Genomic DNA, 71,530 nt, shown 5'->3' with positions numbered 1-71,530 from the left:
TTTGGACCAGATTTGATTAAAGAGTCTGAAGAGAAGGTTAAGTTGATACGCGATAGACTCAAGGTAGCCCAGTCCAGGCAGAAGAGTTATGCGGATTCTAAACGCAAGGAGACAGTTCACGAAGTTGGAGACAGAGTGTATCTTCGTGTATCACCACTTCGAGGAGTGAAGTGTTTTGGAGTTAAGGGAAAGTTAGCACCACGTTTTGTGGGACCATACCACGTTTTGGAACGTATGGGAGAAGTTGCTTACAAGTTGAAGTTGCCTGAAGGATTGTCAGGAGTTCACGACGTGTTCCACATTTCTCAGTTGAAGAAGTGCCATGCAGAGATGGCTGATATCCCTCTAAGAGATACAGTGCCACTGGAAGCGATACAGTTGGATAGTGATTTGACATATGAGGAGAAACCAGTCAAGATACTCGAGTTTGCCAGCCGAGTTACACGCAGCAAAGTTATCAAGTTCTGCAAGGTTCAGTGGAGCCACCATACCGAAGATGAAGCCACCTGGAAACAAGAGGAAGACCTGCGGAAGGATCACCCTCACCTATTTTCTAGCCAACCCGAATCTCGAGGGCGAGATTCATCTTAAGGGGGGTAGGTTTGTAACATCCCAAATTTTCAATTTGGAATGTTACACATTAGATCATCATTGCATATCATATTTTATTGCATTTTGGCTTGATCCTAGAAATTCTACGCAACTCAAGGACCCACGGAGAGAGTTGGGAATTTCGTTATTTTCATATTTGAGTTTTTCTCAAATTTTGAAAAAGATGATTGTCGGTGTCAAAACCGGCGGATCTCGGGTAGGGGGTCCCGAACTGTGCGTCTAGGCGGATGGTAACAGGAGACAAGGGACACGATGTTTACCCAGGTTCGGGCCCTCTTGATGGAGGTAAAACCCTACGTCCTGCTTGATTGATATTGATATTGTGGATGTTTACAAGAGTGGATCTACCACGAGATCAAGGAGGCTAAACCCTAGAAGCTAGCCTACGGTATGATTGTAAGGGTTGTTGTGATTGTAGTCCTACGAACTAAAGCCATCCGGTTTATATAGACACCGGAGAGGGCTAGGGTTACATAGAGTCGGTTACAATGGTAGGAGATCTACATATCCGTATCGCCAAGCTTGCCTTCCACGCCAAGGAAAGTCCCATCCGGACACGGGGTGAAGTCTTCAATCTTGTATCTTCATAGTCTTGGAGTCCGGTCGATGATGATAGTCCGGCAGATGATAGTTCGGCTGATGATGGTAGTCCGGCTATCCGGACACCCCCTAATCCAGGACTCCCTCAATGATCGTTTGATTTTAATTATTTTCTCTTCAAATTTTTCTTTTATGAAAATAAAAGAGAAAGGATAAAATGACTTCCTCAAAATAAAGGAATATTAGATAATTAATACTATTAAAATCAAATAAGATTTTTGTCCGGAGATTTATCGCTATTTTATTTGAATTAGGAAAAATATGAGTTTTTCAAAATTGCATTAGAGTCCCAAATAAATGTTCACCTTGTCCGGTAGATTTTTAGAGGACGGGAAATTTTATTTCAGGATTTTTGGAGACAGTTTAGTATTTCTTTTATTCGTTTTTCTGCACGGAAAAAATTAAAAAAGAAAAAAATAAACCGACCTTGGGTCGTATCCGCCCGAGGGAGGCTTTATAAGCCGCGAGGCCGAGGCCGCAGCCCACTAGCCTGACCCCGCCAACCCTAGCTGCCACGCCAGCCCTGCCGCCGCCGCCGCCACCCGAGCCGCCGGAGCCGCCACCCGCCGCCGCCCGACCCCACCACCGGAGCCGCCCGCCGCTGCCGCCGCCTCGGTTTTCGCGAGAAAACCGATCGTGTTTTTTTTGAAACCCTAGATCTGTTTTTTAGTTTTGGTTCGGTTTTTTCGGTTTAGTTATTTAGCGGACGTTCTTCCGTACGTTCGTTTTAAGGAACGGTTTTCGCCCGTTAGCCGCAGATAACGAACGTTCATTCATTAGTCTGTTCGTCAGTTTTTCTTTTTCTCAGATTTTTTGCGATTATTTTCGATCACGATTTCTGATCCGATTTTTGTTTTAGTTTAACTTTTCGTTCGTTTATCGGAATCAGGCGATTCAAGCGCCTAGAGTTTCGTCTCGAAGCCCTCTTTCTGTTTAACAAACTTAAACAATTTTTTGCCACTGTAAAAATTGACTTTGGTCCAGATTAGTAAACGAAGCTTGTTTCTTTCGCAGTTTGAGTTTCGTTGCTTCGTTTGATTTGATTCTTTTTGCAAACTGGAGTTCTTAAGTTGAACTTCATGGTTAGATCTTCTTATTTGAGTTTTACCCATGTGTCTTGCTTTATTGCTTATTGTATGCTTGTTTGTTTGCGATAGAGTACCCGGAGTGCGAAGCGTGCTACAACGAGTCTCTAGGTTTCGCGGATCATCAGCAAGGCAAGTAACACTTTGATCATACCTCTTTACTACCCAGTTTTATTGCATTAGATCAATCCTCAAACAATTTCATGGTTAGGATCTAATTTAAATTGTGGGTTTGGGAAGTAGATGAGGTAGTACCTATTCACCTGTTTATTATCAAACCTTTGAGAGTTACTTCTACGTTGCTTTTATTGCTATGCTATGCTCGTAGACATGGACTGGGTTTGAGTGTATTCCATGACAGATGTGAGATTGTTAATTAATGGTTTAACTTAAGGTGGCAACTTAAATACACATCTGGGTGGATTGAGGCACCTGGGGAATCCAGTGTTGCCTGTATTTTTGGAAATCCCGGGGTACCGTGTGATTCTCCTATGGACTGCCACCCAGGCTCAAAGGGATCATAAGATTATTCATGCTAGAAACTTCCATGTGCAGCCACATGCCATTATGGGCTCTGCCATAGTTGAGTAAGTTGTGGGAAACCTTTCCATGATGGGCCAGCAGATGTAGGGGATTGTAGGTGTACAGGCCTATCTATCGGTTAAGGGGACCTCTACGGAAAGTCTGTGTCTCGGTCATCCGTTTCTCAAACATTATGTAGTGAGACAAATCCAATGGAGGAGATCGAGTCTTGTGGGAAAAACGCACAAACCTCTGCCGAGTGTACAAACTAATCATGGTTAGCCGTGTCCCCGGTTATGGACATCTTGAGTATCTAGTTCTTGGATTATCATGTGTATCTCATCACTCTTAATATAAATTTGATTGGGTTATTAATTACTTTTAATTGGGATTGAGATGGGGTTTACCATTCTCAATGTTTGCAACCAACTTTGTAGTTAAATAAAATTTATTCCTTTGTTATAGGGAAAAATTGGCTTTTCGCAAAACATATTAACCATACGGCCTCCACCAACCATATATGCATGTAGTAATAGCATTATTCTGTTCATTACTCTCTTGTGTTATTTTGCCAGCACATTTCATGTGCTGACCCATTTTCGTGCTGCAACGTATCATGTTGCAGACATTTCAGACGACGAGTAAGGTGCCTTAGGTCGTGGTCTTTCACTCAGTGATGCCGTTGGAGTTGATGGACTCACTTTATCTTCCAAGCCTTCCGCTGTTATCATATTAGATGGCCTTAAGCCATATTACTTCTAATAAGTTCTCTTTTGAGATATTCGATGTAATAAGTGTGTGATTGCTACTCTGTTATAAATCCTCAAGTACTGTGCGTGTCAGCATTACCGATCCAGGGATGACACTGATGCACAGAGATCAGACTGTTTGAGGTCTGGTCGCTACAATTATATATGCGAAAAAGGAAACATATGTTGCGTTGAGCTTCTTCTCTTTTCACTCTTCTCTTGAACCCACTTTAGCGTTCGTCTTCTGCAACTAGCTTAACGATGTTGGGTTACAATATTTTCTCTTCGGAAGTAAGCCACGGAGAGGGTCTTCGTAACTGTTTATTTAATCTCCCACAAAAAACTATTATTCAATAAAGAATTTTGAATTTTCAAGTGGGGAGTAACTTCGACTAGTAACATGCATATATGTTACTAGTCTATATTACTACCTTCATAGTGGGGAGTAACATATGTCTGGTGTCATGCAACACTATTTATTAGCTTGTAGACTCATCTTATGTTGGTATATGTGATGTTACTCATAGTATGAGTAATTAGCTATGTTACTCAATTCATCTCTCCTTATTAAATCATTGCCACACAAGCAAACTTGCTTTTTTTAATTCAGGGCTACAAGCAAACTTGCTGAGTTGGACCTTATGTTACTGATGAAGTTACTCTCACTGTGGGTAGTCTTATAGCCCAAGAATATCCGAGGGAGCAGTATTACAAGAGGGGAAGAAGAGAGCGACAGGGGGCGGGAGGGGGGGAGCAAGCTACATCACACGCTTCCGCCGACAAGTCTACGGAGGCAAACATCCACGTGTGGCTTGTTTTCATCGTTAAACCTGCGGCGCTAGAGAGCAGCATCGTCTCTGTAGCACTTCAGCATGGCCTCCAAGGAGGGAGCTTCTCGAAGACCACCCAATTTCGCCTCTTCCAAAGGTGCTGAAGGCGAAGTAGGAGAAGGCGGCGAGGGGACGCACCTCCAACCACGGGTGTAAGAGCATCTCCAGCCGTTCAGGCCCCCAGGACGCCGAAAAAGAGCGGCCTAGGGGCGAACCGGCGCTAGATTGGCCCCTGGGGGCGACCTACCTCCCAGCCACGCCCTCAGGTGCCGCCCCCCAGCCTCGGCAAATTCAAACAAAGTCATTCCCGCTCACAAAATATACGCCACAAATCCTGCGATCAAGCGGCCACAAGTTCGGCGATCGAATGAAAAGTTCGGCGTACAAAAAGCAGAAAGGACGCGCGTGCGCATCAGACGGCGAGGTCGGCCTCCGGCGTCGGCGGAGTCGGCGTGCGCGGGCTTGGTGGGGTCTCCGTGCTGGGCGGCGTCGGCGTAGCTTCTGTGCTTCGGGGAGTCTCGGCGGCATCATCGCTCGGGCTTGGCAGCGGCGTCGGTGTGGGCGTCGTCATCGAGGGAAGCTGGTTCAGGATGAGGCCACGCTCCACCAAGTACCACGCCTTGACCGCCTCGCCGTTGCTCTCGAGCATGTCCACCCTGCCCAGCAGGAAAGCCAGGTCGGTGTTTCTCTTCTTCGCGGCGATGTTGGTTCAGAGTAGGTCGAGCTTGACGGCGCTGCTCGACATCAACGCCGACCACCGCGGCTCGGTCTTCTCTTCACGAAGGACGGCCCAGGCCTGTGCGTCGGCGAGGCAGTGCTCGATGGACTCCTGCACTTGAGTGGTGGCCACGTCGGCGTGTTTCCCCTTCTTGGCACCTTTGTTGTCGTTCGGCCGCCCTTTTACGCGCCCGGTGTTGTTGCCGCGCCCTCCTCCCTCACTCACTGGAGCACTACCTCTCTCTCACTCTCTTTGCACTTGAGGAAGAAGAGGACTGGAGGAAGAAGAAAGACGCAAGGACACAAGTGTTTTTCTCCGGAGCACGAACTCCGCCCGCCGCATAAACAGCGTCCTTATTTTTCCCTGAGCACGTACTCAGCTTCTTCTACAACAACATGAGCAGTACACCGTGACTTATAGCCACTCGGCGATGCAGCGCCCACGAAACAAACTCCAGCTAGCTCTACGCACATGTAAGCGCTCTCCGGCCGAGTCTTCCGCCCTCGCGCATGAAGCCACCAACTCCACCACGCGACTCAGTTTCCACGTCTCGCTCCCGCGCTGCATGCGCCACGCTCAGCATACTCCGCCCACGCACCGGACGTGCACGTATGCGCTCCACGCGGGCGAGCTCCAACCGAATGCCACGGCCACCCCACTACCGCTGCACAACTAACTCACGCACATGCATACACGACGCACCCCCTGAGCCATGGACTCGGCGTGATTCTGTCAGCGCCCGACGCGCCCTACGCTCACGCGGCCACCATGCTCTGGCCGTGGCTCTTATGGCCAACACTCACCCCCTGAGCTACGGCTTAGAGGAGCCCGTCATCCTCGACGTTGGCGTTCACCAGTAGCGCCTGCTCCGCCGTGCCGCCGACGTCATCGTCATAGCCGCCACCGCTCTGACGTCGCTGCCGCGCCTGCCACCGTGCCGCCGTGCCCTTCGCGCGCAGTCCCCACGTCCCCGCGCTCCCGCCGCGCACGTACGCGACCTGCGCAACCAGGTCCAGCGCCTCGACGCGGTCCACTCCCGCAGTCCCAACGCGCCCGACGCGTCCGGTGCGCACCCATAACACGCACCGGTCGCGCCCGGCTCGCCGCCGCGCTTATTGCCCTCCACCGCTGCGCCCGCAACCGCAGCGCAGCGCCTCCACGGTCGTCGCGCCGAGCCGCCGCGGCCACTGCGCCACCACGCAGGTCCTCCGCGACCTCCTCGTTTTTGCGGTCGCCGCTGCTCGTTGCACGCACGGCATCACCGTGCATGGCCGCGCATCGCAGCCGACACGTCCATGTCCGGCGCGCTCGCCGCGGCCGCCGCCGCCGCAGCCTCCATCTCCGCCGTGCTCGTCGTGCGCGCCGCGGACGCGGCCGCACGCCACGGCCGGCCCCCGAACCTGTGGCTCTGAATACAAAATGTTGTTGTCGCGCCCTCGTCCCTCACTCACCGGAGCGCTACCTCTCTCTCACTCTCTTTGCACTTGAGGAAGAAGAGGACTGGAGGAAGAAGAAAGACGCAAGGACAAAAGTGTTTTTCTCCGGAGCATGAACTCTGCCCGCCGCATGAACGGCGTCCTTATTTTTCCCTGAGCACGTACTCAGCTTCTTCTACAACAACATGAGCAGTACACCGTGACTTATAGCCAGTCGGCGACGCAGCGCCCACGAAACAAACTCCAGCTAGCTCTAAGCACATGTACGCGCTCTCCGGCCGAGTCTTCTGCCCTCGCGCATGAAGCCACCAACTCCACCACACGACTCGGTCTCCACGTCTCGCTCCCGCGCTGCATGCGCCACGCTCAGCATACTCCGCCCACGCACCGGACGCGCACGTACGCGCTCCACGTGGGCGAGCTCCAACCGAACGCCACGCCCACCCCGCTACCGCTGCACAACTAACTCACGCACACACACGCATACACGACGCACCCCCTGAGCCATGGACCCGGCGTGATCCGGTCCGCGCCCGACGCGCCCTGTGCTCACGCGGCCACCACGCTCTAGCCGTGGCTCTTATGGCCAACACCCGGCGTCGGCGCGTCCGGCTTGTAGGTCTCCTTGGCCTTGTCGAGGGTGCGCCGGACTTCCGCCCACTTCTCGCACATCAATGCGCTTGTAAACGTGGAGGTACTTGAATTCGGCGTCGTTGTTGCCCTGCCGATACAAGGCGAACATGCGCAGCAACTGCACGGAGGAACAAACAGTTGGCGGGCGCACACGGCGAAGAGAGGCGGTCGAGCCTGTCGCGATGATGTCGTCCATGTCGGCCTCGGTCTCGTTGGTGTCGCCGAGGTCCGAGAAACGCAGCACCCCACGGCGGAGAGGGGGTGTCGGGTAGGACGCGTAGGCGGGCGTCGAGTAGTTGTATGGAGGGTACTGCACGCCGGCGAAGGTGGGCGAGGGCGTGCGCTGGGCCGGGTGTCCATGGGGGAAGGTGACGTTGGCGTTGAACCCACCGTGCATGTCCCCGTCGGTGTAGACCGGCGAGGGCGTGCATCCCCATGGCTGCGGCGAGGGAGAGCCGACACCTTGCTGGCCCCAGGGCGTGTACTGCGCGTGGCTGCCGGGTGGATTCATCATCCCCGCGCGAGTCGCCTCAGCCTCGGCTTGGTCCGCCGAAGCCACAACCGTACGCGCCGCGTTGTCACGGGCCTTGTTGGCGATTGCCCTATTCCGCCGGTCGGCGGTGACAGCCTCCCGTTGCTGAACTTCCACCCTCCACTCGGCGGTTGTCATGCCTGGTGGCTTGGACGGCGGCGCCCTCGGCTTCCTTTGCTTTGGCTGGGCGACGAAAGCGGTCGCGGTTGCTGGGTTCGGCCTGGGTCCGCCGACACCAGTTTTAGCCCGAGCCGACGAAAAACGGGCTTCTGGGGGCGCGACTGGACCGTTTTTTCGGCACCGGCGCGGCAAAAATGCCTGGAAAGGGCCTGTTAGGGACGTGGCTGGAGATGCTCTAACGTCGAACAGATGAAGGGCGTGCACCTTTGCCCGAGCCCGAGTAGAGGCCAAGGCACTGCCAGAAGCAGACGGTGAGCCCGCAGCCAAAAATAGGTGGTATTCCATCTTAAGTGCGATGTCATGGACAGAAGCCAGACGAAGAATTTCACGCGAGAGGGGCGACGGAGCTCCAAAGGAAGACCACAACCCCCCCCCCCCTCGAGTCGGAACAGCCCATACGCCACACGGGTAGAGAAAGCACCATGAAGAGCGCCACATGCCATGCATCGTCTGAGGCGGACGCGGGGCAACCATGCATTAGCTCCTGCACCACCTCCAACTCGCGGGAGGCAACTCGCGTCAAGTGGGGGACAACGAACACCAGCAGACCGCCCCGCCGGACCTGCAGCGCCATAGCGTTCGAGCAGGGGAAAAAGTCCAAAATGAACCCTGAACTCGTAGCCCGTAGCTAAATGGAACCCCCAACTCCTAATCCCGGTAATCAGCACTCTCAACTCTCTGATCCCGGTCCAAAATGAACCCTGAGTCCACTTCCAAACAAGGATTGATGAGGTGGCATACCTGCGCCGGGATCGGTGGCTGTTGGGCGCGTTGCGGAGTAAAGTTGGGCTGGCCCATGAGGCCCAGAGCGCTCCCTGCTCTTAATTAGAGCCGGCCCACACAAGGGGCAGTCAATCCCCACTCGAGGCGTCCCCTGAAATTCCCCTGCTCGAGCGGCGGCAATGGCGACGGGCGGGTGATCGGCTCCGGCGGCGGCGATCGTGACGGCTTGACGACGAGTGACGTCAAAGGTATTGTCTCCGACGTCCTCCTCCTCCTGTGGCTGCAATTTAAGCTGTCACCGCAGTGTTAGTGTTAGGGATCCAAAGAGAAAAATTGGGGCTTTGGTGCGATTACAGAGTTAGGGTTTTTGGCGATTTTTTGTGCGTTTTTGTCAGTCCAGTTGCTCAGATTAGCACAATGTAGTGATATACTCTTGTTTGTTGCAGCTCAATCATGGACCCTACTGAGATTTTGAATGTCAGATTTCATTTTGGGGGCCAGTTCATCCACATTGGTAATGTTTTGGATTATGTGGGGGGAGATGAAGCACTTTCAGTGATTGAGAGGGACAAGTTGTCACTGTTTGAAGTTCAAGGGCATTTGAAAGACCATCTGGAGTACAAGGAATCAATGAAGTTGTATTTTCATCTTCCTGGGAAAGAACTAGCTGATGGCTTGAGGTTTTTGTTTGATGACAGTGGTTGTGTACAAATGTCAGACTACATTTGTGTTGGAGATGTAGCTGATATTTATGTGGAATACCATGGGGAGCAGGACAGTGAGTACAGCAGCAGTGCAAGTGACTGTGAGGATGAGATTGATCTTGATATGGATGATGAAGAACCTGACATGGTCATTACTGCAGAAGCAGATGATGGTGTGCTCACTCAAATGAACAACATCCAATTTGAGCAGCCTAGGGCAAGCAAAACAACAGTGGCCAATGAGGTTGATGAAGTGGCAGGATCTCAGTTGTTATTTTCTCTAATATGCAGCCCAGATGAAGTGAATGTTCATAGCATTGATGTGACAGATCAAGTGCATTCTCATACCAATTTGAGGACAGATGCAGTGAACTTTCAGAGGAATGTGAGGACAGAGGCAGTGAATGATCATAGCAACAATCCAGCAGATCAAGTGAATGTTGAGAGCAACAATGCAGTCTCAGGTACTGATTCTGAAGAAGATACAGAGTACATACCACACAGTGAGGACAGTGGAGAAAATTCAGAGGTTGTTGAACTCAGAAGGCATGCTAGAAAATTTAAGAAGAGGATGAGAGATACAAAGAGTTGGCTTGCAGGTGATTCAACAGCTCCTGTTCCTATTGACTTAATTGCCAATATGGAGGATCAGTTAGAGGGAGAGGAGAAACAGTGGGGCTATATCTAATGAGGATTATTCTTATGATGAAGATTCAGATGGGCACATGGTGAGGAGGAAGAGCCAGTATCAAAGATACAATAATGACTCAGAAATTCCACACTTTGCATTGACAATGGTATTTAGGAGCAAGAATCAACTTGCCAAAGCATTGAAGAAATATGGAATTGTGATCAAAAAAAAGCATTGCGTTCTTGAAGTTAGAGAGTAACAGAGTTAGGGCTAAGTGTGGATGGCCTGGCTGCCCTTGGCTTATTTATGGAGCCAAAACCTCAAGAACAAGCAGGTTTCAAATCATAACATTCAATGATGAGCACCACTGTGCACAAAACAGGGAGAACAGACTTGTGACAACTAAGGTTATTGCAGAAAGATATGAGCACTTCATTTTAGCTAATCCAATGTGGAAAATTGAGAGCATGAAAGCAATAGTTCTTCAGAACATGTTTGCTGATGTGTCCACTTCTAAGTGCAAGCATGCGAAGAAGCTTGTCATGGACAAGTTAAGGACTGGAATGAAGAATGAATACACCAGGGTTTTTGATTATCAGCTGGAGCTACTTAGAAGTAATCCTGGACGCACTGTTGCAGTCTGTTTGGATCCAACAAACATGGAACAAAACATATTTCAGAGTTTCTATGTCTGCTTTAGTGCACTGAAGTTGGGATTCAAGGCTGGCTGTAGGAAAGTGATTGGTTTGGATGGTTGTTTTTTAAAGGTGCTATCAAAGGAGAGTGTGTTGTTGCAAGAGATGCAAACAATCAAATGTATCCACTGGCATGGGCAGTTGTTGAGAGGGAAAAAATGATACGTGGAAGTGGTTTATTGCCCTGCTTATTAAAGATCTTGACATTAATGACAATGGAGCTGGCTGGATGTTCATTTCAGATCAGCAGAAGGGACTGATAAATGCCATGAAGGATTATTTGCCAAATGCAGAGCACAGAATGTGTTCTAGGCATATCTATGCCAACTGGAGGAAGAAGCATAGGGAACATCAGTGGCAGAAGAAGTTCTGGGCAGTTGCCAAAGTAGCAAACAAGCAGGACTTCAACTACTATAAAGCAAAGCTTGCCCAAGAAACTCCAGAAGGTGCAAAAGACATCATGAGAACAGAGTCAGTTCACTGGGCAAGGGCATTTTTTCCAGTGGGATTTAATTGTGAGTCAATTGATAATAACTTGTGTGAATCCTTCAAGCATGCAATTGTTGAAGCAAGGTTTTATCCAATAATTTCAATGCAAGAAAAAATAAGGAAGAAGGTTATGGTTAGAATTCAGGAACAAGAAAAAGGTCAGAACTTCCATGGGAAAATATGTCCAAGTGCATTCAAGAAACTGAAGAGCAGCATAGCAAGGACCCAATTCATGGAAGTCCTTTGGAATGGCAAAGATGGATTTGAAGTGAAACTTGTCACTGGGAGAAAAAGGCAGTACACAGTTAGTCTTGACAATTGGACTTGTTCATGTGGCTACTTCCAGCTAGCAGGTCTACCTTGTTCCCATGCAATAACAGCTATCTACAAGTGTGGAAAAAAAGTGGAAGATTTCATTGCCCCTTGCTACTTTGTTGATGTTTTCAACAAAATTTATGAACATTGTTTGATGCCTGTGGAAGGTGAGGAAATGTGGCCAGTTTCTGAGAAACCTAGGCCTCAAGCTCCAGCATATGCAACCATACCAGATAGCATGCCAGGCAGGCCTAAGAATAATGACAGAAGGAGAGAGGAAAATGAGAAACCTAAGCCTAGCAAAAAATGACCAAGCATGGCACTGTCATTATTTGCTCACTGTGTGGCACTGCTGGACACAACAAGTTAGGTTGCAAGCAAAACCCAGAGAGAGGCAAGAAGAAAAATGCACACCTTAAGAAGACTACCAAAGAAAGAGACACAACAAAGGTGAGTATTTTACTTGGTTCCCTACAGTATAAATGATTTAAGTTGGTTCAATGCATTTCTGCATTTTAAATGATTTACTGCAGTTTAAATGATTTAAGTTGGTTCCCTGCAATTGTGACATGTAGCAAACTGGGTCTAGTGCCCCTACATCATCTGCATCTGCATCAGCTACTGCCCCAGGAAGAGCATCTGCAGCTGCTACTGCCCCAACAACATCATTTGCACAGCAAACTGCCCCAGAAAGAGCATTTGCAGCTGCTACTGGCCAAGCAAGAGCATCTGCAGCTGCTACTGGCCAAGCAAGAGCATCTGCAGCTTCTACTGGCCAAGCAAGAGCATCTGCAGCAGCCATTGCCCCAGGAAGAGCATCTGCATTTAAGCCTCCAAGAGCAAGAATTGGCCAAACAAGTGCACAACCTGGGCCATCTACTGGCCATAAGAGAAAGAGAGCTCCAGCATCATCTATTCCTAGCTACAAATACTTTACTGCTAGTGGCAATGTGTAATCTTGCTCACTTTCATTTGTTGCAAACATTATGGCTGTGTTGCAACAGAAATCTTTTGCAATGGCAGAGATATTAAGGCTATGGTCCTAGCTTTTGTAATCTATTTTGCAAACATGGATTTGATGTTTGCAAATGCTATCTATGTTGCAATGCTGTCAATTAAGATGTTGTGAACTGAAATGCAGTCAAATTCAAGCAATGTTTGCTATATATGCATTCAACTACTGTCTTCTCTGTTTTTATATGCAAATGCAAGCAGAAATGCTGTCAAATGAAATGCATTGCACTCAAATTTGAAGCAAATGCTGTCATTTCTTATATGCAAATGCCAGCAGAAATGCTGTCAAATGAAATGCACATGGTTTCCAAGCAATCTTCACAACAAAGTTATCATACTGTCAACTTGCTCATTTCCATAGGATTGATACAAAATAGGTACTACAAATTCCATTAAAAACTGAGCTTTTCATTGACTGACATATCATAATATCATTCATAACAAGCCACTCCCAGATCACAAATAGCATTACAAACCATTGCATACATGTTCAAACTGACACCAGCTGCACTTGCATTTTTTCTTGGAAATGAAACTGACACCAACTTAAATGAAACTGACACCAAATGCTAAACCGACACTAGCATTTTCCCTAGGACTAAACCTAGCACAAAGACAATGAAAACCATCACCACATTCATATATTTGCCCTTCATTGCTCCCAGTTATGCATTCTTCTCCTTTACTTGAACCTGCAGAGAAACAACCAGATTCTCTAATGCTGCTTCATGACCAGAGATAGGCACATTTGGAATTTGATCTTCAGTTTGAGCCACAGATCCTTGACCCTTTAGCCTCCACACCTCGTCTCTCAGATCTCCAATCAAGTCACTCAGAAACTTTGGCAAAGGATCATCATGCCATTCCACGAAGCCACATCCACCTTGCTATTCCACATAAATGTGACAAGAAATCAATCAGAAACTAAGAGAGCAAGAATGAGCAGCAGAAAAGGAAATGAGCACAGAAAATGGGCCTCACCATTGCATCCACACAGGCATAGTATCTCCTGCCAGGGTTTTGGCGGCTCCATGAGATCCATCTCGGTGCCTTCCGCCGCGGACGGCAGTAGCACAGCTTCGGCGGCTCGTACGCCATTGGGCTCTCCCTGTAAGCTACAGGGGACCTCGAGTCCATGTCCCTCCTTCCAGTAACACGACGGAAGCCGGGAGCGGAAGAAGCCCCTGAAGTCCACGACATCGCGCCGGGGTCATCCCTGCCGCCGCCGTGCTCTGCGCCCCGTCGCCCCAGCCGCCGCCGTGCTCTGTGCCTCGTCGCCCCTGCCGCCGCTAACCCTAGCTCAAAGTGGCCCAAATTCCCCAATCCTCAAAACAAAAAACGACCAGTCAACACTATCAGTGGCTGGCCCACAAGTCAGGTCAACAATCCCGGTTGACTACTACCACGTCACTGTTTTTTAACCCAAAACGCTGTCAGGGTTCATTTTGGACCGGGATCAGAGAGTTGAGAGTGCTGATTACCTGGATTAGGAGTTGGGGGTTCGATTTAGCTACGGGCTACGAGTTCAGGGTTCATTTTGGACTTTTTCCTCGAGCACGTGGTGTGGGAGAACAAGGAGGGAAAGGCGCAGACCAAAGGGCCAGGGGGTAGCCAGGAATCATGCCATAAGAAGGTTTTCGTGCCGAAGCCGACTAACACACGTGTGAGCCCCTGGTAGGCGGGGAGGAGCGCCTGCAGCCCCCGCTAGTGACTGCCGCCGAGAGCCGTGGAGCCTGTAGCAAGGAGCGAGCGCCCAGCAAGATCGTCCCAAAGCCACCCGACCCACCTCGAGGGGGTCGTAGCATGCTGGCGGTGGAGCATCTTGAGCAGGAGACAGTCGTTCTGGGTGGCCAGATCACGCACCCCTAGTCCCTGCCTTGGACTAGCAGACACAATCCCAGGCGACGAGACACTGCGCCCCGGAGGCCCTGTCGGCCACATTCCAGAGAAATGCACGCCGAAGAGCATCAAGGGCGGCGACCACTTTCGGCGGCAGCCTCATGGCGGACATGGCATAGGACGGGATGGCATCAAGGACGGCGTCGACCAACACCAACAACCGCCCCCCGGGGAAGAGAAGGCAGGAACGCCACCCGGCGAGGTACCAGTCCACCTATTTATTTAATAATAAAAACCTAAATTCTCATCTTTGTTGCACAACCTCTGTTCTAACAAGTGAGCTAGGCTTACAAAGTTACAATTCACAATCATCATGCCATGAACGATGGGCAAAAGCTCTTGTCTTGCATAGCGCTCTCTACAGTTTTTATGGTGACTTTTGCCTACCGATATGCTAGTCAAGAACGCACTGCTACATGCCCTCACACAATTATAGACGGCGAGGCTTTGAGGGTGAGCACATACAGAACACATAGTGATGATGGAGTGTGGCGTTTCTGCTCCCGGGCTCAGCTGCACCCACGCTGACGAAAAAATCAAAACAAATACTAGAAAAATTCAAAAACTTTCAAAAAAAATTGGGTGGTAGATAATTTGATGCGTGAGGTTCGCTGCAAATTTCAACTCATTTGGACATTTGAGCAGCTCTCTGCAAAAAAGACAAAATCAAGGTATGTAAAAAAGTTTACTGTTCATGCGCTGTTTTGACCAAATTTGTCATTTTTGCTGAGAGCTGCTCAGATATCCAAATGAGTTGAATTTGGAGTGGACATCATGCATCAAATTATCTACCACACAAAAAAATGGATTTTTTTTGAATTTTTCTAGTATTTGTTTTGAAATTTTTTCTGACCAGGAGCAGATGATCGCCTGGGTGCCGATTTGGATTTTCGGTGATGTAGCCACTTTGAGTTGACAGTAGTACATAGTTACAGAGAATGCCTTCTAGATCCAATGAGCCCGGACTTTAGAAATTTCAATATTAAAATTTTCAAGTTCCAAAAGATCTGAAAATAATATGTACATATGGATGTAATATATGTACATATAATTTTTTTATGCAACACATGTTTTTACATATGATTATACCATTTTTTACTACAAATCCACAAAATTATCCTTTTTTAGTATCTCACATTCTAAATATCTCGTACTAAAAATTTATATACATGTATAATTCATCGATTATATACATTTTTATATTTTTTAATGAACAGTTAAATATGATTTGTACTTCAAAAAATTCAAGCTCAGACCCCAGCTCCAAATCACCTCACTTGTAAAAAAAATAAAAAAAAATAAATGTGAATGTACAGATATGGCTCCCGCATAAACGGCAATTTTTAAATCAAGCATTTAGAAAGATCAACAATGTATGTAAAGTTCCACATGTGCAAGTTATATGTTTTCATATAAATTTTGGCTTCACGTGTTAAACAATTTTAGAAAAAAGAAACTCAGTGATAAAAAATTATCTTCACATAGGCAACAATAATAATAATAATAATTTTTTTCTCGATATTTGCAAGCACATGAATGATGATATAATACGTTTTGGATGCCAATCCCTTGCGAACGGTTGCTAGGAGGGATGGTAAGGTGAACTCCTCAGATGGCATTTTGTGTGGCTGGGGGTGGTATTTTACAAAAATGTCATGGCATTTTGTTTAATTTGCAGGGAGTTTTTGGCAAAAATTGCCACCGTGAGATCAAGATCAGATGGCTCGGGGGCGTTCACTGACATCCCACCCCCAGCAAATGTTTGCCAGATATCTATACCGTATCTTTTTAAAAAAAATCTACATATGTTTATTGATGGGTGTGGCTAGATCTCATTCCAAGTCTCAGTCAAGTGACAGAACATGTAAAAAAGAAGACAAAAAAAAGTTTAAAAGAAAATTTTGCATGGATATCCGCATGAGATCTCATAAATATAGCATCGACTGAAACTTGATTAAATCTTAGCAATCTCGTTGATTGATTATTCGACAAGGTTACAATAACGCTGAAGTTATCCAACAAGAACTCTAAAACAAAATTCTGACATATATATAATAAGCAGTTACGTCTGTTTTTGACACTTGGAAACTACTCTTCTTTTGCAGATTGGCAGCAGGTAACTAGTAAGAGGCAATCTACAGAGACTGGATGGAGGCAATCTAGTGTACAGTATTAGTGAATAATCACAATCTTGCGAGAGCGAGACACGACACGCACACATCTTCTACTGCACGATGCTGTCGCCGTAGAGGGCGGCGAACGCGACGTCGGCGTCCTCCCTGGACCGGCCACGCCGCCGCGGCCGCGTGAACGGCAGCGTCAGCGACGTCGCGAACCGCGCGGACATGGACCGCCGGTGCCGCGGGGCCGTCGCAGCCGCAGTCGCCGTCGATGGCGGCGACAGCAGCGCTGCCGACGACACGCCAGCGAAGGTCCACCGCGCCGACGTCGAAGCGGGGCAGGTCCACCGCGCGCCGCCGCTGGACGCAGCGCGTGCAGAGGCGCCGGGGGGCAGCGCGAGCCTCGGAGGGAGCTGCAGCGGCGCCAACGACGACGGTGGTGCTGTAGCGGCGGCTGCGTGGCATGCCGGTGGCTTCGGGGTGCCCGGCTGGAGCTCCCACTTGAAGGGCACGGCGCCCGGCGTCCTGAACGACGGCAGCTCCTCCGTGGACGCCATTGGTTGCCCCTAACGGACGGCGTGAGCTCTCAGGTGTGGTCAACTGAAGGAAAGCGCAATAATGCAGACAGAGTGCGGTGCCGTGCCTTGCCCGGTGGTTTTATATCGCCATCGTCAGAGAAGATCACTTTTGCAGATTGAACCTTGGGGTTTTATCACTGTTGGAGTTGATTCCAATTTGGACCACCTCTTTGTCACGATCCCATAATTGTGTCACTGCATTTTGGATTTTACAATATATATTCGGATTCCCAACATCATCATATTTCATAATTTTGTCCGCTGCACACTATAATTTGGATTCTATGATGTATTCCAATTCGCAACGTCACCATATTTCATAATATATAGTCAGGTTCGCACTACATTTTGGATTCTACAACATATTCCGATTCGCAACATATTTTGTTTTGGGGGTTTGACCTTACATCACACCATGCTCCTATATGAGTCCAATCTGGCCAGCGCTGCCTCGCCCTCTTCTGCCACTCCCCCCCTAACTTCTAACCCGAGTTCTTGACCAGGTTTGGGCTTGCCGGCCCCTAGCGCCAAGTTGGCCCGTCGTCTATCAGCTCGTAAATGGCCGAAGCGCCTCCGAGTTGGGTCAGGAAAGAAAAGAGTAGTTGTTCTTGTCATGAAAAACAAAATGCGATACAAATCTCCTCGTTCTCATGTGCTAGCGAACTTTGGCTTTTGTAATAAGTCCTCTTTTAGTTTGTTGAACGAGTCTCCTCATTGTGTGGTAGTAAGCTCGTAGACAATGTAAACATTTTTTGTTCTTAATAAAGCTAGACATTATGACCTTCCCTAAAAAAAAATACAATGCAAAGTGTCGCTTCAAGGTAGTCCAAATCGAAATTAACTCTTGTTATTGCTACAAAATAGAGCCGACATGTACCGTCGACAATAGTGATACATAAATGCTCACTACAATAGCAAAAGTCACTTTCGAGGGCGGGCGCATTGGGGCCCTATTTTTGAATAGTGCCAAAATGCTTTGTTGAAGTTTCAAAAAATTCTGAAAATAAATCAACATGTTTATATCGATGTATATTACACATGTGCAAATTTGATGCTGAAATAAGTAACCATGTGAGCTGCACAAAAATGACAAAATCGTGATTTTGGAAAGATGAATAGTGCATGTATTATTCACTATTTGGAAATCACCATTTTGCCATTTTTTGTATAGCTTACATGTTTACTTATTTCATCACCAAACTTTCCACATGTGTAATATGCATCCATATGATCACTAAGAAATTCTTTTCGGATTTTTTTTAAACTTTAAATGTGATTTTTAATGTACTTAAAATAAGATCCTTCAATACACCCGGGTTCTAAAATCCACTCTCCACAGCAATACGGATAATCCACCGGTACCGACGTATACAACACAAAATTATAGTAACTAAGGCCACAACGCCTCACACGTATATCCTTGCCAATTGGTGCCACGCAGCTAGTCGACACTGGCGCTGTGTGTCCAACTCCAACGCTGCCGATTCAGACACCGATGTCGATTTCAGAATTTAAGCCATCGTATTGAAACATCATTTCAGAATTTAAGCGCCAGGGCCAACGTACTGAAACAGTTGTAGACCAAGCTTGGACCCTTGATGATGGCCAAATGATGGGAGCAGTAGCATCGACCTGCGAGGAGCCCGCGACGAAGCGAGGAGAAACGGGAGGACTGGACTGCAAATACGAAGGTGCTGATTAAGCAGAGCAGAGGAGACAAGTCCAAAACTGTATTGAATTGATTATTTAGCATAGTAATACAGCGAGGAACGAGCTGTGCTTGATGTGTACGGCCAAATTAAGAGAGAGACACAGACCACTAATGACTGTTGTTGTTTTGCTCCAAGTGTCGTCTTCCTGGTCACTCAAGCCAAGTCCCACTGGAATCGCCGGCCGGACTTCATATTAGTGTTATTTTAGAGGGAAAAATCCAAGCTCTCTTAGCTAGCCAACTGATTCCATACCCTTTTGTTTTGGCAACACTGTTTCCACACCAACATGGCACCAATGATTCTTTTAGAAGCATCAGTGATTGTTTTTGTTTTTGTTTTTGTTTTTCAGAAGACATCAGTGTTTTTTTTCTCTGAGTGAGGCCAAAATTTTGAGGCCCATGAAAAGTTGGGCCAGGACAGGCCGGATGGCTGATCGGGGCCAGCGATAGATAGGCCCGACTGGACATCTCGGCCCACCAATCTAGAAGCTCATATGCATTTTCTGTTCTGATGATGATCCTTTTGTTAGACAGGAAAATAAAAGCTCTCTTTCACTACCCAACTGGTTCCACACCCTTTTGTTTCTGCAACACTGTATTTTCTTTCTCTGATTTCAGACCAAAATTTCGAGCCGGGTCAGGCCGAGTAGTTTGTCAGGTCCGGTGAAAAATGGGCCCAACCGGACTTCTCGGCCCATCCAGCTAGAAGATCGTCAACACCTGAATGCCGAAATCACTAGTTAAGGAGTACTCCTTACGAAGATCACTTCAACTTTCCTAGGTTGCGACAAATGGCGTGTTGCATGTGCGCCACTTGTCACATCCCGGGAGTTTTCCCTTTTTTCGTAGATCCGCTTATTCAAAACGTTTTATCTCTTAAACCGTGCATCCAAATCTCAGACCGCTTCCGCCATTGGATTCCTCGCGTCGAGATCTTCAAAAATAGATCCTATGTTGATAGGTTTTGACGAACTTTTTTTTCAAAAAAAACCGGACGAAAAAACCGAACCGAGAGCATGGGTTGTTTCCCTTTTCAAAAGAGGCACGCCCGTGCCTCCGACGAAATCACAACTGTGCCTCTCGCGGAAGCAAAACCGTGACTCTCGCGAAAGAAAAAAATGTATTTTTTTTCGTTTCCGAGGAGGCACGGCCGTGACGATTGAAAAGCACAACCGTGCCTCTCGCGGAAGCAAAACCGTGGCTCTCGCGAAAGGGAAAAGAAACATAAACCGCTTTTTTTTTGTTTCCGAGAGGCACGGCCGTGACTCTCGCGAAAGCAAAAGCATGCCTCTCGCGGAAGCAAACCGTGACTTTCGCGAAAGAAAAAAAATAAAATGTGTTCGAAAATTTCGAGTTAATTGCACAGAGGTACCACAATTGAGGCATTGGATGCGGATTGGTGCCACTTTTCGTAATTTTTACATGTCAGTATCATGTTTGGGGTAGTCCGTTGCAACATAGTCTAAACTGCGTATAATAGTGTATTGATCGTGTCTCTGACGGTAGGGGCCCGCCTGTCAGGTGCTGTCGTGGCTTGTTCTTTTGCAAAAAAGACCTTCACTCTTTATATTTAATCACGCATCCATCCCTTGTTAGCCGAAAAAAGGGCCTGCCAGAAAAAATTCCGACGAATCTTTTTAAACGGTCGAGCGCCGCGAGGATTCGAACTCGCGCCGGGGCGGTCTAAGCGTGCGCGCACAGCCTCTACGCTATAGCCCCATTTCCTTCATAACGCACACGTGCTTCATTTTATATAAGTCCTTTAGTTTTTTTTTTGACCATACAGCCCAGCGCTACTGCACCCTTTCGTTCATAATATGGCACACATATAGCCTTTTATACTTCGAATCATTTTGTTATTTTTTCGCATATGTTATTTTTTTGTGTTTCTCATATTTGGGTATTCTTCGGACCGTATAGCCCGGTGCTACTGCACACTTTGCTTCATATATGGCACACATATAGCCTTTTATGCTTCGGATCATTTCGTTATTTTTTTAGTATATGTTTTTTTTCGTGTCTCTTTTAGCTTTTCTTAGATTTTGGGTATTCTTCAGGCTGTATAGCACGGCGCTATTGCACCCTTTGCTCCATATGGCACACGTATAGCCTTTTATACTTTGGATTATTTTTTTATATGTTTTTTTTTCATGTCTCTTTTAGCTTCTCAGATTTTGGGTATTCTTCGGGCCGTAGGCAGTGTGCGTATCATATTTTGGGGCAGGCCCTCCTGCTGCCGGGTGCGAGACGGCTGACGAACCGCAGCTGGGGGAGGGCCAACCCTTCGACGAAGATAGCAGCCGGACGACAAGGTGAGGGATTGAAGGTTGAAACGAGCCGACGCCGGAAAGCAAGTCATCGCCGCAGCCGGCCCGCCGAGCTGCCGTGATGCCGACATGGCGAATGGAAGCCTCCACACCTAGAGAGCCGAGCAACCGAGCCACCGCCGGCGCCCATAGCCGGAGCAGCAGCCACGCCAGGCCGTTGCCCCAACCTGCGCCGCTCGCTGAAAAATCTAAGAAAAGCTAAAAGAGACATGAAAAAAAAACATATACGAAAAAAATAACAAAATGATCCAAAGTATAAAGGCTATATGTGTGCCGTATGAAGCAAAGAGTGCAGTAGCGCCGGGCTATACGGTCCGAAGAATACCCAAAATATGAGAAAAGCTAAAAGAGGCACGAAGAAAAACACATACGAAAAAATAACGAAATAATCCGAAGTATAAAAGGCTATATGTGTGCCATATGAAGCAAAGGCTGCAGTATCGCCGGGCTATACAGTCCGAAGAATACCCAAAATATGAAAAAAGCTAAAAGAGACACGGAAAAAAATATAAAAAAACCTAAATGAGATAAGGTATAAAAGAAGGCATGTGTGCGATAGGACGCAAACGGTGCTGCAGCGTAGTGGCCACGCCAGCACGCCTGGTACGCCGAGGCGCGTGTTCGAATCGTGGAACAGTTTTGTTTGATTGTTTTTTCTTTTTCAGATAATATGAGATGGATGCGTGATTAACTAAAAAGTGAAGGTCTTCTTTGCAAAAGAACAAGACACGTCAGCACCTGACAGGCGGGCCTCAACCGTCAGATACACCATCAATACACTGTTATATGCGGTTTAGACTATTTTGCAACAGACTGCCCGAGACATGATACTGACATGTAAAAATTACGAAAAGTGGTACCAATTCGCGTCCAATGCCTCAATTGTGGTACCTCTGTGCAATTAACTCGAAAATTTCTTTTGGTCAAAAAGCTAGGAAAGACCGGTGGAAAACCAAAACGTCAAAAAAATGCAGAAAAAACCGTTTATAAAGCCGAAAACGCGTGCGGAAAAATAAAAAAAAAAACAAAATCCGAAGGGAGCGCCCAGAGCGCGACACGTGGCGAATGGCTGAGAGTGCGCCAAGTGGCGGTGATCGTTGCGAGGCTCCCGAAGGAGCGCTTGTTAATTAGTTGCTCCCCCTGAATGCATTTTGCAAATAGTAGAACAAATCAGCGTCTGGATGTATTTTCGAGATCAACTAATGAATTTCAGTTATATCCCGGCTTGCAAAATTAACAATTCCCAACACCAGAGACCGCAGGCTATCAAATAAACACATTGGCGACGGGAATCGTCAGCATATGCGTATTGTGTAGGCTCCCAAATTCCTGTTTTTCTAATGAGAATTTAGAACTGGAGTGTTCTCACCTTTTTGACTTCAAAGGAAAACTTGCCCTCCAAACCAGCCAATCTGCGAGGGTTCCTTGCCCTCCAACCAGCCAAGCTAATCACCCTGTTGATTACTTCGTTTCCTGAAACAAGAGACAATATAGATGAGGTTAAACTACATCTTCAAACAAAACCTTCGACAATGACAAAGAGGTACTTTATTTGTCATGTGGATGACTTCCCGTGTTCTTGCTCGAATGCTTTCATCAGACGGTAAGCATCAATAGTGATGTTCAATTAAAACAAAGAGGCGTCACATCACAAAACGAAAACAAAAGAAAGAATGAGGCAACACGCCGAAGAATCAGGGTCAAGGTTTCTCCTGCTGGTACGATTAGTGATATCATTTGTGGTACTTAAACTAACACCTTATCGTTTGAGATGCAGTGAGCAGAGCACCATACCAACTTGTGTTTACTTATTTGCAGGCGCAGACCTACTCCAAATCAGTTTAACATGGCCTGGTATGCTGTATGATAACATGTAACATGAGTAATCAGCGTCCAGCTATGCTGGTTTTCGTAGCTAGCATTTTACTCCCAGCAGCGGCAACGCTGGCCGGAGCCTCTTCCGGGCGCTCCGTCTCGCTGCCAGGCTGCCCCGACAAGTGCGGCGACGTGCCCATCCCATACCCCTTTGGCATCGGCACGCACTGCGCCGCGACCAGCCTGAGCAGCTACTTCAACCTCACCTGCAACGGCACGATCGATCCACCGCGGCCAATGGTCGGCAATGACGAGGCAGTGGTTGAGATCACCGACATCTCGCTGGAGCATGGTGAGATGCGTGTGCTCAGCCCCGTCAACCACATCTGCTTCACTTCGGACACCACGTTCACCAAGTTCCTCGGAGGGTATGAGCTGCAACTCACGCCCTTCCTCCCCTCCCCGTCGCGCAACCGCTTCACGGTAATCGGCTGCAACACGCTTGGGCTCATCAGCGGGTACAAAGGCACCGCGAGCCAGTACGTGGCTGGCTGCTACTCCTACTGCGAGGGCGTCAATAACACAACTGAAGGCGCGCCGTGTGCTGGGATGGGATGCTGCGAGGCTGCCATCCCTGCCAACCTCACCTCCTTTGGGGTCAAGTTTGAGATGAACCAGAGCAAGGTATGGGGCTTCAACCCGTGCTTCTACGCCATGGTGGCAGAGGTTGGGTGGTATAACTTCAGGCAGCAGGACCTCATCGGCAGACTTGGGTTCGTTGACGATCGAGCCCAGAGAGGTGCCCCCGTTGTTGCTGACTGGGCCATTAGGAACGCCTCATGCCCGGAGGAGGGGAAGGACATGCCCAATGACTATGCCTGCATCAGTGTCAACAGCCATTGTGTGGCCGCAAACAATGGTCCAGGGTACTTATGCCAGTGTTCCAAAGGATATGAAGGAAATCCTTATCTTTTGAACGGCTGTCAAGGTAAAGTATCTACTCAAATTTAACTTCTGTGGTTTTCCAGGGATAGTTCTCTGAAAACTGATGCAATTCTGAACCATATCTCAGTGTTAGTTCTACAAGATATAGATTCATGAAAAATTAGTGTTCGACACAAGTCTTCAATTTTTTTGCTGGTAGCAAAAGGCAACACTCATATAGTCATATTTGATTTCTACCACACCTAAAGAAAGAATTGGAAAATAATGGCCTTCTTTTCTGGTGTGAATTGTTTATTTTAACACATGACGTAATGTTACTTTGGAACAAGTAATGTATAGGGAAGTTTACAGCATTACAAAGTGAATTGACTGGTTGACTTCATTACTTGTTGAAACTTTCTTCGGCTGACATATAACAATGAAAATAATGTGTGTTTAGTTTGACTATTGAGTGCATGTTCTTGTTATTGTCTTCAGACACAGATGAGTGCGCATTGCGTAAGCAGCACACCAAGTATGAAGATTTGTATCCATGCAGAAAAGGGGTCTGCCACAACACACCAGGAAGCTACTTATGCAAATGCAAGAAAGGAACAAAATCTGATGGTACAAATTTTGGATGCCAGTCTAAGCATTCTCCAGCAGACAAAATGGTTATTGGTAAGTATCATCTATTTAAAGAGATTACCTCTGTTTCATATTTTCATCTACATTAAGGCGTGTTTCGGAATAACAAACACCCATGTAATAGTAACATATAATATTATTCTAGACGCTACTAAGCAAAAAGGAAGAAAAAAAATACTGAAGTCAAAATTGAAATAGAAATTTACTAAATATATTTTTACAGGCCTCAGTGTTTCTGCAACGGTGGTGATGGCCTTAGCATGCTCGTTGATCATGCAATTACAAAGGAAAAGGCACAAGAAGGAGAAAGATGAGTATTTCAAACAAAATGGAGGTCTCAAGTTATATGATGAGATGAGGTCAAGGCAGGTTGACACAATTCGTATACTTGCTGAAAAAGAGATAAAGAGAGCAACTGATAACTACAATGAAGATCGAATTATTGGATGTGGTGGGCATGGGATGGTCTACAGAGGAACTTTGGATGATCAAAAAGAGGTTGCCATAAAAAAGTCCAAAGTAATCAGCGATGATTGGCGGGAAGAATTTGTCAATGAGATAATAGTCTTGTCACAAATCAATCACCGAAACATTGTGAGGTTACTAGGATGTTGTCTGGATGTAGATGTCCCAATGTTGGTCTACGAGTTCGTCCCCGGTGGTACTTTATCTGAGTTTCTTCATGGCGCTGGTTGTAGATCGCCAATCCCTTTGGATCTTCGCCTTAAGATTGCTACACAGTCAGCAGAAGCTCTAGCTTACTTGCATTCTTCGACATCTCGCACAATCCTACATGGGGATGTCAAGTGTGCCAACATTCTCTTGGATGATCAGCTCAACGCAAAAGTTGGCGATTTCGGAGCATCAGCACTTAAGTCCATGGATGAAAGTGAATTCATCATGTTTGTTCATGGAACACTGGGCTACCTTGATCCAGAGAGCTTTATCAGTCGTCATCTCACCGACAAAAGTGATGTATACAGCTTCGGGGTGGTTCTTCTCGAGCTGATGACCAGAAAGAGGGCTATATATACTGACAACTTCAACGAAAAGGAATCATTGTCATATAGTTTTCCATTGATGTTTCAAAAGAGGAGACACCTTGTTATGCTGGACATTGAAATTATAGATGATGCAGTTACGGTGGTGCTTGAGAACATGGCTGAACTTGCAGTGCAGTGCCTTAGCCCAAAGGGAGATGACAGGCCAACGATGAAGGAAGTTGCTGAGAGCCTACAGATGATGAGGAGACTCCGACTGCACTCAGCTAGTGATCCTGAAAATAATCACTATACACATAGCTATGGAGGATCATCTTCGGTTGTGGTCCCTTTGGAAGAGACAACACGTGGGACCATCGATATGTCAGAACTGGTTGAAGATCTTTCAAGATGATATTTGTAATTTTGTATGGACAGTCAATTCTTTTGTTTGTGATATGTGACAATATATATTTAACCCCCACTGTTGCAATAGTTACACCAATTTATGGGGCAAGGATCATAAACATTCGATTCGACATGCCAGAGAAATCACCACATACATCATTGTTTATTTTTGATAAAACACACACCATTGCAGGTATGGAACATGTAGATGATAGGCGTATAGTTTGATTATGAGTAACCAGACTTTGTTTTGGCCATTTAATTTGGAAATGGTACCATTTGGACTAAGGACATATCCACTTATGCAACACAATACGGATTTGATTAGTTCCATAACAGAAATCGGAATTTACCTGTGCTGGGTGGGGAATGAGTATCTCCCAATTCTGTGGTCGATACGCGCTGCCGATCCAATCATGAGCTGATGACTAGCTGCCACTGAGCAGACTCGGCGGCGTCACTACGAACTGATTCAAATTCATCAGCGCCGGCGTTGACCGCTAGTCTCCACACCACATGGAGCCCTCCCTCTCGGCCAGGGTCACCGCGGTTCGCACGACAGAGACTTAGTGCCAGAAGCCCGCATTTCTAACCCGTGGGAAATAGAAGTTCACTCATCGCATTGTTAGCTCTCTTTTGCTGCCACCGTCACCGAACAACCATTGTTCTCAAGCAGCAGAGATCATAACTTGTCCAGGACATGGCGTTTGATCCGCTTAGCTTCATGTGCCTCATTTTACTTTTCGGAAAACCAACAGGAGCCACATGTTTGTCAGTCAACCTTCGATAGTCGAATGATAAAATAGGAGCAGTAGCATCGATTTTGGAGAAGCTTCCGACGAAGCGAAGAAATAAAAATTCTTAATTGCCAACTGAGTCCATATCCTTCTTTCTCTGCAACTATGTTTCGACAGCAATATATCGCCAGAGCTTCAGGCCAGGTAAGATGCCGGATGGTATGCATTTTCCTGGGCCCGGAGGTAAATAGGCCAAACCAAACCACCTTGACCATCCAGCTAGAAACTCATCACAATGTTTAGAACCTCAAAACTCATCATTCGCTCCTTGTCTCCTCATGCCCCTCAGGCCCTCATAACATAAATGTATTCTTCTAGGTGAACATGTGACTATTGATATGCTCCAACTGAACAAACAAAAAAATCACCACTCTGACATTGCAACAAGTTAACACAGTGGCGAATGAGAGTGTACTGTGTAGGCTCCAGATTTCTTCTCGAATGAGCCGGGACCAGTTTGTGCTCACCTTGTTAATTTTCTATTAAGGGTAGGCCCCAACTGGCCAGTCTGTGATGATTCCTACTCCTGTATGTTACCAAAAACGCCAGATCACCTCGTTTCCTGAAGACAAGAAAAAAATAAAATGAGGGGGCAAAACCATTGACAAAAGCAACCACACAAATAAAGAATTAAGACTATGGCAAACACGCAATCAAGGTCAAAGCATCTGTGCGTGTTAACGTGCACCCCCACAAAACCACACTCATATACTAATACCACTTGTACTAGTTAACTGACACTCTTGGAGATTCCCTCCCATGAATAACCATATACAATCAGTATTGTATGACAAACTTACAAGTACATGTATGAGTGCATACATGTAACATGACTAATTGGCATTCAATCATGCCAGGAGCATCAACAGCCCTGCTAGTTTCCATAGTATGCATCTCCTTTCCAGCAGTGGCAGCAGTGGCCGGAGCCTCTTCCGGGCGCTCCATGTCGTTGCCAGGCTGCCCCGACAAGTGTGGTGATGTGCTCATCCCATACCCTTTCGGCATAGGGGAGCACTGCGCCGCGACCAGCCGGAACAGCTACTTCAACCTGTCCTGCAATGGCACGATGGATCCCCCACGGCCAATGGTTGGCGATCCCGGAGCAGTAGCTGAGGTCGCCGAGATCTCACTGGAGCACGGCGAGATGCGCGTGCTGAGCCCCGTCAGCCACATCTGCTTCAAGTCAAACGCCACATTCACCAAGTTCACCAGAGGGTACGAACTGGACAACACGCCCTTCCTACCCTCCCCGTCGCGCAATCATTTCACAGTCATCGGCTGCAACACCCTGGGGCTCATCGGCGGTTACAAGGGCGCCGCAAGCCAGTACGTGGCTGGCTGCTACTCCTACTGCGATGGTGTCAACAACACGTCGGATGGCGCACCATGTGCTGGGATGGGCTGCTGTGAGGCTGCCATCCCAGCCAACCTCACCACCTTCGAGGTCAAGTTTGAGATGAACCAGAGCAAGGTATGGGACTTCAACCCGTGCTTCTACGCCATGGTGGCCGAGGTTGGATGGTACAATTTCAGGCAGCAGGACCTCACCGGCAGCCTTGGGTTTATCAATGATCGAGCCCAGGGGGGTGCTCCCATCATCGCTGACTGGGCCATTAGGAATGGCTCATGCCCAGAGGAGGGGAAGGGCGCACCTAATGACTACGCCTGCATCAGTGCAAACAGCCACAGCATGGCTGCGAACAATGGCCCAGGGTACTTATGCCAGTGCTCCAAAGGATATGAGGGCAATCCTTATCTTCTGAACGGCTGTCAAGGTAAGATATTTACTCTAATATACCTTGTGTAGATTTCCAAGGATATTACTCTATAAACTGATGGAACTCTAGACCATATTTAGTGTTAGTTAGACTAAATACACTTCCATCGTTCCACGAAACATCTGTAAGAAAACTCACCAGCAGGTGGGTTCCGAATTTCACCTTGTGTAGCAACTCCAATTTTTAGTTCCAACAGAAGTCTTCAAAATTTCTGTGCATACAGGTGACCGCCTGGCACACCTCGCTGTAGTACTGGGAAAAAAACTCATCATTTCTATTCTAAATTACTAAAACGTGCTGTAATATTAAGTTGAGAAAATTTACAGAAAGCCAAGCTGCATTACAAAGTGAATTCCCTACTTGACTTTATTGCTTTTTGATCCATTATTAAAGAAAGTACTACAGTGATTTGTGTTTAATTTGATGCTTCTAAGTGCTTCCGTTAATATCTTCAGACACAGATGAGTGTGCATTGCGTAAGCAGGACACCAAGTATGAAGATTTGTATCCATGCAGAAAAGGGGTCTGCCACAACACACTGGGAGGCTACTTATGCAAATGCAAGACAGGAAGAAGATCTGATGGTACAAATTTTGGATGCCAATCTCTGCATTCTCCAGCTGAAAAATTGGTTATTGGTAAGCTACATTAAGATGTGTATTGCCATAAAGACATCATGTAATAGAAACAAAAATATTAACTCTGACCACTATTCTCAAGCTGGAACCAAAACGAAAATAGAGAAGACCAAATTCTAATAGAAATTCACTAAAGTCAGTTTCTCCAAAATATACTTTTGCAGGCCTCATTGTTTGTGTTTCTGCAACTGTGCTGATCACCTTAACATGCATGTTGCTCATGCAATTTCAAAGAAAAAGGCATAAGAAGGAGAAAGATGAGTATTTCAAACAAAATGGTGGTCTCAAGTTATATGATGAGATGAGGTCAAGGCAGGTCGACACAATCCGCATACTCACAGAGAAAGAGATAAAGAGAGCCACTGATAACTATAATGAAGATCGAGTTATTGGACGTGGTGGTCATGGTATGGTCTACAGAGGAACTTTGGATGATCAAAAGGAGGTTGCCATAAAGAAGTCAAAAGCAATCAACGATGATTGGAGAGAAGAATTTGTCAATGAGATTATAATCTTGTCACAGATCAATCACCGAAACATTGTGAGATTACTCGGCTGTTGTCTAGATGTAGATGTCCCAATGTTGGTCTACGAGTTTGTCTCCCATGGAACTCTATCTGAGTTCCTTCATGGTGCTGCTCCTAGATCTCCAATCCCATTCGATCTTCGCCTAAAGATTGCTACACAGTCAGCAGAAGCTCTGGCTTACTTGCATTTGTCGACATCTCGCACAATCCTACATGGGGATGTCAAATCTGCCAACATTCTCTTGGATGATCAGCTCAATGTAAAGGTTGCCGATTTTGGAGCATCAGCACTTAAGTCCATGGATGAAAGTGAGTTCATCATGTTTGTCAATGGAACACTTGGCTACCTTGATCCTGAGAGCTTTATCAGCCGTCGGCTCACCGATAAAAGTGATGTGTACAGCTTCGGGGTGGTTCTTCTGGAGCTGATGACACGAAATAGGGCTATATATTCTGACAGCTTCAATGGAAAGGAATCATTGTCATATAGTTTTCCCTTGATGTTTCATCAGAAGACGCACCATGTTATGCTGGACTCTGAAATTACAGATGATGCAGGCTTGGTGCTCCTTGAGAACATGGCTGAACTTGCAGTTCATTGCCTTAGCCAGAGGGGAGATGACAGGCCAACAATGAAGGAAGTTGCAGAGAGACTAGAGATGATGAGGAGACTCCATTTGCATGGGAACAATGCTCCCGAAAACAACCGCGGTGCGCATAACTATGGAGGATCATCTTCGGTTCTTGTCCCTTTCAACGAGAAAACACACGGAACCATCGATATGTCTGAACTGGTTGAAGATCTTGCAAGATGATGTTTGTGATTTCATATGCACAGTTAATCTTTTTGTTTGTAGTATGCAATACTAAAACCACACACTTCTGTAAATTGCAATAAGTTAGAGCAAGAATAATACACTCTAAAAACACAGCCTCTATAATGGTTTTAGAGTGCACTCTAAGAGTTTTTTTAGAGGCTAAAGTGCTTTCCCATTTCAGACACACTAAAACTGCAGCTATTATATTTTTGTTGTCATATGGACCCACTTGGCAGTGGTTTACCATTTCTTTCTTTCTTTTTCTTCCTGCTCATCCCGCCTGCACCTCCCCCGTACGGGCCGGCCCCTCCGCCGGCGGCCTCTCCCCGCGCAGCCACATGCTGTCAACCTTCGATACCAAATGATATGAGCAGTAGCATCGATTTGGAGAAGCTTCCGCTGAAGCGAAGAAAACAAATTCTTTTTTTTTTACATCAAAGAGAAAAAATCGCAGCTGCCAACTGAGTCCACACCTTCTTTCTCTTCAACTATGTTCTGATAGCAATATATGGTCATATATTTTCAGCTTATAAGTTGGGCCACATCGGATTCCGGATAGTGTGCATTTTGTTGGGCCCAGAAGTAAATAGGTCCAACCGTACCACCTGGCTCATGCAGCTAGAAACTCGCCACAGCCCTCCTCAATACATGAACGTATTCTTCTAGGTGAACACATGAATGTTGACATGCCCCAGCTGACCAATTTCTTTTTAACTAAAAAGCCTCTGAGAATGCAAGCTATAACGCGTTGGCTAATGAGTGTATGAGTAGGCTACATACTTTTCTAATGAGAAGTTGGAACCGGGGTGTTCTCACCTTGTTGGTTTTAAAAAGAATGTGTAGGCTTCAACAACTCAAATTGTCTCCTTCACGTTACCACCAACACCAAATCATCTCATTTCCTGGAAACGATAGAAAATAAGATGACGGGGGCGAAACCATTGACAAAAGCAACAACTCCAAATAAAGAAGTAAGAGTAAGGCAAACACACAATCAAGGTCAAAGTCTCTGTGCGAGTTAACGTACATATAGCAATACCAGTTGTAGTAGTTTACTGTCACTCTTGGATATTCTCGCAGATGAACTATATACAATCAGGATCGTATGGCAACATGCAATTACTTCTTTTGCAGAGATAAGCATACCACATACTGATTTAGCTGGGCTAGCTGATGTGCTGTTTGCATACAGGTAACATGGGTGATTGGCATCCAATCATGCCAGCAGCATCAGCAGCCCTGCTAGTTTTCATAGTATGCATCTCCCTTCCAGCAATGGCAGCAGCGGCCGGAGTCTCATCCGACCACTCCATGTCTTTGCCAGGCTGCCCGGACAAGTGCGGCGACGTGCTCATCCCGTACCCCTTTGGCATTGGGGAAGACTGCGCCGCAGCCAGCCGGAACAGCTACTTCAACCTCATCTACAACAGCACGATCAATCCACCACGGCCAATGGCTGGTCCTCCAGAAGCAGTAGCTGAGGTCGCTGACATCTCACTGGAGCATGGCGAGATGCGTGTGCTCAGCCCTGTCAGCCACATCTGCTTCAAGTCAAACACCACATTCACCAAGTTCACCGGAGGGTACCGGCTGCAGGACTCGCCCTTCCTACCCTCTCCATCGCGCAACCACTTCACAGTCATTGGCTGTAACACCATGGGGCTCATCGGCGGTCAGAAGGGCACCGCGAACCAGTACGTAGCTGGCTGCTACTACTACTGTGATGGTGTCAACAATACGTCGGATGGCGCACCATGTGCTGGGATGGGCTGCTGTGAGTCTGCCATCCCAGCCAACCTCACCACCTTCGAGATCATCTTTGCAACGAACCAGAGCCAGGTATGGGGCTTCAACCCATGCTTCTACGCCATGATAGCCGAGGTTGGGTGGTACAATTTCAGGCAGCAGGACCTCGTCGGCAACCTTGGGTTTATCAAAGATCGAGCCGGGAGGGGTCGCTGACTGGGCCATTAGGAATGGCTCGTGTCCAGAGGAGGGGAAAAACGCACCTAATGACTATGCCTGCATCAGTGCAAACAGTTACTGCATGGCCACGAACAATGGTCCAGGGTACCTATGCCAGTGCTCCAAAGGATATGAGGGCAATCCTTATCTTCTGAACGGCTGTCAAGGTTAGATATTTATTCTAATATAACTTGTGTAGATTTCCAAGGATATTACTCTAAAAACTGATGGAACTCTAAACCATAAAGTGTTAGTTAGACCAAATACACTTCCACGAAACATCTGTAAGGAAATTCACCAGCAGGTGAGTTCCTAATTTCACCTTGTGTGACCGCCTGGCAATACTCATATAATTGTATCTAGTTTCCAGCACACATCAGCATAGTAACGACAAAAAAAACGTCAGTTTTTCTGTAATATTAAGTTGAAACAAATTTACAGAAAGACAAGCTACATCATTACAAAGTGAATTCCCCTACTTGGCTTTATTACTTTTTATCCATATTTAATGAAAGTAAAAAGAATTTGTGTTTAATTTGATGCTTCTAAGTGCTTTCGTTGATATCTTCAGACACAGATGAGTGTGCGTTGCGTAAGCAGGACCATAAGTATGAAGATTTGTATCCATGCAGAAAAGGGATCTGCCACAACACACCGGGAAGCTACCTATGCAAATGCAAGACAGGAAAAAGATCTGATGGTCTATGTTTTTAAGGCGACGCCTTACCGCCTTAGGGAGGGGGGGGCGCTTTGGCGCCTAGGCGACGCCTAGGCGGGCGCTTTGGACGCCTAGGCGCCCAAAGCGGTCGATTTTCCAAAGCGGAGGGGGAGCGCTTCGACGCCTAGGCGTCGCCTAGGCGTCGCCTTAGGGACGCTTTAAAAACATAGCTGATGGTACAAATTTTGGATGCCAATCTCTGCATTCTCCAGCTCAAATATTGGTTATTGGTAAGCAGCGTTCATGTAAACAGCTTATCTCTATCCATGCCTCCATCAACATTAAGATTTGTACTGCCATAACAAACATCAAGCAATAGAAACAAAAATATTACCTCTGAACACTACTTACAAGTTGCAACCAAGAGGAAAACAGCGAAGTCCAAATTCTGAAAAAAGGAATTAACTAGCATCAGTTTCTCCAAAAAATATATTTTTGCAGGCCTAAGTGTTTGTGTTTCTGCAACTGTGGCGATGGCGTTAACATGCATGTTGCTCATGCAATTTCAACGAAAAAAGCACAAGAGGGAGAAAGATGAGTACTTCAAACAAAATGGAGGTCTCAAGTTATATGACGAGATGAGATCAAGGCAAGTTGACACAATCCGCATACTTACAGAGAAAGAGATAAAGAGAGCCACTGACAACTACAATGAAGATCGAGTTATTGGATGCGGTGGTCATGGTATGGTCTACAGAGGAACTTTGGATGATGAAAAAGAGGTTGCCATAAAGAAGTCCAAAGCAGTCAACGATGATTGCAGAGAAGAATTTGTCAATGAGATTATAATTTTGTCACAAATCAATCACCGAAACATTGTGAGGCTACTCGGCTGTTGTCTAGATGTAAATGTCCCAATGTTGGTCTACGAGTTTGTCTCCCATGGTACTCTATCTGAGTTCCTTCACGGTGCTGATCCTAGATCGCCAATCCCATTTGATCTTCGCCTGAAGATTGCTACACAGTCAGCAGAAGCTCTAGCTTACTTACATTCGTCGACATCTCGCACAATCTTACATGGGGATGTCAAGTCTGCCAACATTCTCTTGGATGATCAGCTCAACGCAAAGGTTGCTGATTTCGGAGCATCAGCACTTAAGTCCATGGATGAAAGTGAGTTCATCATGTTTGTTCATGGAACACTTGGCTACCTTGATCCTGAGAGCTTTACCAGTCGCCGCCTCACCGACAAAAGCGACGTATACAGTTTTGGGGTGGTTCTTCTGGAGCTGATGACACGAAAGAGGGCTATATATACTGACAGCTTCAATGAAAAGGAATCATTGTCATATACTTTTCCTTTGATGTTTCATCAGAAGACGCATCACGTTATGCTGGACTCTGAAATTACAGATGATGCAGGCATGGTGGTCCTTGAGAACATGACTGAGCTTGCAGTTCACTGCCTTAGCCAAAGGGGAAATGACAGGCCAACAATGAAGGAAGTTGCAGAGAGACTAGAGATGATGAGGAGACTCCATTTGCATGCAACCAATGGTCATGATGACAACGGCTTTGCACGAAACTACAGAGGATCCTCTTCAGTTGTTGTCCCTTTCGACGAGACAACACATGGGACCATCGATATGTCCGAACTAGTTGAAGATCTTGAAAGATGATGTTTGTATTTGATGCAGAGGCAATTCTTTTGTTTGGGATATGCAACTCTAAATATTTAACCCACCCACTGTTGTAATAAGTTTGCCAGTTTCAAATCTTAACATTTGGTTTGACATGCTGGATAAACCGCCATATACGCCATTATTATGTTGTAACACTTACCCCATTGTAGTTATCCAGCGACGAACAAGCTTTTGGATGTGTATGGTTCAATTAAGAAGCCCGGACTTTCGTTGTTTTGCACCAAGTGTCATCTTCTAATGGCAACTAACTTCAGCTGCCATTTCGATCAAAAAACATTCAGCTGACATTGTCTGCCGGAATTTGTGCTTATCTTTGCCGATGGGAAAAAATGCACTCTTTTAGCTAGCTGACTGATTCCCTACGCTTGTTCTATTTCACAAATCTATTTCCATAACAATTCAAATTGATATTTTTAGAGTAAGCAACCTTGTTTTATTATTGGCCCATAAATATAAGGGCTTATTTGTCTCTCATGGTATGCATTTTGTCGAGCCCAGTGGCAAATAGGTCCAACTAGACCTCCCAAACCATCCAACAAGATTCATCGCACACTCCATGTAAATGACTGTATTTTTATCAAGACATGAATGTTAATATGCTCCAGCTGACTGAACTAGTAATTCTCACCTCTGAGATTGCAAGCTGATACATTGGCAATGGAGAGTGTATGTGTATGTCCAGGCTCCAGATTTCTAATGAGAAGTTGGAACCAGGGCATTCTCACCTTGTGGAACTTTAAGAATTTTATAAGTCGATTGGTTGTTGCCATGTGAATTGTCCCCATTCTGAACTCTGAAGATATATTCAGCTATGTGACGCGATACTGAATCGAAGTTTACCTGTGGTGGGCGTGGAATGGATCCCCTTGTGTTGGCGCGGCTCGATCCGCTCCCCCGATCCAAACGTGGGCCGGCGACCAGCCGCCGCCGAGCAGACTCCCGGCCGTCGCAACGAACCGGTTCGAATTCACCAGCACCGGCGTTCGCCACGGTCGCCGCGCCGCACGGACCTCTCCCGCCGAGTCCGCGGGACGGAGCCTCGGCGCCGGAAGCCCGCAGCTACGGGAGCGCGAGTCCGGCAGGAACCGCGTGGACACTGCCGCTGCTGACGAGGACGCTCGCTGAAGCCTCCCTCCCTCCATCCCTGCCGCAGAGCCCTCCCGTCGAATCCGCGTCTCGGTTCGGAGCCGGAAGCCCGCGCTACTCCTGCCGCACCAATGCGGACGCTCGCCGAAGCCACCCGCCGGTCACCGCCGCCCGTCCGGCACCTCGGCGGCAGGGTGGGGGGCCGTCCGGCGGCTTGGGCAAGGGACTCTCACTCGCTCGCTCTAGTGTGCGGTGAAACGGCGAGAGTTATTCGAGTGGGCGTATTCCTGCCTTCAAAGCGTATTCTATTTTTACCGCTTTCCTTTCTGCTTTGTTGAATTTTGTAGCAGAAGATGAGTTGCGTAGCTATGACAGTGACAGCATATCATTTTTTTCTAATAGAAAAAACACCAAAGGTCATCTTATATACAGTATTTTATCAAGATCATTTGGTTTTAGATGTAAATAGAGAATAGAGAAGGTTTTTGGTCCTCTGAGCGAGAGATGGTACACTGTTCATTGCTGCTCAATGCTGCACCGCAACGGCACTAATTCCTTTACAATCTAAGAACTCATCTCTCGCTCCTGGTTTCCTCATGCTCCTCAAATAGTCAATACAATGAGGTCCATATGACATATAGGCATATAGGCATATAGGCCTATATGCAGCTATCTTTTTTATGTTGGGCTGTTTGGTCACATGCAAGTACTTTTTGGCCTGCAGCGCACGCTTCGGTGAACTCGCCCCCGCGCGCGCCATATCCGGCCGCCGGTCCCGCCTCGCCGCGTGCGAGCCCGTCGCCGCTGCGCTCGAGGTCGCCTTCTCTTCGCAGCCTCCACCACAGCAACAGCCGCCGGAGTACGCGGGCGCACGCAGCTCGAGCGGGGGAGGACTACATCGACGGCAACAGCGGCGCAGAAGTCGCGCGGCGGGGCGCGAGCTGCGGCTGCGGCGCGGAGGAAGTGTGGGCCGAACGCGAGCTGGGCTGCGGCAGGCGGAGGAAGCGCGGGCCGACGCGGCCGGGCGCGACCTGGGGCTACGGCGGGCAGACTTCACCAGCTCGACGGAGTCGGCAAAGTTGAGGCTGCCAGCGCCCCCGGCGCCGAGCGCGAGCATGGCGGCGTTGTTCGCGCGGGCGGCAGCCTCGGCGGTGTCAAGCCAGAGCCTGCTCCCGCGTGTGCCGGGCGGTGCGCACACCCACCGTGTGCAGGAGTTCTTCCCGCTGCACGGCAATCCCGACTCCCCGCTGGTCTCCTTGATCTGACGCATCTTCTTCCTTCGATTCATAATCCAACAAGACGGAGTAGTTTTGCTCTTGACGCTCTGTTCCTTGGCCGGCTTTGAGGTCCTGGAAGCTTTTGATTTGCTTAGTGTGGAGTGGTTTTGCTCTGCGATGAGAAATTTGAGCAGGGTGGTTTCATGGTGCTTCACGGCTTCACGCTGGCGGAGGTGCTCTGATTTAAGTACAGTCGTTAACTTTTAATCACCATGCGAGCCAGGCAACCAAACACCGGGGTAACAACATGTAAACGACATTTTTCACCCTGTATTTCCAAAGCCTGGCCCTTTTTTTCCCTCTCAACCAGGCCCTGTGGAAAAAGCAACCAAACGCGCCCTGAGTGTTCACATGCTCCAGCTGAGCAGACTAGTTGTCCCCAGCCTATGAGAATGCAAGCCAGCACATTGGCGAATCCAACACAATACATGAATGCTGATATGATCCAGCTGACCACGCACTGAATGATCTTCTGGTTAGCATCTCACCAACCCCTAATAGGCCAGACAATAGGAAGCCAGTGGCCTGGATAACAAGCTATCAACAGCCTATTTCTATAGGCTGCTCACCTTCAGAGGCATAGATTGCCCCTTGGCCCCTTATATCTAGGATCGAATTATACCCAAAAGGAACCGTGTCTTCCTATGGCTGGCCATCAGGGATAGGCACAATACTAGGGATAACATGGTGAGGAAGCAATGGACAAGGATTGTAAAACACAACGGATGCGATCTGTGCCCAGCAGCCGAGACCATGCACCACATCCTGCTCAGATGCAAACTCGCCCAAGTTGTTTGGGCCAAGGCTGGCCTCCTGGATTCAGCAACCTCTGCTGAAACTGCTGCAGTTTTTATGGCCTCTGGGGTAGCAAGGGAAACATATGGCGCGCTTTGGCATGTTTTCTTTGCAGCTGGTGCAGTGGCGCTTTGGCATGCCAGGAATGCACGAGTCTTTCATAGCGTTTGTTGGACGACCGGAAAGGTTCTTACTGAGATTGCTCAACTACTTATGCTCTGGAAGCTGAGAGCATCAGGAGGAAATGCAAGGGAGGTGTTAACTTCTTGGGCTAATGTAATGCTGCAACAGTAGATATACTTTAGACTCCTAGCCTCTGTCTCTCCTTCCTCCTTTTGCTTTCCTTTTCAGGCTTGGCGCTGGCCTGCTGCACACTCTGTGCAGCGCTTACACCGCCTTCATGTAAAATGACTTCGGTCTATCGGGCTACGGCCTGTTTTGAATGCATAAGGTAGAACAAGATCTACCTTTTCTTTCAAAAAAAAAAAACAAGAGCGTATGTGCATGCTACAGAATTGTTCTTCTTTTCTAATGCGAAGTTGGAACCGTGGTGTTCTCACCTTGTTGATTTTCTTTTTCAATGAGTAGGCTTCAACCAGCCAATCTACAATGATTCATCTCATCCTCCTTCACGTTACCACCGACACCACCAAACCATCTCATTTCCTGGAAACGAAACGATAGAAGATCAGATGAGGGGTGTGAAACCATTGACAAAAGCAGCAACTCGAAATAAAGGCACTCTCGCCGCTTCGGGACCCTTCTCGAGAGCTACAGTAGAGAGGAGGAATCGGCGGCAACTCCGTTTTTCAGGTTCTTCTGCCGCTGCCTCTGGGCGTTCCCCTCGCCTCCGGCTGCCCTCTGGGTGGCTGGAGGTTGGGGGAACATCGGATCCCGGTGGCGCGTGTATATAGGTGTGGGGCTTCGTCCCCTGCTTGGGTCTTCGGCGCCGGAGTCTTGACGGAGCGAACGACGGCGAGTTCTCGAATAAAGGTACCCTGGCTCTGGCTCCGGCTCGTCGGTGTCGTGGCTGGTGCTGACGAGGGGCCGGTGGAGTATAGCCTTTTGGCGCGATGGTGGCCTGGTTCACCGGCTTTCCACGGTGATGCCGACTCGTCGTGCAGGGAGAAGGGTGGCTTGGTCTGTGGTCGATTGTGGCTTGTTGGTGAGGGATCCGGTCATCTCTTACGAGGTGAGTTGGCGTCGTCCTCGGATCTGAAGCAGGAGCGGCTCGGGGAGCATCCTCAACAGGGGGGTCGCCTCCGACCGATATACTTCTGGGATTTAGATCCAGTTTCTTTTGAACTGGTAGCTGCTGCGGTTCGTCAACGCCAATTTGGCAAGGGGCTACTCCTGCTCCAGGCTTGTGGCAGGTCCGAAGTCTTTTCCGGTGCCGGCTGTCCGTCGACGGCGGAGAAGTGGGCGCCGTGCGTCCACAACGTAGATGGAAGTCTCCCGAGTCTCCTTTGCAATACTCTTTGTGCGTGGGGTTTCCATGTCTTTCGGCTACGGATGGTGCTGCCTGTATCCTTTGTATCGTTGTGTATTAATACGTGTATTGGTCTGTTCTGTAATGTTTTCCTACTCGTATGAATACAAGTGACGTATGCCTTCGGGTGTACGGTTTCAAAAAAAAAAAACTCGAAATAAAGGCAAACACACAATCACGGTCAAAGTCTCCCTGCGTGTTAACGTACACTGGTATAGTGATACCACTTGTGCTACTTGACTGACACTGCTGGAGACTCTCTCAGATGAATCACATGGCAACTTGCAATTTTTCTTTTGTACACACAAGCATACCACATACTGATTTAACATGTGACATACATGTAACATGGGTTGTCGGCATCCAGTCATGCCAGGAGCATCAGCAGCCCTGCTAGTTTTCCTAGTATGCATCTCCTTTCCAGCAATGGCAGCAGCCGCCGGAGCCTCATCCGACCGCTCCATGTCGTTGCCAGGCTGCCCTGGCAAGTGCGGAGAAGTGCCCATCCCATACCCCTTCGGCATTGGGGAAGACTGCGCTGTGAGCAGCCAGAACACCTACTTCTTCAACCTCATCTGCAACGGCACGATCGATTCGCCGCGGCCAATGGCTGGTGAGAAATTGGTTATTGGTAAGCCTCGTTTATATAAGCAGTGTATCTATGTTCATGCTTTCATCTACAAAATGTGTGCTTCCATGGCAAAAATGATGTAACAGAAACAAAAATATTAGCTCTGAACACTGCTTACAAGTTGCAGCCAAAAGGAAAATAGCAAAGTCCAAATTCTAATAGAAATTTACAAGCATCCGTTCCTCACAAATATATTATCGCAGGCCTCAGTGCTTGTGTTTCTGCAACTGCGGTGATGGCCTTCACACGCATGCTGCTCATGCAATTTCAACGAAAAAGGCACAAGAGGGAGAAAGATGAGTATTTCAAACAAAATGGAGGTCTCAAGTTATATGATGAGATGAGGTCAAGGCATGTCGACACAATCCGCATACTTACAGAGAAAGAGATAAAGAGAGACACTGACAACTACAAGGAAAATCGAGTTATTGGATGTGGCGGTCATGGTATGGCTAGAGGAACTTCCATTTAGTTATTTCTGGTGACAAACCTACTCCATATTGATTTAACCCTGTCCAGCTAATGTGGTGTTTGCATACATGTAACATGGCTAACTGGCATCCAACTATGGCAGGAGCATCGACAGTCATGGTAATCTTCATAGCAAGTATCTTCTGCCCAGCAGTGGGAACACTTGCCCGAGCCTCTTCTGGACACTCCATGTCGTCACCAGCTTGCCCTGACAAGTGCGGCGACGTATCCATCCCATACCCCTTTGGGATTGGCGCGCACTGTGCTGCAATCAGCCTCAACAGCTACTTCAACCTCGACTGCGACAGCACGGTCGATCCACCAAGGCCAACTGTTGGTGATCCGAATGTAGCAGCTGAGATTGCCGACATCTCACTGAAGAATGGCGAGATGCACCTATACAGCCCCGTCAACCACATCTGCTTCACGTCGAACACCACATTCACCAAGTTCACCACAGGGTACGATCTGAAGCACACGCCCTTCCTCCCGTCACCGTCACACAACCGTTTCACAGTCATTGGCTGCAACACCCTTGGGCTCATCACCGGCTACAAAGAAACCGCGGGCCAGTATGTGACTGGTTGCTACTCGAATTGCGAGGGCATCAACAACACGTCTGAGGGCGCGCCATGCAATGGGATGGGCTGTTGTGAGGTTGCCATCCCCACCAACCTCACCTCCTTGGAGATCAAATTTGAGATGACACAGAGCAGGGTATGGAGCTTCAACCCATGCTTCTACGCCATGGTGGCTGAGGTTGGGTGGTACACCTTCAGGCAGCAGGACCTTGCCGACACTCTTGGGTTCATCGATGGTCGAGCTAAGAGAGGTGCTGCCGTTGTTGTCGACTGGGCCATTAGGAATGGCTCATGCCCGGAGAAGGGGAAAGACACACCTACTGACTATGCTTGCATTAGTACAAACAGCTATTGCATGGCCGCGAACAATGGTCCAGGATACTTATGCCAATGCTCCGGAGGATATGAGGGAAATCCTTATCTTCTGAATGGCTGTCAAGGTTAAGTATTTACTTTAGTTTAAGTTCTCTAGATTTCCATGGATATTACACTGAAAACAGATGGAACTATAAACAATATGCAGTGTTAGTTAAACCCAGATACACTTTCACAAAACATATATATGAAGACTTTCCAATATGTGGGTTGCGATTTTACCTCATGTAGCTTTGATTTCCACCACACCATCACAGAGAACTGGCAAGCAAAAAAAAATCTGATATAAGTTGTTAATGCACAGTGTAATATTAATTTCGAAGATGTTATGTGAAGCATAGTTGCAGCATTGCATATTGAATTGAAAACATGGATTCATTACTTCCTGAATCTTTCTTTAGCCAACATGCAACAGTGAAAGCATAGTGAATTCATGTTTCAGATTTACACTTCTGAGTAGATGTTTCCAATGTTATCTTCAGACATAGACGAGTGCACATTGCGTAAGCAGGATCCCAAGTATGAAGATTTGTATCCATGCAGACAAGGGGTCTGTAACAACACACCCGGGAACTACTCTTGCATATGCAAGAGAGGAACACGACCTGATGGTACAAAATTTGGATGCCGATCTCTGTTGTCTTCAGATCAAAAATTGGTCATTGGTACGCATCATTTATTCAAACAGTGAATCCCTTTTCATACTTTTATTTACATTAACATATGCATTGTAATAACTAACATTCATGTAACAATAAAAAGTATTACTTATACAACCAAAAGATGAATAGTGAGCTCAAAATTTGTTATAGAAATATATTAGTGTTAGTTTCTGAAAAATATACATTTGCAGGGCTCAGTATTTCTGCAACTTCGGTGATGACCTTAGCATGCTTGCTACTCATGCAATCTCAAATAAAAAGGCACAAGAGGGAGAAAGATGAGTATTTCAGACAAAATGGGGGTCTCAAGTTATACGATGAGATGAGGTCAAAGCAGGTTGACACAATCCGCATACTTACGGAGAAAGAGATAAAGAGAGCCACTGACAACTACAATGAAGATCGAGTTATTGGATGTGGTGGTCTACAGAGGAACTTTGGATGATCAAAAAGAGGTCGCCATAAAGAAGTCCAAAGCAATCAATGCTGATTGGAGAGAAGAATTTGTCAATGAGATTATAATCACCGAAACATTGTGAGGTTACCAGGCTGTTGTCTGGATGTGGATGTCCCAATGTTGGTCTACGAGTTTGTCTCCCATGGTACTCTATCCCAGTTCCTTCACGGTGCTGATCGTAGATTGCCAATTCCCCTTGCTATTCGCCTGAAGATTGCTACACAGTCAGCAGAAGCTCTAGCTTACTTACATTCATCCACATCTCGCACAACCCTACATGGTGATGTCAAGTCTGCCAACATTCTCTTGGATGACAAGCTCAATGCAAAGGTTGCTGATTTCGGAGCATCAGCACTTAAGTCAATGGATGAAAGTGAGTTCATCATGTTTGTCCATGGAACACTGGGATACCTTGACACTGAGAGCTTTATCAGCCATCTTCTCACTGAGAAAAGCGATGTATACAGTTTCGGAGTTGTTCTTCTCGAGCTAATGACACGAAAGAGGGCTATATATACCGACAACTTTAATGGAAAGCACTCACTGTCATATAGTTTTCCCTTGATGTTTCATCGGAAGACGCACCACGTTATGCTGGACTCTGAAATTACAGATGACGCGGGTATGGTGGTCCTTGGGAACATGGGTGAACTCGCAGTTCACTGCCTTAGCCAGAGGGGAGATGACAGGCCAACAATGAAGGAAGTTGCAGAGAGACTAGATATGATGAGGAGACTCTATTCGCACGCCACCAGTGCTTGTGAACATAATTGCTTTGCACGTAGTTATGGAGCATCACCTTCAGTGATTGTCCCTTTGAACGAGACAACGCGTGGGACTATCGATATGCCTGAGCTGGTTGAAGATCTTGCAAGATGATGTTTGTATTTGATGCACATTCAATTCTTTTGTTTGGGATATGCAACACTAAATATTTAACCCGCACATTGTCGTAATAAGTTAGCCAGTTACAGAGCAATAATCCTATCATTTGATTTGACATGCTGGAGAAATCGCCACACACGGCATTGTTTCTTTGGTAGAAGTAGAACACTTATACCATTGTAGTAATTCTGTGAGGAACGAGCTTTGGATGTGTATGGTCCAATTAAGCAGCCTTTGACTGTCAGTATTTTGCTCCAAGTGACATGTTCTGATGGCTCAAACTAACTTCAATTGGCATTTTGGAAAGAAAAAAAAAACTTTAGCGGGCATCGTCCGCCAGAATTCATGCTTACTTTTGTAGATAGAAATAAAATGCATACTTGGTAAATGAAGACTTCAGCTGGCACACAACCAATGGTCCTGAAGACAACAGCTATGCACATAGTAATTAACAATGGAGGATCATCTTCGGTTGTTGTATTGTTCGACAAGGGAACACACCGGACCACCGACATGTCCGAACTGATCGGTGATCTTCCAAGGTGATGTTTGTAATCTTGTATGCACAGTTAGTTCTTTGGTTTGTGGCATACAAAACTAAACCCAGCCATTGTTATGATTGTGACTAACCCTGCGCCTGTTTTGGCCATTTAGCTTTAACTCTGAACTCTGAACTCTGAAGATAAGTGTTCACAGTCTGAACTCTGAAGATATATTCAGCTATGCAACACAATACTGAATGTCTGAATTAGTGGTTCCACTACTGAATCGAAATTTACCTGTGCTGGGTTTGGAGTTGATCCCCTTCTCTTCGCGCGCCTCCAAGGTCCAACCTTGGGACGCCGAGCAGGCTCGCAAGACGTGCCGACCCAAACTCGCCAGCACCGGCGGCCGCGCGGCACGAACCCCTCCTTCTTGGTCAAGGTCGCCTTGATTCGCGCTACGGAGCCTTCGCGCCGGAATCGCGCAGCGGCGTCCCGGAGTCGCCGCGTGGCCCCGGCCGCTGCTGCTGACGCCGGAATCCCGCATGCAGAGCCCTCCCGTCGAGTCCGCGTCTTGGTTCGCGCGACGGAGCCTCGTCGCCGGAAGCCCGCGCTGCTCCTCCTGCCGCAGCAATGCGGCCGCTCGCTGAAACCTCCCGCAGTCGCTGCGCCGCCGTCCTCCTCCGTCCGGCCGGCACCTCGGCGGTCGGCGGAGCGGCGGGATGGAAGGCCGCGCTCATTGGAACCGTATTCTTGCCTCCAAAGCGTATTCCAGTTTACCGCTTTCGTTACTCCTTTGGAGAAATCAGCTGGCTGATAGCGGGGGATCCTGCAACCGTATTATTGCCTCCAAAGCGTATTCTAGTTTCCCTCACACACAAAAAAGCGTATTCTAGGTTACCGCTTTCGTTACACCTTTGGAGAAATCAGCCGGGCCGTCGGATTGGTCATAATCTAGATGCAAACATAGCCATCTGATTGATTCAGTCAACGTACAAACGCTGCTTCGTTCTCCCCACGTACGTCGCCGCAACGCACAACATGAAGCCGCACCGTCGGACCTCCCTTTGAAGCGTAACGACATTCCTTGCAGCAACGACCGGAGCGCCGTCGGCCAGTTGCAGCACCGCTCGGCACCCTTCGTAGCAGCCACCAAAAGAACGTGTGTTGCATTGCCACGTTGCGCACCTCGCCGGGAGAGCGCTAGCGGTGATCACAATTGCAGCATCGTGTCAAGCCCGGTGACGCAACACGCGACGGCCCCCGGGCCCCAGCAGATGCTGCGATGCAGCGCGCGATGACGATGGCGGTTGCTGCGATGCAGCACGCAACAAATGACACCACGTGGCAACGCCGACGGATACAGTTGCGACAGCACGAGGCGGCGCCGATGGATGCTTCGATGCAGCGCGCAGCAACGACAACACGCGACAGCGCTGACGGATGCTACGACGTGTTGCTTGCCCGGTGCTGCAAAGCGGATATGGGGTCCTATCGTGGATTCGTGGTTGTCAACAACGCTGGCAGCAATCGGGGAACGGTTGTTGTGAGCCTCCCGAGCCTCTCGCCGAACTTGGAGGAGAAAGGGTTGGCATGGTACCAGGGAGGGAACGTATTCATAGCCTCGGGGCACGTCTCGATTATGACAATAAATTAGATTGAGGATGGTACCCGGGAGGGAACGTATTCGAAGGCTACTTGATGGTAGGGACATGCAAGCAATTATTATAGGGGCATACTTGCAATAAACAAAGGTGAAGACCCTACCGCCAAGGACGAAGGCTACTTGACGGTAGGGTCTTTTCTACACCAAACGGGCATGACGGCGCACGTACTACCGCCATAGACCTAGGCGATAGGTTGTGCTACCTTACCGCTGAGGCCAAGAAAAAGAGTCAGATCCTAAAATTTTACAGACCGGGGTTAGATTTATATGAACTTTTCAAAAAGGGTCAAAACAGCAAAATCGGCCCCCAACGTCCCCCACATCCTCCTCCTCCTCCTCCTACACCTCCAAGTCTTCCTCCGGATCCACCGCGTCCGGAGGTAGCCCCACGGCAATCCAGGCTTCGCGCCTTGCCCGGACCTGCTCAAGGAGCTGCAGCGGCGGCGGAGGGAGGGGGGAATGTGGACCAGTAGGTTTTCGGTGCCGACGGTCAGCTTGAATAGCCGGGTAGGCCACTACGCGACCCATCAGAGCGGTGCCACGCGTCGACATCATTCCAACGGAGGAGACGAGCTTCAGACCGCAGGGTTTCCGGACGATTCCATGTGGGACCAATCGTCACTCCGACATGACAAACGCGTCTGGGTTCCCCACATCCACTCTAGATTTGGGCTGGATGTGAGGGGCGTCGGTTAGCCCGGGCGTTTGAGGCGTCCGTTTGGGTCACTTTTTGTGGCCAATACTGACCAGGACGTTTACCCGTACGTTTGAGGCACCTGTCTGGGTCACTTTTTTGTGACCGGTCACTGACCGAGCTATCCGCCCGGACGTTTGAGGCACCCGTCTGGGTCACCTTTTTGTGACCGGTCACTGACCGGGCCGTCTGCCCGGATGTTTGAGGTTGGTTGGGGTGCCGGCTCTAACCAACCCTCACCATGATTAATTACGTAACATAACGGGATTTACATAGACTTGGACTGCGTAGTGTTGGTAACGGCCTGTCTGACGTGCATTTCACTTCCTTTATTTTTCTTTTACCGGGAGACGACCAGTCGGACAGCGCGGTACATGCTACATCGCCCCTGCAGCGGTGCATTTTCCATCCGTCGCGCCCGTACAGTCTCGAGTCCCGCCCGCCGTCTCCATCGTCGAATACACGCGCACGGTACGTACTACGGGCTTTACCCAGTCACCACCACCAACGTCGTACGTACCTCGTAGTTGGTCGGGAGAACAACTACGTACGGCGCCGTTGATCATGGATAGATGGACGCCATCACCACCGTTGTCGGCCGGCAGTCGTTGCCACCCTACCATAGCGCGCCGGCGCCACCGTCCCTTCCGCAAGGCGCAGTCCTGTTCACCTCCCCCATAACCAGGCGGCCACGGCGGCCGGCGCGGGATTGACTGCGGCTTGCTCCTCCTTCGGCCAACGTTGCCCAGGTCCGTGGCCGTAGGTCACCATATTCCGACGTAACGTTATGGGATTATTACATACTCGCTACATTGTGGGACATAGTCCGACGTGGTGCCGTGAAGCACTGCTTCCGCTAAATAGGAAAACCACTTCATCAGCGTAATAAATGATCCAGATGCCTCTCGTCCCAGATCCAACGGTTGTTGTTAATGGTTGCACCCGCCTCTCAATGCCTCCCACGCTTATATTTTGCTCTCGCTCGCAGCCTCTTGGCGACCATCACCCTGACAACGGTCGTGATCTCAAGTTGTTGCTTCAAACCATTTTTTTATGTACTGTAGTAACTAGTAAGTACGTGGCCACTGGCCAGTGGCCTTAACCGGGTTTAGATTGACATTGTATGCGCATCAAACTTGCATAAGCGGAGTGCATACAATGCCCACGTGGAATGAAACAAGTACTCTTTTCTAAAGATACCACAAATTACATATACTTCAGTGAAACTTTCTAGAATTAGATAGGAGTAGCACAGATGACATATTGCACAGTTATTTTTTTATTTAGAAAAGACCATGGTACAGAATTGTTTTCCTAGAATCAATTTTAGAGGTAAAATTGTACGACAGAGTATATTTTTAGGTAATACTACAGAGCATGCTATTTTCTTTTTCATGGCAATACACGTCTCACTCATTCATTCGTATAATAAATATCAAGTTAAATGCCACGTAGGCATCGACCTAACAATACTAAAAAGATAATGAAACTCTAGCCTTTGAACAAAAGATCAATAAGCAAGATAGAAAATTATAATGAAGATCGAAGAACCCCTGAGCTTGACACCAACACTCAGCACAAAGCGTAACAACCATCAAAAGAAAATGTGTCAGATCACCTCTTCACCTAATCTTAACGCGGCTCCATCGCTGATATATAACTTTTCGGACTTCCAAAGTGGTTTACCAAAGGCGAAACCAATGGCGCTGAAAAAAATTGACCGAGGCAGCACCCCAGGCACACCATCGAACTCAAGATCTGCCACCCCCACTTGACGATGATGTCGGAGGAGGAAATCATAATTGCCAACCGCCAACCAGAACCCAACACATGATCCACCATCTTCCAGTTGCCATTGACTCATGCAAACACCGTCACAACAACGGAGCTCGAGGATACAAATTCACCACAACGATGTATGTAGTCACTTACTGAAATCTCTAGGATACAAATGGACTACCACATACGGATGTATGTAGACATATTTCAGAGTGTAGATTCACTCATTTTGCTTCATATGTAGTCACTTACTGAAATCTCTAGAAAGACAAATATTTAGGAACGGAGGGAGTAGGTGTTATCAGTGTCATTTTGTTTTTGAATGATCAGGCGCCGTTTAACACGATTTATCCACCTTGTTCAGAGTGAACCATAGCTATTTTTTTTTTAATTTACTGAAATATGCGTCCCCCTTCCCATTTAGTCCTTTGCTCACTCTCACAATAACTTGCAAAGACTTGGGGAGTTATGTTAGTGTTTCTGTTCACTGCATTGCATTGCATTTATATATTGGAAATCTATGTTCGCATTACCAAAGTAGCAGGACCACATACCATGGTTGTCAGGTTGTTTGTGACCGCTTATGTCTCGTATGTAATTTTGCGCCAATAGATCATAAACTCTCAAGAGACATAATTTAGGCGCTTTGCAATGTTATGGCAGTTGATCATAAACTTATGGGAGATTTGTTCCCTTCAACTGTAAGGTCAATTGAAGAGCAATTACACCAAGTTTCAAGCCACTCATGAAAAGTTCTGCAAAGTTAAGGCTGCACACATACATAATTAAAGTTATGCCGAATGGGCATCCGCTTCCACATTTTCTGAAGTCTATGGCATATATACACTCTACGTATTATGATAAAAACATATATGTAGAACATAGTCTGCTCTTGTCCTAGCTTTTGACCCTAGAAGAACAGTAGCTGCGTCCTGTCGAATTATAAGCATATTTGCGTATGATTTGAGTTTGTTATCTATGCCCTGACACTTGTAGGAGAACCATATCGCCAAATAGTATCCAAAGAAAACTATGTCTTTGTTAACCTTTAAAACTTGTTGAACTGTGTGCGCAGTTTATGAATAATTGTGCTACTGGCTATTAAATACACTTAACTATTTATTATTTGTTTGAAGGGATGAGCCAATATCTTCAGTTCATAGTTGTGTGCATAATGATACCTGAATTTGTAGTTTCCTGCCACATAATGAATCATCTCTGTTTCCGACTACTTACTTATCCACATGTTGTGTTCTGCAGATCTTATCCACATACCTGAAAGGACAAGGATCACAAGGACGACCAGAAGAAGACCGAGCAGGCCATCTCCAGGTGATTCCCGCTCCCATCCACCTCCCCATGTTTCTCCCCGGTCAATTTTGCAATGCTACTCTGCACATTCTTTCTAACAGCCCCACTCTTATGGGAGATTTGTTGCCTGCAACACTAGGATTCAGTGGCTATGAGTACCTGGAGTCCTAAACCTTCTGAGTGCCCTGAATCCGAACCTTCTGCATGCCCTGAATCCGAACCTTCTGCATGCCCTGTATCTGAACCTGCTGTATGCCCTTTATCCGAGCCTGCTGTATGCACCGTATCTGAACCTGATGTATGCACTGTATCTGAATGTAGGCTTCAGGAGTCTGTACCTGGATGTGAACTACGTATTACCAGTGTCATGTTGTTTGTGAATGATTAGGTGATGATTGAAGTAGTAGGTACCAATGCGATGACAGGATTTATGAGTGTTATGTTGTTTCTGTATGTTCGGGTGTCCATCTGATGATTGGAGTAAGTGGGTACATACTGATGCAACGATAAGACCTGGAAGCGTTGCGTGCACCGATTGGTTTGAACACGATTTATCTGCCTGCTTTGTGGAACGATAACTAGTTTTGTTGATTGAATATATGCATCCACCTTCATATTTTTCTCCTGACTCACTCTCAGAATAGCCTGCAAAGACTTCGGAGTCATGTTACTGTTTCTACCTGCTGTGTTGCATTTAGACACGGGAAATCTGTGTTCGCATCATCAAATTAGTAGGGGCAGCAGACCATGGTTTTCCTGATTGGTCATGACTGCTTAGGTCTTGCATGTAGTGTTGCGCAGTACTCCCTCTGTAAAGAAAAGAGTTTCAGAGAAGCTAGTAGATGCAGAAGAATCTATGAAGAAGTTGAAGCAGGCCTGTTCAACACTCTGCGCCGATTACTACAACTGGTGCTTTGGTCTTGTGTAACCACACAGCTTTAATGGAGTTCAATCAATGTTTATCGGTGCGACGGTACCATGTAGTAATTCTCTCTCTTGGACAAGTAAGTAACCTTGTGTTTGTGTCTTGCAGGGTAGGGTGACAAATCCATCATCAAGCTTCGCAAGTCCTTTGCCTCGTTCCTGGGCCCCGATCGATGACGAGGATAGTGGTATATGGTTCTGAAGAAGAGAGATGATGCACAGGCACAGTACAGGGGCAAGAAAGAGTAGGTTCCGTAGGGTTTGTATAGAGGTTTTGGTGTTCCGGTCATGATCAAACCTATCTCTTTTCCTGCTCTTACATTCAGCAGCCATTGCTAAACTTGTGGCCGACCTTTGCTCATGTTTTGCCGCATGCATATTTTCTAGCACCCTTCCCTATGCCTGGACCAACAACATTCAGTAAGAAACATATAGTGCTACATATACATATATCAAGTAATTATATAATCTTGTCATGTATGTTTCCAAGGAAAAATAGAAAAAGTTTACATCTATTGCAAGGTTTATCATATGAGCTAGTTGTTTTTATTATTATTTTTAAAAGGTTTATGAGCATGGCATCCTTTCCTGGAGATTGTAATCGGAAGGGGCAATCTGAACTCTGAAGACGTTGTCGAATGTCGTTCCGCTTCACATACACGTCGTCTCCGCCGGGGCCCTTCACCTTGACAATGACGCGCTTCAGGCTGGTCCGGCACCGCCGGACTCCATGCATCGACGTGAAGTGCGTCTCGCACTGCGGGCACCGGGAGGGGCAATGGAACGCCGTCTTCTCGCTGGGCACCTGGTGGTACTACCCGACGACGTCCTCCTCTGCTCCGGACGCCCGGCAGCCAGGTCGCTGCCGGGGGCCTCCCTGGCCACCCTCAGCGCTCGCAGCGGATGCGGACGAACCTCGCGGATGGCGGCGGCGCGGCGTGGCCGGCTTGGACAGCTTCGGCGGCGTGGACTGCTTCGCCGCGTGGCGCGATCGGCACCACTCCTGTCCTGCCCTGCGCGGGGGCTTCGGACCTGCGGTGGCGGCGGCGCTGCTGAAGTAGGGGCGTAGCCGGAGCATTTGAGGATTCCGTAGGATTTCTGTAGCATTTGTGGTCCTAAAAGATCTCACAACGATTTCCAACGAGGGATATGTTTCAAGATGATGATGATATGATTCTATATAATCAAAGTGGAGATTAGGGAGAGTGTTAAATTTTACAACAAATTTTGCTTTGCTTTATTATGAGTCAAACTTTTATAAAATTTGACCAAGTTTGTAGGAAATATTATAAACATTTATAATAACAAGTATACGTATGATGTGACAAATATATTCATGATGAGTCTAATGGTAAGGATTTGATATTATAAGTATTAATAATTCATTTTCTAAACTTAGACAAAGTTTACAAAGTTCGGTTTAAGAGAAAACAAGCACTTGAATGTCTCCTTCAGCTTTAATTTGACAAGGACAATGTTGGTGCACCATTTTTTTTTGCGCGGGAGGTGTGCCATGGCTTTGACGCGGACTGCGGCTCGCAGTTGCAACGATGGAGCCCGAGGACCCAAATTCACCATAAGGATGTTGCCGCTGCCACGTCATCCTAATTTGAATAGATCGGTTTCCAAGTCCATCACTGGTCGTATGGCTGACCGCCTTGATGGGAAGTATTTAGAGCTTGTTTATTCATCGTCGCTATCATTATCGTCGAAGCCAAGAGGTTGAACGCCCAAAAAATCTAAGCTACTAGGGCGTAAAACCAAAATCTACACGATCTACTCATGGCGGTTCTGGCAACCCCCTCACCACCATGATCAAGAGGTCGCCGGCGGCCGGGAGCTGCCGGAGGACGGCGGGGAAGGCAACTCGCCTGGCCGAGGCCGCTCTTCTTTCTTTCCTCTCGAAGAAAGAAAACCCCTCAACTAGTTTGTTGACTTGCAGTTCATGCATGCTTCATGAGTGTACGTGCCTCTTACTCGGGCCATGCACCACGTACGACATGCGTATATGCCGCTCATACATGCATGCATGCATGTTGCATTATTCGAGGATGGCATTTCACCTGTACGTCTATCTACATCTCATTTGTTTCGCCTTCCTATATAATGCATTTCGGATCCTGCATGCAACCTACAGCACGCGTCCGCATCCAAACATGTACGTACAAACTACTTCAAACAAGTACGCAAAAAAAAAAAACACTACTTCAAACAACAAACAAATTACATGTACAAACAAGTTCACGCATCCGCATCCAAACATGTACAAGCTACTTCAAACAGTAAATTACATGCATTTTTACCACACACAAGAAAAAAACAAATTCTGTTGGGGTGGTACACCTTACTTCTCTTTGCGGTCGGGGATGGGACGGAAGTTCACTATATATACTTCCGAAAATAGTTACCATGTGCTTTTTCCGGGCGTCTCCAATCATGTACTCCCTTCGTTCAGAAATAAGCGTCGTGGTTTTAGTTCAACCACGACAATTATTTCTGGATGAAGGGAGTATGTACTTGGTATTCTTCTTCTTGTTATGAGTAGGTAACACTCAGGCCAGATTGACCCTAACAAAGTTGATAATACTTCATATCGTCCACGGTATGATAATTACTAATATCGTCCATGGTCGTGCTCTCATCAAAATCAAGGAACAAAGGAAAAACATGGAAAATAAATAAGATCAAAAAAATCAAGGGGTAAAGAGATCATCCATGAAGTTATTCCAGATTATTAGGATGTTTTAAAATGCTTGGCATTTTAAATACTCGGTTGGAACCATGGGAATGGTTCAAACAAAAAATGTTTCACTTTTTATGCTTCATGTTTTAGTTCTTTGATAGTTCAATAACTTTCTGTGGCACAATCGATTTTTCTAAATTTCATGTTCCTTCTAAATTTGTTGTTTTTAATGTATGTTTTGATTAAAATGTGTTTTGGAATAAATTTCTATGGCTAGTAAATTCAATTTGTCATGTAGTTTACAGATTTCCCCCTAATTTTCCTTCTTACTTTAGTATTCAGATAAACTTCCTCCACCTTCCCATTTCCTTGATTACGTAGCCACCACGCACGTGAAACCGCACGCCATTGATCCATCGACCAAACTGTTGAGGACAATTACGTCGGATGCCTCTCAGCAATATGTTAGTCGCACTAGATAATTGGGAGTGAGACGTCATCACATGTCACCACTCACCACATAGACACAAGACACGAGTTTAACCTAGCTTCAACTCTTTCGCATATAATAGCCCTAGTCCTGCTTATATTAGGTTGATCTCGAAATAGGGCACCATAGATCTTCGCCCTCCTCCATGGTGCCGGGCTCAAACGACTTTATTTCATGCAAAGTATGGAGGCAGCCCAACCTCATCGTAAGGTACTCTTGGTCATCCACAAACAAGACTCCTTCTTTGGTAGGGATACAACTCCTTTTTTTAGGAAAACTTGGGTAGTACGCCTTATGAAGCAGTTGCCTATGTATATATGAGTCCCATGAGCCATTGAGTTTGTGAGCTCGTACGGCCTGTGATACGGTACACATGGCACACAGATAATAAGACTACTTGACAAAATGACTAACTAAGCAATTTTGACACCATAAGAGACCAATAGTTTTCGGTATTGGAGTTGTGGGACCAAATAAATTTTTTGACAATGGGAAGGATCAACATGCATATTCTTCTTCCTATTATCTACCATTTGACAAGTTCCCCTCTTGTGAGTTTACAAATCTTAAAATTATCATAGCAACAAAAACACAACTACTCCCTCTGTTCCTTTATATAAGGTGTATTTGTTTTTTGATAAAATCCCACAATGTAAGGTGCATTTCTTCTAAATCCTCTTAATTCCCTTTTATCCCTCCAAAAACAGGAAAGTATCACCCTTCTGATTTCCTATATCTCTCCCTATATCAAAAGAAGGAAACTATGTCCCTCACGATTGCATGTATATCTTACTCTCTTGGAATCATTGATTTACTTACCACTAACCAAGAAATTTGCCAAGGGTACCTTTGTCCTAACACCTTTATAATTGTGCGCCTTGGTCACCGTGCCCAATATAATACACTTTACATAAAGGAACGGAGGGAGTACATGATTACCGTAGTCACGCAACTCCCTAAGCGAGCGGAGTGCCTTATCTCTAGCCCTACTTAGCCACTCCCTTCTTTCATAAACATACCCGTTTTTAGTTCTACTTCAACCATACGTACGTAGTACGTGCTGTGTCATGCATGCATGTATTAATTGGAGCATGGAGAAGATAAATGATAGTTCCAATATGCCTCTTATGTTTGTATTTTTTTTCAGATTGTGCTATATAAGATGGCTAGTTTTTGGAAGAGGGAGAAGGTGAGAGCTCAAGCGAGGAGGAAGATCGTGGCATTTGGATGGTGAATGTACGGTTTGGGAGGCTCATGCCGTGTCTCGACTACGACAAAATAGACAAAGGGATGGTACCACACAGAGGGGGCAGATTCGGAGGCCCATTTGAGAGTTTGATATAATCGGCTAAAAGATAGCTTGAAATAGGAGTATTCAAATAAATTAAGAAAGTTAAAAGATAAAGTTTGGTGTATTCGGCATAGAAGCAACAAAATTCATACATTGTGGATGCTCGAGCTCTCTTATTTTATTGATCTTGGGCAGTGCCGGAGACAGGGGTGCCAGCCAGGGCCCTGGCCCCCCTAACATCTGTGATTTAGGTCTAATATATGAATAGTAGCAGTGATTTTTTTTTTTGCTAAAATGGGTGTTTTTGATGGATTGACCCACCCCAACAAGGTTTAGCAATACTCGGCCCTCCTCATCCTATTTTTCTGGCTCTGCCACTGATCTTGGGATCTACTCGAGCTTGACCTCGTGACGTCGGTCGCCCTGGGTTCCTTCCATTGCATCGGCATCGACATCGGATCGGCGGCGCGAGTTTGTGCTTCAAGATTAACTTGGGAATTACATGATGGCAAGGTCAGCCCCTCGATCCTTCATTATCTAATTATTAATCTAAGCTGAAGCTCAAGTTGAAGCATTTCAAGAATTTTGAAATGGTGAAGATTAAATTGTGTGAACTATCTAAGTTAAATATGAAAGCAAAAGAAAACAAGATGGTTTGGGCCAAGCTCCTCGGCCATCGCCGGCCGACGATCCGTGGCAAGTAGGCAGGCGAGGCGTATCAAAGTTCCCGCCAAAACCAACCGCCCAACCAACAGACTCCGCTCCCCACCGGCGTATCAAAGCCCCCAACCCCAAAGCTCTCTCTCGCTGCGCACCTCACCTCACCTCACCTCGCTCGCTCCGCCCCTGCCCTCCCTTCCTCTCCTCCCCGCCGCCATGTCCGCCTTCACCCGCCTCCTCGCCGGCGCCGGGCGCGTCCGTGTCCTTGCCGCGGCGCGCGTCCGCACGGCCACCGCGGGCTCCACCGCGGCTCTCCGCGCCGCCGCCACCCGGGCATCCGCCCTGCTCCGCGCCCCCGTCTCGTCTCGGCCCCGGTTCCGCGACGGGTCGCCGCGCTGGCGGGCGACGGTGCGACCCGCCGTGGAGGACTTCCTGCAGGGGCTTCCGGGCCCGGCCGAGCTCTTCCGCCGGACCCGCGACTCCCTCGCCGAGCTCCGCTGGAGCCTGCCCTCAACCGACTCCATCCGCCCCGCCCTCAGGGACCTCGTCCAGGCGGTTCCTCGGCCGGGCGCGGGATCGCTCCTCGGAGGCCGTGGGCGCGGCGCCGAGGAGGCCCTCCGCCGCCGCCCCGTCGGGCTGCTCGAGCGGCTCCGCCTCCGCCCTCGCGCGCGCGACGCCGAGGAGGCCCTCCGCCTCCGCCGCGGCACCGAGCGCCGCCCTCGCGCGGGCGACGCCGAGGAGGCCCTCCGCCTCCGCCGCGGCACCGAGCGCCGCAACTTCGAGTTCGAGCCCCACGGCGACGACGTCCTCGTCGTCGATGACGACGACGACCGCACGGCCGCGAAGCTCGAGGCCGCCCTTCGCCGCCTGTGCAAGTCTTTCTGGGACGCCTTCCTCGACCCACACCGACTCAAGACATGGTTCGGGCAGCTCAGGCACAAGGCCCCAGGCCAGCCGCAGCGGAGGCTTGGGCTCCGCCCTGTCCGCCCCCGCACCACGCCGCGCCCGATCTCCTCGTCTCGGTCGGCTCTCAGGTGATTCTCCCCCCCTCTCAATCTCCTCCTCTCCTCTCTGACATAGAAATTGAAGGGGCGCTCCGGTGTTGGATTGGATTTGGTCTCAGTTCTCAAACGCATTCTCGCGCTCGATCGGCGTTGTTTTCTGTGTCGCAGGATCCAGATGATCCCCACCGGCGACCGGTTGCAGTGGATCCTTCTGGGTTCCGTTGCTCTGGTGGACGCCCACATCGCGCCGGGTGTGCAGATTCAGCTGGATGCGGACACCCCTCCGCAGCCGAGCACGCTCGCGGTGTCTCCGCAGATCAGCGGCTCGTTGACTTCGCTCGACGACCACCCCTACGTGGCCGCGGTGCTGAACCCAGGTCACCTCCTCCTCCTCCGCGCGCGCCCCGACTTGTACCTCTGCGACATCGCTTCTGGTACGGCGACTCGGCTGCCCCTGCCCGTTCCAGGAGCTTTGCTGGCACCTGACACCATCGCCATCGTCTCCCGGGTCGACGGCGACGGCTTCCTGCTGCTGGCGCTCCAGCACGCACCAGCAGCAGGTATGAGGACTGTTCTATCCTTCGATAGCCGCACTTGGACTTGGAGCGACTTTGCTGTTGCCGTGGAGGGAGAGGGAGTGCCCGTCGGCGGCGGCGATAGGCCGTGGTCCTTCAGCCACGGCGTGGTGTCCCACGGCAGGCGGATCGCCTGGGTCGACCTGCGCCGAGGTTTTCTCCTCTTGGACGCGCACGCCCAGGACCGCACCCTCAGGTTCGTGTCCCTGCCCACGGGGAGGGCGCTTCCAGCTCACACCACCGGGGTGGACAGGCTCCGCTGCGCCGCGCTGAGTCAGGGAGTTGTACGCTACGCGGAGCTGATCGAGCTGGACGCCCCCCACGTCGAGCTCTGGAGGTTGGACGAGGAGGACCGTACCTGGCTGCGCCGCGGCAGAGTGCGCATGGACGCCGGCCTCCACACGGACCTCCCCTGGGTGGCGGCGATCCACCCCCACGAGGACGTCGTCTTCGTCATGGTGGGGTCTACCATCCACGCGGTAGATGTCCGCCGCGGCCGGGTCATAGCCGAGGACTTCTTCCAGCTGCCACTCCCGCCGGAGCCACGTTCGTCCTACTTCGTCGTCCGAGCGTGGGAGTTCGCCTGATCACCGATCGAGTGATAGTCTGATAGATGTTCTCGTTGTGTTGTTTTCTCGGTCAGTAGACTTGATGGAAGTGATCGTTCGCATTCTTGTCTCTAGACGATTATTGTTGATGATATGCTTTGGGCGGTGAATGCATCCAAGTAGAACACCTTCCTTGATGGTGTTATTCATCTTTTCATCATTTGCCTCTGCATGCATGAACTTTGCATATATACTACTATATGTTGTTGTCTACTTGTCTGTCATAACCGCGCACCCTACAACACCTTCAAGGGAGTCGTCGGCTAGCTTCATATGTATGTCGCGCTTTAATTACCTAGTCTCTCCTCGATCGGTTTGCATTGCTCCATATATATATAGCTAATTACACCGGCCGGATCTCACCTCGACTTTCAGAGCGCAAGCAATTGACAAGTTAATTAGCAGCTAATGAACCAACAACTAGAAGAATTTGCCTCCTGGATTGATGAGTATCTTCTCCATGGCAAAAACTTGCCGTACGTGTTCCCACCGTACATGTACGTGTTCTCCTTAAAACTCACCTGACCAAGCACCAAAACCTCCTCTTCCTCCGCTATGCTCAACAGCTTCTCCAGCCAAATCAACTAATCCAACCCTTGTGCGATTAACATCATTAATACCCAACAGGGGCCGGCCATACATCTCCTTAGCTCAAGGGCATTCAAATATCATATATATGCCTTATATTATCCGGACTAGTATTACAAACTGCACATTAGGATTCAATCGCGAGAGCAGCTTTACACACAAGCAATATGCATGAATCTCCTCTGTATTGATCAGTTGCGGCCGTGCATCTAGAACTTTGATGTATCTAGAACTAATATACATCTAGATACATCCCCTTCTATTCATTTTGATGACAAGTATTTTCGGACGGAGGGAGTACAAGCTAAGCCCCTACATGCAGAGGTGCACAATCAGGTGATAACAATCTCCCTGAAGACTAGGACCTACAGGAACATCATCAGGAGAATGGTACAACATGTCACATCTCCCTGAAGACATCAGAGTACTGGGAGGAGGTGGGAACATGAAGAATCTTCGCCTTGCCGAGATCTAGTGGAGATCGATCTCCACGTGCTTCGTCCGTTAATGCTGCACGGGGTTAGATGACAAGTAAGCGGTGGTGATGTTGTCGCAATAGAGAATGGTGACATGACGAGGATGATGATGCAGTTCGGCAAGAAGTCGGCAAAGCCATCATGACTCCGCTAGACAGTTAACCACGGCATGGTCGGCATTGGAGCGAGAAACGGTGTGCTGACGCTTGGACGTCCACAAGACTAAGGTTGGCGCCAAGAAAGATGCAAAAGACGGAGGTAGAGCATCGAGTATCGGGCCACCCGACCCAATCGGCGTCGCTGTACGCGAGTAGATCGTGGGAGGAGCGGAGGAGCTGCAAACCGTAATGAGCAGTGTCACGGATGTAGAGGAGGACACACTTAAGAAGCAGGCAATGTCTGTCATGGGGGTCGTGCTTGACAAGGCAGAGGTGCTGAATGGCGTAAGTGTGATTCGGCCTTGTCAAGGCCAGATACTGTAGGGTGGCGGCGAGATTGCAATAATTGGTAGGATCGCGAAACGGAGTCCCGTCGGTGTTGGAGAGCTTGCTATGAGTGTCACCGGGTGTGGAGATGGGCTTGCAGTTGAGCATGTTGGCACGATCAAGATTCTCAAGCTTGTACTGCTCTTGCAAGAGAAAGAGCTCAACGACGGAGTGTCAGACGTTGGCCCCGAGGAAGTGGTGGATGTCATTGAAGTCACTCATGGAAAACACACTAGCGAGAGAGGGGACAAGAGTGTTGAGCAAGGTGGACGTGCTAGCAGTGAGGAGGATGTTGTCAACATACAATAAGAGATATGTAAGAGTAGTGTCGTGGCGAAAAAATGAAGAGGGAGGTGTCACACTTGGAGGAAAGAAAACCAAGTGTGTGGAGGAAGTGCGTAAAGTAGAGGAACCATGTGTGAGGCGTTTGTTTAAGGCCGTAGAGGGATTTGTTAAGGCATCAGACATGTGTGGGGTGAGTAGAATCTGCGAAACTGACGGGCTGCTGACAATAGACCTTCTCGGTGAGATCACCATGAAGGAAGATGGTCTTGATGTCCATCTGACGAATAGGCCACGCGTTGGCCATGGCGATGTTGAGGACGACACATATAGCTGTAGGGGAACGTAGCATGCAATTTCAAAAAATTTCCTACGATCATGCAAGATCTATCTAGGAGATGCATAGCAACGAGAGGGGGAGAGTGTGTCCATGTACCCTCGTAGACCAAAAGCGGAAGCGTTTAGGTTAATGCGGTTGATGTAGTCGAACGTCTTCACGATCCAACCGATCTAGTACCGAACGTACGACACCTACGAGTTCAGCACATGTTCAGCTCGATGACGTCCCTCGATCTCTTGATCCAGCAGAGTGTCGATGGACTCGATGAGTACCATCAGCACAACGGCGTGATGACGGTGTTGGTGATGTGATCTGCGCAAGGCTTCGCCTAAGCACTACGATGATACTATCGGAGGAGTAAGCGGTGGAGGGGGGCACCGCACACGGCTAAGACAATGTTGTACCTTTGGGGTGCCCCCTGCCCCCGTATATAAAGGAGGGGAGGAGGAGGCCGGCCACCAAGGGGCGTGCCATGGGGGGGGGGAGTCCTACTAGGACTCCACTCCTAGTAGGATTCGCCCCCCTTTTTCCGTCTTTCCTAAGTAGCAAAAGGGGAAAGGGAGAGGGAGTAGGAGAGTGAAAGGGGGGCGCCGCCCCCACCCCTTGTCCAATTCGGATTGGCAAGGGGGGTGCGCGCCACGTCCTATGGCCGGCCCTCTCTTCTCCACTAAGGAGAGTGAAAGGAATGCAGTTTTGACATCCATTTGCCAAATTTCATAATCATAAAATGCGGCAATTGCTAACATGATTCAGACAGACTTAAGCATCGCTACGGGTAAGAAGGTCTCATTGTAGTCAACTCCTTGAACTTGTCAAAAACCTTTCGCAACAAGTCGAGCTTTGTAGACAGTAACATTACCGTCAGCGTCAGTCTTCTTCTTGAAGATCCATTTATTTTCTATGGCTTGCCGATCATCGGGCAAGTCCACCAAAGTCCATACTTTGTTCTCATACATGGATCCCATCTCAGATTTCATGGCCTCAAGCCATTTCGCGGAATCTGGGCTCATCATCGCTTCCTTATAGTTTGTAGGTTCATCATGGTCTAGTAACATGACTTTCAGAATAGGATTACTGTACCACTCTGGTGTGGACCGTACTCTGGTTGACCTACGAGGTTTGGTAGTAACCTGATCTGAAGTTTCATGATCATCATCATTAGCTTCTTCACTAATTGGTGTAGGAGTCACTGGAACTGATTTCTTTGATGAACTACATTCCAATTCGGGAGAAGGTACAATTACTTCATCAAGTTCTACTTTCCTCCCACTCACTTCTTTCGAGAGAAACTCCTTCTGTAGAAAGGATCCATTGTTAGCAACGAATATCTTGCCTTCGGATCTGTGATAGAAGGTGTACCCAACAGTTTCGTTTGGGTATCCTATGAAGATGCATTTCTCCGATTTGGGTTCGAGCTTATCAGGTTGAAGCTTTTTCACATAAGCATCGCAGCCCCAAACTTTAAGAAACGACAGCTTAGGTTTCTTGCCAAACCACAGTTCATATGGTGTCGTCTCAATGGATTTAGATGGTGCCCTATTTAACGTGAATCCAGTTGTATCTAAAGCATAACCCCAAAAAGATAGCGGTAAATCAGTAAGAGACATCATAGATCGCACCATATCTAATAAAGTACGGTTACGACGTTCAGACACACCATTACGCTGTGGTGTTCCAGGTGGCGTGAGTTCCGAAACTATTCCACATTGTTTCAAATGAATGCCAAACTCGTAAATCAAATATTCGCCTCCGCGATCAGATCGTATAAACTTTATTTTCTTGTTACAATGATTTTCCACTTCACTCTGAAATTCTTTGAACTTTTCAAATGTTTCAGACTTATGTTTCATTAAGTAGATATACCCATATCTGCTCAAATCATCTGTGAAGGTCAGAAAATAACGGTACCAGCCGCGAGCCTCAACACTCATCGGACCGCATACATCGGTATGTATTATTTCCAGTAAGTCGGTAGCTCGCTCCATTGTTCCGGAGAATGGAATCTTAGTCATCTTGCCCATGAGGCATCGTTCGCAAGCATCAAGTGATTCCAAAAGCCCATCAGCATGGAGTTTCTTCATGCGCTTTACACCAATATGACCTAAACGTCAGTGCCACAAATAAGTTGCACTATCATTACTAACTTTGCATCTCTTGGCTTCAATATTATGAATATGTGTATCACTATGGTCGAGATCCAACACAAATAGACCACTCATCAAGGGTGCATGATGATAAAAGATATTACTCAAACAAATGGAATAACCATTATTCTCTGATTTAAATGAATAACCGTCTCGCATCAAACAAGATCCAGATATAATGTTCATGCTTAACGCTGGCACCAAATAACAATTATTAAGGTCTAAAACTAATCCCGAAGGTAGATGTAGATGTAGCGTGCCGATGGCGATAACATCGTCCTTGGAACCATTTCTGATGTGCATCGTCACCTCGTCCTTAGCCAATCTTCGTTTAATCCATAGCCCATGTTTCGAGTTGCAAATATGAGCAACAGAACCAATATCAAATACCCAGGCGCTACTACGAGCATTAGTAAGGTACACATCAATAACATGTATATCAAATATACCTTCCACTTTGCCATCCTTCTTATCTGCCAAATACTTGGGGCAGTTCCGCTTCCAGTGACCAGTCCATTTGCAGTAGAAGCACTCATTTCAGGCTTAGGTCCAGACTCGGGCTTCTTCCCAGGAGCAGCAACTTGCCTGCTATTCTTCTGAAGTTCCCTTTCTTCCCTTGCCCTTTTTCTTGAAACTAGTGGTCTTGTTAACCATCAACACTTGATGCTCCTTCTTGATTTCTACCTCCGCAGCCTTTAGCATCGTAAAGAGCTCAGGAATTGTCTGTTCCATCCCTTGCATATTATAGTTCATCACGAAGCCTTTATAGCTTGGTGGCAGTGATTGAAGAACTCTATCAATGACACTATCATCAGGAAGATCAACTCCTAACTGAGTCAATGGTTATGGTACCCAGACATTCTGAGTATGTGTTCACTGACAGGACTATTCTCCTCCATCTTGCAGCTATAGAACTTGTTGGAGACTTCATATCTCTCAACTCGGGCATTTGCTTGAAATATTAACTTCAACTCCTGGAACATCTCATATGCGCCATGACGTTCAAAACGTCCTCGAAGTCTCGATTCTAAGCCGTAAAGCATGGCACACTGAACTATCGAGTAGTCATCAGCTTTAGTCTGCAAGACGTTCATAACGTCTGGGGTTGCTCCTGCAGCGGGCCTTGCACCTAGCGGTGCTTCCAGGACGTAATTCTTCTATGCAGCAATGAGGATAATCCTCAAGTTAGGGACCCAGTCTATGTAATTTCTACCATCATCTTTCAACTTAGCTTTCTCTAGGAACACATTAAAATTCAAAGGAACGGTAGCACGGGCCATTGATCTACAACATAGATATGCAAAAAACTATCAGGACTAAGTTCATGATAAATTAAGTTCAATTAATCATATTACTAGAGAACTCCCACTTAGATAGACATCCCTCTAGCATCTAAATGATCACGTGATCCATACAACTAAACCATGTCCGATCATCACGTGAGATGGATTAGTTTTCAATGGTGAACATCTCTATGTTGATCATATCTACTATATGATTCATGTTCGACCTTTCGGTCTCAGTGTTCCGAGGCCATATCTGCATATGCTAGGCTCATCAAGTTTAACGCGAGTATTCTACATGTGCAAAAACTGGCTTGCACCCATTGTATGTGAACGTAGAGCTTATCACACCCGATCATCACATGGTGTCTCGGCATGACTGTCGTGTCAAAACCGGCGGATCTCGGGTAGGGGTTCCCGAACTGTGCGTCTAAGGCTAATGGTAACAGGAGGCAGGGGACACGATGTTTTACCCAGGTTTGGGCCCTCTCGATGGAGGTAATACCCTACTTCCTGCTTGATTGATCTTGATGATATGAGTATTACAAGAGTTGATCTACCACGATATCATAGAGACTAAACCCTAGAAGCTAGCCTATGATTATGATTGTTGTTCTTGTCCTACGGACTAAACCCTCCGGTTTATATAGACACCGGAGGGGGCTAGGGTTACACAGAGTCGGTTACAGAGAAGGAAATCTACATATCCGAATTGCCAAGCTTGCCTTCCATGCAAAGGAGAGTCCCATCCGGACACGGGACGAAGTCTTCAATCTTGTATCTTCATAGTCCAACAGTCCGGGCGAAGTATATAGTCCGGCTGTCCGAGGACCCCTTAATCTAGGACTCCCTCAGTAGCCCCTGAACCAGGCTTCAATGACGATGAGTCCGGTGCGCAAATTGTCTTCGGCATTGCAAGGCGGGTTCCTTCTCCGAATACTCCATAGAAGATTTAGAACACAAGGATCATGTCCGGCTGTACAAAACAAATTCCACATACCACCGTAGAGAGCACAATATTCCACAAATCTAATCTGCTGACAGCTTCTTATAGCATGACACACGCCATGGTCCGGTCATTATTCGAACCGTTTTTCTCAACCAGCTATTGCACGTAATGCGAGGCGGTTTCCTTGACATATCTTGTCAAAGCAGAGATCGTGTCCCCTTATCACGGGATTCTCATCAATACGGGTATGGGTAACCCAACCGCGCCATCAATCGTGGCGCTTGGGAAATAAGCGATTTTAATGGGCAAGTGGGGAGGCGCACAGTTTCTACCACCCTTATAAAGTGATAGGGGTTCTCCTCTTTCAGCCATGCCCTCTTCCTTCTCCGCTCATCCATTCTTGCATGCTCGAGCTCCAGCGCCCCAGCTCTCACCTTCTCCGTACAGCCAAACATGTCTGGAGCGGGAGTCAAGTGGATGGCCTCCTCCGTCATGGAGGAGGACATTACAATGCTACGGGCGGCAGGATAACTTGGCCGCAGACATCGCACACCGGCTCCCGGACGCAGGGCAGATCATTCCGACTCCGGGACCCCACGAGAGGGTTGTGTTCCTCGCCCACTTCGTCCGCGGACTGGGATTCCCCCTCCACCCATTTGTCCGCGGGATCATGTTCTATTACGGTCTGGATTTTCATGATCTGGCCCCCAACTTCATTCTCAATATCTCGGTGTTCATCGTCGTGTGTGAGGCTTTCCTCCGCATCAGGCCCCACTTCGGCCTGTGGCTGAAGATCTTCAACGTGAAGCCGAAGATTGTGGTCGGTCAGCAGGCGGAGTGCGGAGGCGCCATGGTGGGCAAGATGCCCATTGTCACCTGTCTCGAAGGCTCCTTCGTGGAGACCGTGAAGGGGTGGCAATCGGGGTGGTTCTACATCACTGAGCCACGCGACGCTAACTGGGTGACGGCCCCGAATTCCAATCCGGCATCCCCATGCGGCTTACCTCTTGGAATAAGAAGGGCCTAGCCTGGGGCGCGTCCGCAGAGCTGACCGGACTCCAGAATTGCGTCAAAAATATGATAACCAAGAAGATCAAGTTTGTCAACATGGTCCAGGTCATGCTATTTTGCCGGATTCTCCCGTGTCAAAGACGGGCATTCAACCTGTGGGAGTTCGATGCTGCCCAATGCCAGACACTGCAAGAGGTCTTCAACACGACGCACAAAGACGTCTGGAAGGTGTTGTTCAAGGCCAGCGAAGTTCCTCCTCCCACCACCGAGGACCGCGGACTCAGCGCCAAGCGCCACGCCAACTCGGTAAGCACTCTGCATCAAGTTGTGCCTTTCCTCAGTATATTCGTGGGAGGAGCTTAAGCCACCGTACTGATTTAACAGGAGTATGTGGCGACGACGGAGCGGATCGACTGTCCGGATCCGTTTCCTGGAGATCCAGCAACCCCTCTCCTGACGGAGATGCTGGTTTCGGCACCCTATGAGGTGCCGGAGAAGAAGTCCAAGAAGAAGGCCACGAGGACCAGGAAAAGTCTCTGTTGCAAGGTGGTGTCGGACTCATCGTTCGAAGACACCGAGGCGCACTCCTCCAACGACAGTGAGGAGGAGGAAGAGGAAAACCCTCTCCCCCAAACCGAGGGGGAGAAGAAAAGGAAGGCCGCCCCTTCCGGGGAGGTCGAAGTGTCCAAGAAGGGAAGGACCCTCCCTCCGGACCACTCCACAACCGCCGCCTACAGCGAGAAGGAGTGGCTACCCAGGGCCAAGCCCCTGGTGAAGTCGTAAGTATTCGGATGCCATAATACTTTTTGCATGTTTGAGCTTTATGGCTTCTTATTATGGCAAGATGTGTTTGTGCAGTCCGTCCAAGGCCCATATCGACTTATCCTCCTCGGATGGGTCTTTGAGCTTGTCGAAGATGAACATATATTCGCTCCCGACGGCTTCCACTCCCTGGCCCGCGGATGACACCGAGGTGTTATCTCAGAGGATACCGGGCCAGGAGGAGGTAGTCTTGGAGACGCCTCAAGGCAAGACTCCCGATGCCGGGCTCATGGGGGGGAAGATCCCATGGATTCGGATGAGGGGGGCTGCAGCAGGCTTGGCCCCCAGCCGGATACTGCGCCGGAACCTCTAGTGGTTCCGGATTCAGGCATGCAGCCCCCGCCAAGGGGGCGAGCCATGTGTGCCAATGACCTCTATCGATCCAGAGCCATCATATTACTTGGTGGAAGCGCTTCATAGCACTTCCCTTGATGAAGGACACCATACTCTTATGAGTACGGTGATTGCGAAGGTTCAATCCGCCAAAAGCGGATTAACCGAGGTCTGCGCCAGCCTCCTGGCAGGCTTTGAGGTAAGTAATTTTAAATTATGAGAAAGTATCACAGGATAGACAATAGCCCCTGATGCCCTGTTTAGTGTTCGGGAAGAAAAACCGAACAGAGGATCCAGTATTATTCTCAGGAGTCTAATCATATTATGTCTATGTGAATAAGGAGGCGTCGCTACTGGCCACCGCTGCTGCCACCGCGGAGGTCTCCGGACTGAGGCAGAATCTGGGGCGGGCCGAAGAAGAGCTCGGCCTCGTGAAGAGGCAGCTCGAGGAGAACAAAGGTAAGTACTACCTCGTCTGAATGTTATATAAAGGAAAAAAATCATTGATGCTAATAGAAGCACGATGAATTTTACTAGGGGCCACGACCAAAGTGGCGACCCTTAAGAAGGCGCTGTCCGAGGCCGAAAACAAAGCGGCCAAGGAGCACACCAAGCGTGAAAAACAAGAGGCGCGAGTTGATGAGGTCCAGCAAGAGCTTTAGGACTTCGTCAAAAAATTCGAGTCCTTGGAGCGTGACCCCAAGACGCGCAAGTCGAAGCTTGCGAAGGCCCGTCAGAGCGCACTAGACGCCAAGGCCGAAGCCCAGAAGGCCCTCTAGGAAATTGAGGCGGCCAGGAAGATAGCTGCGGGTAAGGCTTTCATTATGCAAAGCAAGCATGTGAAGGAAACTTTCCTTTTACTTACCCGAGTTCAGAGCTCTCCAGGAGCATTCGCAGATCTACCGCGCAGCATCTCTGATGCCGCAGAGTTCTACCGGGCTGAGGAGGGGAGCTCGACAGATAAGCTATTTTGGTCCCAGTATATTGGGGCCGAGCATCCGATGCCCTTGAGCGACCAGCTGAAGCAACTGGTCGAACTGCACAAAGCGGCCAAACTAGCCATGAAGGACTTCATAGTCCGGTTGTGGCCTGGCGAGCCCCTGCCCAGTAGCTACTTCGGCTTTGTCAAGCAGATGGTGAATGCCTATCCGCGGCTTGAAGTCGTTAGGCGGTCCGTCTGCATTGAGGGTGCACGCAGGGCCTTGGCCCGTGTGAAGGTGCACTGGGGGAAGATGGACGCCGAGAAGCTGGTGACAGAGGGGCCGCCGAAGGGCAAGGAGCATCGCCACCCCGAACAGTATTATGAAAATGTCATTAAGAGTGACCACCTTGTGGCGGATGAATGTACCAAGGATGTAATGTTCGAATGAATGTATTCATGTCATCCTATTAAATGAAAACCAGTTCATGTGCTCTATATGGCGCTTGTTAATTTAAAATATTACCTTCTGTGCGGCCATTATAAAATCTTGAGAGTTGGCCAGTCGTTGGCTTCTGCCCCCATGCAACTAGTACTGGGGTGTTCGGGATAAGTATAAACACTCTTTATCCAAATTTTTGGTCCTTTTAAGGAGGTGTTTAGCGCCGCGAATGAGGCAATCGGACTATACAGCTTTATCGCTCTCACTTAGCCATAGAAGTCTACAATTTTAAATTTTTGCGAAGCCCCTAGTATCCGGAAAGCCGGACCCAGGGCGCTATACACGCCTAAATCGGACGAGGCCGATTCCTCGCCTAAAGCGGAAAAAATCTTTAAGGATTTGAGACCTCTCGAACAGCGACCAGCTCTCGCCTTATCATGACAGTCAGTTTTCGGCTTTCTCTACTGAGGTGTTCGTCTGGAAGAACCGGGACACAGTCGCAGTAGTTCTCCCTGCGCTACCTTAGCCGATATAGCGGAACGTAAGGTCCGAAAACATAGGAGCCGGGCAAACCCAACTATTGACCCAAGACATGATTTGGAGCTGATGCATATAGTGCTATAAGTTCGGGGTGCCTCACTGTCGAAAGTGTTCGGACTTGTCTTGCCAGGTTATGGGGTACTGAAGCCCCTGGCAAACTGGTCGTGCCGAAATGCATGGGTATAATAAATAAGCAGTAAAGAAAAAGGGGTAAATAAATGTAATAGCAAGCTGACGCTGTATACTATTTTCCCTTGTTATTCAAATGATACGTCGAAGCGTACATATACAAGTAGTGCGATAAGTAGAATAGGACTGTTTGACACATCCTGACCAGGAGCGGGCGGTATGCAGGCATGTAAAACAGGTATAACGATCGTTATCAGAGACCACCTTAGGATTCCATCGTATGCCAAAGCTTCTTGTCCTCCTGGTGTGTCCGTCCCGCTATATGTCCGATAGCCGGTCTTTCAGAAGAGCCTCCTGAAGATAAGGATCTGAAAGAAAAAGGGGTGCAAAGATGCATGTGTCCTGGGACGGTCGAACCGTATTGTGGACCGTGTCATGGCCGTGCCCCACCTATGACCAGGGTATTTTAAGTGCGTAGTTGTGTACGCGCGACACAAATTTCGCCGTCTGATTGGGACTAGGGTGGGGGCCGGATTGCTAGTCGAGCTCTGGACGTGCCGGATGATCCTGTTGTGGAGTACTCCGGACTCGCTTGACGGTATCCGGGTTATTTATCGCCGAGTTGGCTGTTTGCCTAAGAAGGCTGTTTGGTACTTCTGCCGCGAGGGCTGCAGTGTGCTCCTTCATGCGGAGCGAGCGCTCTGTGTTTCCATTAACTGTGATAACCCCACGAGGTCCTGGCATTTTGAGCTTGAGGTATGCATAATGTGGTACCGCATTGAATTTGGCGAATGCGGTTCGTCCAAGCAGTGCATGATAGCCACTGAAAAAGGGTACGATGTCGAAGATTAACTCCTCACTTTGGAAATTGTCCGGAGATCCGAAGACCATTTCCAATGTGATTGAGCCCGTACAAAAGGCCTCCACACCGGGTATGACACCCTTGAAGGTGGTTTTTTGTGGGCTTGATCCTTGAGGGGTCGATGCCCATTTTGCGCACTGTATCCTGATAGAGCAGGTTCAGGCTGCTGCCACTGTCCATGAGGACTCGTGTGAGATGGAATCCGTCAATGATGGGGTCCAGGACCAATGCATCCGAACCTCCATGACGGATACTGGTAGGATCGTCCCTGCGATTGAAGGTGATCGGACAAGAGGACCATGGGTTGAATTTTGGGGCGACTGGCTCCATCGCATAGACGTCCTTTAGTGCACGCTTTCATTCCCTCTTGGGAATATGGGTTGTGTATATCATATTTACTGTTTTCACCTGGGGAGGGAATTTCTTCTGTCCTCCCGTGTTCGGCGGTCGGGGCTCCTCGTCGTCGTCGCTATGCAGCCCCTTTTCCTTGTTTTCGGCATTCAACTTGTGGGCCTATTTAAACACCCAGCATTCCCTGTTGGTGTGGTTGGCTGGTTTATCGGGGGTGCCATGAATTTGACATGAGCGATCAAGTATGCGGTCCAAACAGGACGAGCCGGGACTATTTCTTTTGACTGGATTTTTTCGTTGTCCGGATTTAAAGCCTTTGAATCCGGCATTGACTGCCGTGTCTTCGGCGTTGTCGCCATTGTTGTGACGCTTGTGTCTATTTCATTGTGGCTTGCCGTTGCTGTCCCTGGCGTCTGAATTGGGTGTGATGTTTCTACGAGCCAGCCAGCTGTCCTCGCCCGTGCAAAGGTGGGTCATGAGTGTCGTGAGGGCTGCCATGGACTTTGGCTTCTCTTGGCCGAGGTGTCGGGCGAGCCATTCATCACGGATGTTGTGCTTGAAGGCTGCTAAGGCTTCGGCATCCGGACAGTAGACAATTTGGTTCATTTTAGTTAGGAACCGAGTCCAGAATTTCCTGGCTGACTCTCCGGGCTGTTGGGTTATGTGACTTAAGTCATCAGCATCCGGTGGTCGCACGTAAGTGCCCTGGAAGTTATCGAGGAACGCGTCTTCCAGATCCTCCCAACTGCCAATGGAGCTTGCTGGCAGGCTATTCAGCCAATGCCGAGCCGGTCCTTTGAGCTTAAGTGGTAGGTGCTTTATGGCATGTAAGTCATCGCTGCGAGCCATGTGAATGTGGAGAAGAAAATCTTCGATCCATACCGCGGGGTCTGTTGTGCCATCATATGATTCAATGTTTACGGGTTTAAACCCTTCTGGGAATTCATGATCCATAACTTCATTAGTGAAGCATAGGGGGTGTGTAGCGCCTCTATGCCGGGCTACATCCCGACGTAGTTCAAATGAATCCGGTCTATTGTATTCGGCCCGGCCGGACTTTGGTTTATTGTATCCGGCGTGACGGTCATCATCACATCTTGTGGAGCGCCCCCATGATCCGTAGATCGATCTTGACTATCCTGCTTTGTTTTCCAATACATCTCGCAGGCCCTTCGTGTAGCCCCGGGCCTTAGTATTATCATTTGATTGGCGACGGGGTGCAGTCTGGACTTCAGGCTGGTATGCCACTTTGTCGCGGCCACGGGGTGGCCGGTCGACCGCATTATGCGCTTGTAGCATGGGCTTTAAAGCCTCCTCCTCAAGTTGAGGTAGCAGCCTGCGCTTTGGGTAGCTTTTGCTAGGGCGATCGAGTCCGTATTCCTCGGCAGCCAGGACCTCGGTCCATCTGTCAGTTAGCAGATCTTGATCAGCTTGAAGCTGTTGCTGCTTTTTCTTCAGGATTTTTGCAATGGCTATAAGCCGGCATTTGAAGCGCTCCTCCTCGACGGGATCCTCAGGAACGATGAATTCTTCATCGCCAAGGCTCACTTCGTCTTCAGAGAGAGGCATGTAATTATCATCCTCTGATTCTCCATAAGTTGCCTATTCTTTAGGGCTAGCTTGCCCATCCTCTTGCTCAGCCTGCTCGAAGCCTGGCTGGGCAGGATTGTCTTCGTCTTTGGCACCATCTGGATTGTTATCTCTTGTGCCGGTATCACTATTTTTGCTATGGCGGGGCTTGGAGCGGCGCCGATCACGCCGGTGTCTAGATTGCTTCTCCAAGGGGTTATCTTCCGTTGCCTCATTGCCATTGTTTTCTTTAGGGGTGTCCACCATATAAATATCATATGACGAGGTGGCTGTCCAGCGCCCTATAGGCGGTGGTTCCCGTTCTTCTCCTGCATCGTCGTCCATACCGTCGATGTCTTCGGAGTTG

General features: G+C 48.1%; 3 protein-coding genes, 1 long non-coding RNA gene and 2 pseudogenes across 4 annotated transcripts; 4 read left to right on the top strand and 2 right to left on the bottom strand.

The window, feature by feature from the left end:
- Positions 1-16,321: 16,321 nt before the first annotated feature.
- Positions 16,322-17,082, bottom strand: LOC119306708. The gene has a single exon (XM_037582860.1). The coding sequence runs from the start codon at positions 17,042-17,044 to the stop codon at positions 16,592-16,594; it is 453 nt and encodes a 150-aa protein (XP_037438757.1). The 5' UTR covers positions 17,045-17,082; the 3' UTR covers positions 16,322-16,591.
- Positions 17,083-22,467: 5,385 nt separating this feature from the next.
- LOC119312740 lies at positions 22,468-36,065 on the bottom strand. Its single transcript, XR_005151435.1, has 5 exons — positions 35,603-36,065; positions 31,253-31,338; positions 28,592-28,705; positions 26,232-27,237; positions 22,468-22,576 (listed from the first exon to the last, which is right to left on the bottom strand). It is a non-coding gene; the product is annotated as an uncharacterized LOC119312740 (long non-coding RNA).
- LOC119312736 (wall-associated receptor kinase 5-like) lies at positions 22,904-26,009 on the top strand. Its single transcript, XM_037588496.1, has 3 exons — positions 22,904-23,906; positions 24,341-24,523; positions 24,714-26,009. Exons 1-3 carry the CDS (start codon positions 22,967-22,969, stop codon positions 25,883-25,885), a joined length of 2,295 nt encoding a protein of 764 aa, XP_037444393.1. The 5' UTR covers positions 22,904-22,966; the 3' UTR covers positions 25,886-26,009.
- Positions 27,541-30,626, top strand: LOC119312738 (wall-associated receptor kinase 5-like). Its single transcript, XM_037588497.1, has 3 exons — positions 27,541-28,450; positions 28,909-29,091; positions 29,256-30,626. Exons 1-3 carry the CDS (start codon positions 27,619-27,621, stop codon positions 30,431-30,433), a joined length of 2,193 nt encoding a protein of 730 aa, XP_037444394.1. The 5' UTR covers positions 27,541-27,618; the 3' UTR covers positions 30,434-30,626.
- LOC119312739 lies at positions 31,510-34,852 on the top strand (annotated as a pseudogene).
- Positions 36,066-38,500: 2,435 nt separating the features above from the next.
- On the top strand, positions 38,501-43,571 carry LOC119312735 (annotated as a pseudogene).
- The last annotated feature ends 27,959 nt before the right edge of the window (positions 43,572-71,530 follow it).

Source organism: Triticum dicoccoides, chromosome 5B (genome assembly GCF_002162155.2).
Source record: "Triticum dicoccoides isolate Atlit2015 ecotype Zavitan chromosome 5B, WEW_v2.0, whole genome shotgun sequence".
Classification (NCBI taxonomy): domain Eukaryota; kingdom Viridiplantae; phylum Streptophyta; class Magnoliopsida; order Poales; family Poaceae; genus Triticum; species Triticum dicoccoides.
This window is presented reverse-complemented; position numbering and strand designations above follow the sequence as displayed.

Excerpts from the sequence above, each read along its gene's own strand:
- LOC119312738 (XM_037588497.1), top strand. The coding sequence starts at position 27,619 with ATGTCGTTGCCAGGCTGCCCCGACAAGTGTGGTGATGTGCTCATCCCA. Across the intron at positions 28,451-28,908 it reads TCTTCTGAACGGCTGTCAAG|ACACAGATGAGTGTGCATTG; the intron begins GTAAGATATTTA and ends TAATATCTTCAG. Across the intron at positions 29,092-29,255 it reads AGCTGAAAAATTGGTTATTG|GCCTCATTGTTTGTGTTTCT; the intron begins GTAAGCTACATT and ends ATACTTTTGCAG.
- LOC119312736 (XM_037588496.1), top strand. The coding sequence starts at position 22,967 with ATGATAACATGTAACATGAGTAATCAGCGTCCAGCTATGCTGGTTTTC. Across the intron at positions 23,907-24,340 it reads TCTTTTGAACGGCTGTCAAG|ACACAGATGAGTGCGCATTG; the intron begins GTAAAGTATCTA and ends TATTGTCTTCAG. Across the intron at positions 24,524-24,713 it reads AGCAGACAAAATGGTTATTG|GCCTCAGTGTTTCTGCAACG; the intron begins GTAAGTATCATC and ends ATATTTTTACAG.
- LOC119306708 (XM_037582860.1), bottom strand. The coding sequence starts at position 17,044 with ATGGCGTCCACGGAGGAGCTGCCGTCGTTCAGGACGCCGGGCGCCGTG.